This window comes from Perognathus longimembris, chromosome 2 (genome assembly GCF_023159225.1).
Source record: "Perognathus longimembris pacificus isolate PPM17 chromosome 2, ASM2315922v1, whole genome shotgun sequence".
Classification (NCBI taxonomy): Eukaryota; Metazoa; Chordata; class Mammalia; order Rodentia; family Heteromyidae; genus Perognathus; species Perognathus longimembris.
The window spans coordinates 113813895-113885983 of NC_063162.1; positions in this window are offsets into that span (position 1 = coordinate 113813895).

The following is a 72089-nucleotide window of genomic DNA, read 5'->3' on the forward strand; positions in this document are numbered from 1 at the left end:
TCCGGAAGTGGAGATAACTGAGTGCTAATGTCAAAATCTGTGAAACACGAAGAATTGTAGGTTTTACTGCACAGCTGAAAAGACTCATTGTTTTCTTTGAGCTATGTCAATACAATTTCTTTTATAAATATATATTGAATTAAATGTACTAAGCTTACTGTAACAAAAACGTGGCAAATAATAGATAAATTTATTGATATTACAAAAAACCCTAGAGAGTAACACAATTATTATCCCTTTGAATATAATGCAGTATTTAACAAGGTCATAACAAGTCTTATATTATGCGTTCTTTCTTACCACTGACCTTAATGATTCATTGACTGTTAGAGAAAGTAGAACCCCAAGCCACTTGGCTCAGCCTTTCAACACCTTCTCAAGGGCATAATTCAACATTTTCCAGGTATCAGGAAAAGTGACATTTGAAGCTCGGGGACAATAACCTGTATCTCAAACCTTATTTTTGCTGAAATTGTACAATAGTGAATTAAGTGCCATATACAACTATAGTAGATGTATTACAGAGTTAAATTCTCCTTTCCACTCAGGGAGCTGCAAAGTTGAATATTAGTCCACACATCATGTCTGTCTCAAATAAAGAATAAAAAAGCAACAAAATTTAAAAAATCTTCATGAGAAATTTTATGAGGCCATTTTGAGACAGACTTTTTCAGCATTACCTTTCTTTCGATTGAGCTTCTTTTTTCATTGAATCATAAGAGGGGGGCCCACTGTTTAATTCTCCTTACATATTCCTCAACAGAACATCACCACATGAAAACAAATTGAAGATTATGAAATTAGTTCTGCAACATTTAAGCTGAGCTGTGGGAAAGACAAGGAAAGCACTGAAATGTGTTTATCATTGGTGAAACTCTCTTGTTCTTCCAACCATTAGGATTAACATCAGCATAAACATGCATAAACCTGCAGAACATACTCTACCATAAGCCAAGAACCTAGGGTGTTGGTGGTTTTGTATCTTTGACCACCTGCATAGCTATGTTATAGGCTGAAGATAAAGGATTAAAGCATTCTTTCTTATTTTATCAGTTTAGCCATCCACTCTGTCCTTGAGACCTCAGACTGTTGCCCAGGTGTTGTTTTACATAAGACTTGTTATTTTAAAAATGTACGAGAGCAAAATCAAGTAGATCAGAAAATTTTAACAAGGAAATTTAAAAATAGTGCTGTGTGAATATTATTGTCCTTCACCAAACTCTCTTAGCTACTTGTGAACCAGCCCATCATTAAAAAGTCATAAAATAAGGAATTTTCCTCCTATTTCTACCATGCTTTATAGCCCATCTGTAACAGAGTTCTATAGACTTAGCTTCCTAAATACATTTGAAATCTATTTAGTCTTTTCAGATACATTATAAATGACTAAATTTGAGTTAACAAAAATAGATACAATAATCTTGAACTATTACAAAAATACTTAATTTCATAAATTATTAATTGATGTCATTTAAGGGTATCAAAAAAGAAATTGAGGTTAGACATGAAAAACATTCAAATGATTTCTACAGAAAAAAACATAGATGTTAGAAGCTATCTAGTGTAGCTAGCCTCTAAAAGTTGTGACAAGAACATCCATAGAAAAGACTTATTTTGTTAAGAGCATGTAACTATTTTGCCAAATTCCAGTCCTATAACCCGGGGGGGGGGGGAGAGAGAGAGAGAGAGAGAGAGAGAGAGAGAGAGAGAGAGAGAGAGAGAGAGAGAACAGGATATCAAGTTGATTAGTATGGTATGGGCTTTAGGATTTGGTGATTCTTAAGTCTGACCCCACATGCTATCATTTGCTAACTATAGGCTCCTGAATAATTTAATCTCATCTCATCCATCTTTAGCTTTGTCACACAGTTATTAAAGTTTCAAATGCTGCTGCATAAAAAAGTGGCTGGCATATTGATTGAAGTATTTTATGTGCACTCACATCATGGTAATATTTCTTATTCAAGATTTTAAAGTTGAAGATCTTAGAGAAAGTTTTTCAAAGTGTGATCAAACTATTACATTGTTTCCTTGAGTTGTATATATGGGGAAATCTGAACTCTCAAGGCTTAATTAACAGTGAAGAAACTGAGGTCTAAATAAGTGAGATACTTTGTTCCAGGTTACATGGTGATAAGTGATACATGTGGGCCTGAAAAGTTCTAGTTCTTGCAGATCCTGTAGGGAGATTCTCAACCTGTATTTATTAAGTCCTGTTATCAGGAAGATCAGTGACTTGGCATATACAACCAGTATTTACTTTAAATTCTGTCAAACAACTTCTTTCATTGATGTTGACACATTTTTCCAGCAGTTTGATACAGTATAAATGACTTATAATACACTGTAATTGTGTGTTATTTCAGTCAACTTAGAAATGTAATCTAGTGGCATTACTGTGATTTTGTTTGTGGTCTTTTGGATAGATACCCAAAAGTGGGACTGCTGGGTCATAGGGGAGTTCTATATTTAGCCTTCTGAGGAATTTCCATACTGCTTGCCAGAGTGGCTGAACCAGTTTACATTCCCACCAACAATGAAGTAGGGTTCCCAGCACAACAATGTTCATTGCAGAGCAATTTTTCATAGCTAGAATCTGGAACCAACCCAGATGCCCCTCAGTAGATGAATGGTTCAGGAAAATACACAATGGATTTTTATGCCTCTATCAGAAAGAATGACATTGCCCCATTTGTAAGGAAATGGAAGGACTTGGAAAAAATTATACTAAGTGAAGTGAGCCAGACCCAAAGAAACATGGACTCTATGGTCTCCCTTATTGGGAATAATTAATACAGGTTTAGGCAAGTCATAGCAGGGCATCACAAGAGACCAATAGCTATATCCTTATGAATACATAAGATGATGCTAAGTGAAATGAACTCCATGTTATGGAAACGATTGTTATATCACAGTTGTAACTACTTTCAACGTCCCATCTGTATCTATAGCTTCTATTATTGATGATGTTCTTGTATCACCTTCCAGTGGTTGTACCTACACTATCTCTGTAATAATATCTGAGTATATTGGAAACTGTGTATACTGGTATTAGAAGTAGGAAATTGAAAGGGAATACCAAATTTGAGAGACACAGGGTAAAAAAAGACAAACAACTACAAAAGCAATACTTGCAAAACTGTTTGGTGAAAATTAACTGAACACCTCAGTGGGGAAAGGGAAAGGGGGAGAAGGGAAAAGGTATGAGGGACAAGGAAACAAACAGTACAAGAAATGTATCCAATGCCTAACGTATGAAACTGTAACCTCTCTGTACATCAGTTTGATAATAAAAATTTGAAAAAGAAAAAGAAATGTAATGTAGCCTGACTTCTGGGAAGACGGTGGAGGAGCAGCAGAGCCCTAGCTGAGCTCCCTCCGACATCACAGTTTTCCCATCCAACAGAAACTTTTACCCCTAGAAAGATAGCAAAAGTAAGTTATAACAGTACAGGAATTCTGGCCAGGAAAGAAAAATTGACTTCGCTTGGCTGAAAACTCAGATTTGACCTCCGGGTGGCGACTCACCACCACACCAGTGCCAGCACTGGCACAGTGCCCCACACTCTGCGCGGCTAAAGCACCCAGCAGAGACAAGGGAGAAATCCTCCAGACGGCGGCTTACAGACAGATCGCAGGCTGAGCACAGACGGGCTGAAATCGCAGAGAAAGTGTGAGTACCCCTTGAAAGACACTCTCACTCACGCCCACAGAGCAGCTCCTAACCCACCACCAGAGCATAGGGTCAGACCAGACTGGAGCTAAAGCCTGCCTGGGGAAAGCGAGGACAAAGCAGCCATCTTTGAGAAGGGCAAGAGGGACCCACCAGTGAGAGCCAGCTCTGCCCAGGAGTACGACCCTTGCCCAGGCGGGGGGGTTTGTCCTGGGCCTCGGCTTGGTTAGATGTGCCCGCCCTGCCTGCTGGAATTACAAAATTAAAAGCGAAAGCAGAGAGCAGCTACAATACCGGCAGCACAGAACAGACACACGGGAGAACAAACAGTTCCTGAGACAGAGAACGGTTCTGTTTAGAAGCCCAATTCCCAGCCCAAAACAAAGCTGAATTTCATACCCTGCTCTATTCAGGAGGCCACCCCACCCAGGAGGGAGGAACCTCCCCCAGGCAAGCAAGCCTCAGCTGGGTAAACCAGACCAGAGGCCCCCCATCTTGCTGAGTCCACAGGGCTATTCAAAGCCAGGCATTAAAGGCAGCGGCCCTACAGCAGACACGTGGAGCCACGGTTCCCAAGACTGTTCACATCTCCATCTACAGAGGATGCCCAAGTCTTACCTGCAAGCTGTGTGAACCACAGAGCCCCAGGATTTCACGGACAGAGGAAGAGGGTCAGAACAGATCCTCCCCCTGCTAACTAAAAGCAAGTCAAACAAGCCAAGCGGCAGAATAGACTGCAGACCATTGCAAGGAAACCAGAGACTGTAGAAAGCCCACCCAAACAAGGAAGACTCCTTTTTTTTTCTTTTTTCTCAAATGTTTTTTAAACTTTCTTTTTTTATTCTTCATATTTTCATTTCTGAAACATCATTGGTTTGTTTTTGTTTTCCATTTGTACCCGTTGGTTCTATCAAGTTCTTTTTTGTTTGTTTTTTGTTGTTTTTTTTTTTTCCTAATTTGTTTCTTTTTTCCTTTTTATTTTTTAAGTAATTTTTCTCTGTTAGGTGCAACCATCTTCCAGTATTTTTTTCTTTATTTCTCTCTTTGCATTCTCTTTCTTTAAAAATTACTTTCCTATGAATAACACCTCCACTCTTTACTGCTAACTCTCCATTGTCTATCATTTTAACCTTGTTCTTTCTACTGATTCTACCCTCCTCCACATTTCCACAACACTGAAACTAAACCAAAATAATCATACTCACCCCCATACATTCTACTCTATTCTCTTTACTACCTCTAACTTCCTCTCCTGACTTACTTCTAGGACCTCCAGATTCCATTGACTCCTGGTTAATGGATAGAGGGTATCCCTGCTTATTCCGAGTGAATCAAAGGGGTTCACAGAGAAAGCCAGTCCAAAAAGAACTTAATATAAGAACAGGAATTGCTCATAGGGTTGTAACAGTAAATAAGTAACTACTGAATAAAGGGCTCAGGATTGATTGTTATATTGAAATTGTATTCTTTAGGAATACCAAATATAATTTAATACACAGGTATAAAAGGTATCCATATATAATTGTGAACTTCTAAAATTTATACAACAGTGCTTGATAAGGTCTGCTTTGGGTCTTAAACAGTGCTCATAGGTGCTTGTAGTTTGGCATTCCCAAACCAAATGGGCAGAAGAAACACAAGAAAGATGGCAAACAATGGAGTATTATCTCCCACTCAAAACAAGCAGGAAGCAGAGCAGTCAATCAAAGACATAGAAGAGAACCACAAAATGCTCTACAAAGTTTACTGATAAACATGATAAATGAAAAGTTTGCATTCCTTCAGTCAATTATTCTAGAGCATCTGGAGGCAAAGCAAAAATTAATGGAGAATTTCATGGCCTCCACAAATAGAAAGATAAATGAACTTCAAGAGTCAAATGAAAAGATAACTACCCAGCTAAAAGATTTGAAAGACAGCACTCAAAACCAAATTAATGAAGTAAAGAAGTCCATGCAGGACCTAAGAGATAATTATAGCAAGGACATGGAAATCATCAGGAAAGACCAGTCAAAAGGAAAAGAGATTCAAAATCAAGTAGCTAGCCTACAGTTCAGACTAACTGAAGCAGAGGATCGGATATCAGGAGCTGAAGATTCCCTAGAATCTAAGGAGAAAGATCAAACCAGAACAAAACCAATCCAATCGACAAAACAGATTGCACCAGGAGATACATGATACAATCAGAAAGCCCAATTTAAGGATAATAGGTGTGGAGGAAAACCTGGAGAAAGAAGTTAATGGAATAGGCAACCTATTTAACAGAATATTAGCCAAGAACTTCCCAAATATCCAGAAGGATAGGCCTATACAGATACAAGAAGCATTTAGAACCCCAAACTGACCAGATCAGAATAGGACATCCCAACAACACATTGTGATCAAAACAGGATCAGTAGAGTACAAGGAAAGAATCCTTAAAACTGTTAGCGAGAAGAAAACAATCACATATAAAGGAAAAGCAATCAGACTTACCCCAGACTTCTCAGCAGAGACCATGAAAGCAAGGAGAGCCTGGAAGGAAGTATACCAAACATTAAATAAAAATAACTACCAACCAAGAATTCTATACCCAGCCAAACTCTCATTCATAGCTGAAGGTCAAATAAAAGTCTTCCACAGTAAGGAAAAACTGAAACAATATATCTCCACCAAACCAGCTTTACAAAAAATCCTCAAAGATGTACTACACAGGGAAAGTAATCAAGATCCCAATGCAGACAGAGAAATGAACCCTAAATAATAAACCAGAATATCAGATCAACAAATGGGAAGACTCAGCCTTTAACATGATAGCTACAATGAAAGGAACAAACGATCATCTCTCAATCCTAACTCTCAACATTAATGGACTTAATTCTCCAATCAAATGACATAGGCTCATAAGTTGGATAAAAAATCAAGATCCATCTTTCTGCTGCCTCCAAGAGACACATATATCCAGCAAAAGTAAATATCTTCTAAAAGTGAAAGGCTGGAATCAAATCTATCAAGCAATTGGCCCCCATAAGCAGGCTGGAGTTGAAATCCTAGTATCAGACAAAATTGACTTCAAATTAAAAAAGGTAAGAAGAGACAAAGAAGGCTACTACATACTAGTAAAGGGATCTCTCCTACTGGAAGATATAACCATCCTAAATATTTACACACCAAATACAGGAGCACCCAACTTCATCAAACAAACACTACTGACTCTAAAAACACTCATAGACCCAAACACATTCATAATTGGGGACTTTAACACTCCACTATCACCCCTGGATAGATCAACACACCAAAAACTGAACAAAGAAACCACAGAACTAAACAAATGCATAGACCAACTAGACTTAATCAACATCCACAGAATATTCCACTCTGCAACATCAGAATACACATTCTTCTCAGTGGCACATGGAACATTCTCCAAAATAGATCACATCTTAGGGCACAAAGAAAATCTGTACAAATTCAGAAGTATCAAAACCATTCCCTGCATTTTCTCAGACCACATGGAATAAAATTAGAACTCAACTCAAACAGACACCACAGAAAATCCTACAATTCATGGAGAATAAACAACACACTGCTGAACCATCAGTGGGTCATTGAAGAAATTAAAATGGAAATTCAAATGTATATGGAACTTAACCAAGTTGAGGATACAAAATACCAGCTCCTTTGGGACACAGCAAAGGCAGTACTCAGAGGAAAATTTATATCTCCGAATGCATACACCAACAAACTGGAGAAACAGCAACTCAATCATTTAAGGAAATACCTGAATTTACTTGAAAGAGAACAACAAGCCAAACCCAAGTCAATAGACAGAAGCATAAATTAAAATCAAATCAGAATTAAATCAATTAGAGATGAAAAAAAACATCGAAAGGATCAACAAAACAAAGAGTTGGTTCTTTGAAAAATCAACAAGATGGACAGACCCCTAGCAAACCAGACCAAAAAACAAAGGCAGCACACTCAAATAAACAAGATAAGAGATGAATCAGGTAACATTACCACAGAAGCAACCAAAATTCAGACCATAATAAGGGACTATTTTGCAAACCTTTATGCCAACAAATTCGAGAACTTGGAAAAAGTAGATGATTTTCTAGAAAAAATTCAAATCGCCAAACTCAACCATGAAGATTTAAACATTCTAAACAGACACATATCCAGTATTGAAATAGAAATGGCAATAAATGACCTCCCATCCAAGAAAAGCACAGGTCCCGGTGGATTCACAGCACAATTCTACAAGGCCTTCAAAACAGAAGTCACACCAATATTTCTCAAACTCTTCAATGAAATTGAAAGAGAATGTTCACTACAAGACACTTTCTATGAAGCCAGTATAACCCTCATCCCAAAACCAGGCAGGGACTCATCACGGAAAGAGAACTATAGACCGATTTCCCTGATGGAAATAGACTCAAAAATTCTCAACAAAATTCTGGCCAATCGACTTCAACAGGTCATCAAAAGAATTATACACCACGATCAAACTGGATTCATCCCAGGGATGCAAAGTTGGTTCAATATATGCAATTCAATTAATGCAATTCACCTCATCAATCGGAGCAAGGTAAAGAACCACATGGTTATATCACTCAATGCAGAGAAAGTATTTGATAAAATCCAGCACCCATTTATGCTAAAAACCCTGGAAAAATTGGGATTCCAGGGAACATTCCTGAATACAATCAAGGCAGTTTTTGACAAACCAATAACAAGTATAACTCTAAATGGTGAAAAACTAAAGCCATTCCCTTTAAAATCAGGAACAAGACAGGGATGTCCACTTTCTCCCCTGCTCTTCAACATAGTACTAGAATTCCTAGCCAGAGCAATTAGGCAAACAGAAAATATAAAGGGAATGCAAATAGGAAAAGATGTAGTTAAACTTTCTCTCTTTGCAGATGACATGATCAAATACCTAAAGAACCCCCTAGACTCTACCCCCAAGCTACTAGTGCTGATCCAAAACTTTGGCAAAGTTGCAGGATAAAAAACAAACCCTCAAAAATCAACCGCCTTTCTCTATGCTAAAGACCCAAAGACCGAGGCTAAAATCAGGAAAACAACTCCTTTTGTAATAGCCTCAAAAAACATAAAGTACCTAGGAATAACCTTAACCAAAGAAGTTAAAGACCTCTTTGATGAGAACTTAAAAAGCTTGAAAAATGAAATTAAGTCAGAACAAAGGAAATGGAAAAACCTCCCATGCTCCTGGATTGGGAGGATTAATATAATCAAAATGGCAATATTGCCAAAGGTGATCTACAAATTCAATGCAATACCCATTAATATCCCAACACCATTCTTTAAGGAAATAGAGGAAGCAATCCAGAAATTCATGTGGAACAATAAAAGACCTAGAATAGCAAAAACAATCCTAAGCAGCAAGAACGGGGCTGGAGGAATTACAATACCCAACTTCAAGCTGTATTATGAAGCTATAGTAATAAAAACAGCTTGGTATTGGCACCGGAACAGGTCTGAAGACCAATGGAACAGAATTGAAGACCCAGAAATGAACCCACAGAACTATGCCTACTTAATCTTTGATAAAGGAGCTAAAACAATAGTCTGGTAGAAAGATAGCCTCTTTAACAAATGGTGCTGGCAAAGCTAGTTCAACACATGCAACAAACTAAAACTAGATCCTTATATATCACCCTGCATGAAAACCAATTCCAAATGGATCAAAGACCTAGAAATCAAAACAAACACCAAGATTACACTAATGGAAGGAGTAGGAGAAACACTTGGGCTCCTTGGCACAGGACAGAACTTACTTAAGAAAGACCCAGAAAGGCTACAAATCAAAGAAAGGATGGACAAATGGGACTGCATCAAACTTCAGAGCTTCTGCAGGGCAAAGGACATAGCTCACAAGATAAACTAAAAGCTCACAGACTGGGAGAAGATCTTTACCGGACATTCAATGGACAAAGGCCTCATAACTAAAATATATGCAGAACTAAAAAAATTACCTTCATCCAAAACAAAACCACAAAGAACCAATAGCCCCCTCATCAAGTGGGCTAGAGACTTAAAAAGAGACTTCTCTGATGAGGAAATGAGAATGGCCAAGAGACATATGAAAAAGTGCTCTACATCATTGGCCATAAAAGAAATGCAAATCAAAACAACATTGAGATTCCATCTCACCCCAGTAAGAATGTCCTATATCAAGAAAACTAGCAATACCAAATGTTGGAGGGGATGTGGCCAAAAGGGAACCCTACTTCATTGTTAGTGGGAATGTAAACTGGTTCAGCCACTCTGACAAGCAGTATGGAGATTCCTCAGAAGGCTAAACATAGAACTCCCCTATGACCCAGCAGCCCCACTTTTGGGTATCTATCCAAAAGACCACAAACAAAATCTCAGTAATGCCACCAGCATAACAATGTTCATTGCAGCACAATTTGTCATAGCTAGAATCTGGAACCAACCCAGATGCCCCTCAGTAGACGAATGGATCAGGAAAATGTAGTACATATACACAATGGAATTTTATGCCTCTTATCAGAAAGAATGACATTGCCCCATTTGTAAGGAAATGGAAGGACTTGGAAAAAGTTATACTAAGTGAAATGAGCCAGACCCAAAGAAACACAGCCTCTATGGTCTCCCTTATAGGGAATAATTAGCACAGGTTTAGGCAGTCACAGCAGAGGATCACAGGAGCCCAATAGCTATACACTTAGGAACACATAAGTTAATACTAAGTGAAATGAACTCAATCTTATGGAAACGATTGTTGTAACTACTTTCAACGTGCCATATGCAATGTAGCCTCTATTATTGATGATCTTCTTGTATCACCTTCCTGTGGTTGTACCTACACTTTCTTTGTATCTTATGTGAGTATATTGGAAACCGTGTATACTGGTATTAGAACTAGGAAATTGGAAGGGAATACCAAAATCAAGAGACACAGGGTAAAAAAAAAGATGAACAACTACAAAAGAAATACTTGCAAAACTGTTTGGTGTAAATGAACTGAACAACTCATGGGGGGGAGGGAAAGGGGGAGGAGAAGGGGGGAATGAGGGACAAGGTAACAATCAGTACAAGAAATGTATCCAATGCCTAATGTATGAAACTGTCACCTCTCTGTAATTCAGTTTGATAATAAATATATATATATATAAAGAATTGTAATCTAGCTTTTTGCAGACAGCTAAATGAGATTGTCATCGTCCCCTTTTATGTGTAAAACTCTACGTTTCATCGTCTATGAAATAAAGGCACAAATACAAAATAAACCAGGGGCTGAACCTTAAAAATTGGAGTTGAAATTCCCAATCCTTTTAATGCATTTGACTTCATATTAGAAAAAATGATAGTGAAAAGACATTTATATAATAGTGGAAGTATGATAAGTAGAGGACAATTACCTAGGAATCTGGGCAGTATGCCTAGACCAGAGAGACTACTTTGTGAAATTAGAATAACAAAAATTATATGAGCTAAAAACTCCTATGTAAAATAGTCATACTAATTGGATTCAAATTTCTAAAAAGTAAAAAACCAAACAGTTGTAAGAATCGCTAAAATGATCGCTGAACAAAATACTTTTGATTACCATTTAAATGCAATTACACTTAAAAAGACTCCTTCCCTGAACATGCATTATACTCATAAGTTGACATGTTGAATTGAAATTCCACTACTCACAGTTAAAAAATAAAACCTTAAAAACACTCCTTCCCATAAGATCTATAATCTTTCTCTAACAAATTTTCTGTCAAAATATATCTTCCAGGTCTAAATAATGATATCATAATTTCTAGTCCAGAAAAAAAAAACATTTCAGTAATAATTTTTGGAGGAATAGGTATAAACCAATCATGCCCTAAGAAAACTATGATTTATGGTAATCTTACCACTGTGATGAAAATAATTTGAACAACGAATAGTGCTGAAGCATAGTAAATGAGTGAAATTTGTACTTGTTACCTTCTTTTTCTTTTATGGACTTTTCACCATACCTGATGTTTTCCTCTTTACCTAGACCCCAGGCTCTCTTTTTATACTCCACAGATTGAGTGTCTTGACATTAGATCGCTAGGTAGTGTTTCACATTCCAATATTACTCTCCTCGTAGCTGCTATTCTCTTCCATGCTTATTTCCGCTGTATATCTGCAATGTGATCCAGTAAAATGGTGCATATTAAATACTTTTTAAAATGATAGAGAGGGAAAACACATTTCAATACATAAAAGATATATGTGAGTTTAGTTTTCTTAGCTCTGTGAAAATTGCATAATCATTCTGAAATTTTTGGTATACACTTGTGTATAGTTATGTACTATTAATGCCTTTGAAAGAGTATGTTCAGTAAGTAGGGGGTAAACACTGATGCATACCCAATTTAGAGTGAAGTGGGCTTCACAATCTAGCAACTCAAATATTACAGCTTCACCATATACATGGTATTTTGTCTTTCAACAAAATTGTTTTCCCCCCCATATAAAAATTTTCCTTTTTTCATTGTTTCTTTCTTTTTTCTTTTTTTCTTTTTTGGCCAGTCCTGGGGACTGCGCACTGTCCCTGGCTTCTTTTTGCTCAAAGCTAGTACTCTGCCAACTTGAGCTACAGTGTTACTTCTGGCCTTTTCTATATATGTGGTGCTGAGGAATCGAACCTAGGCTTCATGCATATGAGGCAACCACCCTTGCCACTAGGCCATATTCCCAGCCCTCATTTTTGTTTCTTTATTTTGAATTAGTTGCAGTTTTCCATGATTTAAGATATAGTGGAATTGAGTTCAATTGCAAGTTTTGCTTTCGTAAGGATTAGTAGTTTGCTTAATGATGAATGCCAGTTACCAAATGAACAATTAAATGAAATACATTTCAGATGAAGAATTGAAAAAAATTTTATTAGGTGAAGTAAGCCAGACGCAAACATAGGCTCCACGGGTTCCCTCATTTATCATAATTAGTATATATCTAGGATAGTTCTAGCAGAGGATCACAATAGCTCAATATCTAGGTACATAGGACCATATAAAATGATGCTAATCAAAATGAACTTCTGATATGGAAACAAAAGTTATTTTTGGTATTGTTTTTTATATACTTTGTGAAGTTATTTATTTTTTTCTTTCATTCTCCCCTTTGATTTATCACCTGTTGTCACTGTTTTTCTTTTTTTGTTTGTTTCTTTTTGATACTCTGTGTCTTGTATATATGTTTATCTGGTTTCAGGAAAGAAATGGGAATCAAAGTGTTGAAGACAAAGGACAAAGGGTGAACCAATGCAACAGTGATACTCAAAAGACATTATGTTGGAAATGAACTTTACAACTTTGTATGGAGTGGAGTTGGAGGGGGTAGATTGGGAGAAAAATGAGGCAGAGGGTAACAATGATCAATAAGAAATGTACTCATTACCTTACTTACATAACAGTAAACCCATCTGTACATCACCTTTGCAATAAAGTAAAATTAAATAAAAAACAAAAAATATATTTCAAAGTGAATTGTTAACTTTAGGACATCTTACTGTAGACATTTCAGCATACGTACTAACAAGTAGCATTCCATACTTGTTTGTTTTTAAAGTAAAATTTGAACATCCACTAAATGAATATATCTTATGTGTATCATTTGATGAGCTTCAACAAATAGATGTGCATAACTCAAAAAGACATACGTATTCATGGACATTTACATACCTATCAAATATATACATACAGACAGCATGAACCTAACCAACAGATTACTTAAAAAGATGGGAAAAGAAAAAAAAAAGAGAGGGCAAAACATTTTGAAATACCCTTTGAAAGAACTGGAATTACTTGAAATAGATTGTTTGCAAATGTGAATACAGAGCAACCAAACTCATTGAAATTGTTTTAAAGGAGATAAGATTGTTTGGGATATAATGTAAACATGTGGAAATGTAGTAAAATCCCCTTATACAATTAGGTAAACCAATAAGATGTTAAAATTAGTCAATACTATTATATATGCAGAAAAATATATTGATCATTATCATGCAGAAAATGCTTGCCTATATCAATACCTATTGTTAGCCTCTCACTCAGAACATCACACTTGTGCTGATATTTTTCACTACTAAAAGCATGTTATTTTGTACAACTTCATAAAATTAAAGTTTTTTGTGACAGTAAGAAACTATTGTACTATCTCTAATCCAGAGTAAAGTTAACCCATAACATCTTTCAACAAAATGGAAAAATAAAAAGGCAGATTTTGAGTTAAGCTAAAAATGTCATTCTAGCTGCCTAACAGAGATCTAGCTTCTACTTGCAGTTATAAACACACAGTTTTGCTAATGAGATAAATGACTATTTTGCAGTTGAAATTGGGCTTTCTTCCTCCCTTGTTCTTTTCCTCTTTGCTGTCTGAGTAATTTTGTATATACTGATCATGCATGCATAGGCAGTGTGTAAGTGCATAGGATGGAGAAGCTTAAATATGCAACTATTTGTTTCTGTCTTGCAGTCAGTATAATGGGAGAGGAAGTATAAATTCTTGATTGCAAGGGTTTTTACATTAGACCTGATGATGAGCCACTGAAAGCCTGTGAAAAGAAAGCTTGAGAAAGGCCTCATTTTGCAACTGACACTCATTGAGTGTGAACAAATGTATGACAGGAATGAAAAAGGAAGATAACCAACCTATTATCCACTGTAACATGAATGGTATGAAACCAGCTCCAGCCCCAGCTGTTAAAATAAGAGCATTTGCCCAAAATGCAAAGGGAGATTGAGATGATTAATAAATAAAATAAATTACAAGTATAAAAGAAACTATAAAATGTGCTTCAATGGATATAATGAAAGCAATATATTTTACCCAATCAAATTAATGCTAGAACAAATTACTTACACTTGAACACACAAAGAAGAAAAAAAAGAAATAAAAGGAAGAAGATATCCTTCATGAATTTGTCTTTACTTCTGTGCATGGCATAAATTCCTTCAATTTTTTCCTTTACAGATAAAAAGAATAGGCAAATCTCCATTTCCCTATGCTTGTTTGCTTTGATTTCTATTGGTGGGTCAGAAGCATTGGATTTCTTTTCTAAAATTTCTTTATATTGAAGACAGATACTCTTCCAAGCTATAATAAAAATAAAATACTAGAAAAGTATAAAGTTGGAAATCCTAAATCTTTCTATTAGACACATATAAAATTACTTCCCCACATAACTATAAATGTCTAAAAAACATTTTTTTATTTCTTCCATTTCTATTGATGAAGACCAAGAGAGTACTATACAGGTAAAATAATCAAGATCCCAATACAGACAGAGAAATGAACCCTAAATAGTAAACATCAGATCAAGAAATGGGAAGACACAGCTCTAAACAAGATAGTGATAATGAAAGGAACAAACGATCATCTCTCAATCCTAACTCTCAACTTTAATGGACTTAATTCTCCAATAAGTTGGATCAAAAACCAAGATCAATCTTTCTGCTGCCTCCAAGAGACACATATATCCAGCAAAAGTAAACATCTTCTAAAAGTAAAAGGCTGGAATCAAATCTATCAAGCAAATGGCCCCCATGAGCAGGCTGGAGTCGCAATCCTAGTATCAGACAAAATTGACTTCAAATTAAAAAAGGTAAGAAGAGACAAAGAAGGCTACTACATACTAGTAAAGGGATCTCTCCTACAGGAAGATATAACCATTCTAAATATCTACACACAAAATGCAGGAGCACCCAACTTCATCAAACAAACTCTACTGACTCTAAAAACACTCATAGACCCAAACACATTGATAGTTGGGAACTTTAACACTCCACTATCACCTCTGGATAGATCAACACACCAAAAACTCAACAAAGAAACCACAGATCCTAATAATTACATAGACCAACTAGACTTAACTGACATCTACAGAATATTCCACCCAGTAACAACACAATACACATTCTTCTCCGCAGCACATGGAACATTCTCCAAAATAGATCACATCTTAGGGCACAAAGAAAATCTGTACAAATTCAGAAGTATCAAAAACATTCCCTGCATTCTCTCAGACCACAATGGAATAAAATTAGAGCTCAACTCAATCAGCCACCACAGAAAATCCTACAATTCATGGAGACTAAACAACACACTGCTGAATGATTAGTGGGTCATTGAAGAAATTAAAACGGAAATTCAAATGTTTATGGACTTCAACCAAGTTGAGGACACAAAGTACCAGCTCCTTTGGGACACAGCAAAGGCAGTACTCAGACGAAAATTTGTATCTCTGAGTACATACATCAACAAACTGGAAAAACAGCAACTCAAAAATTCAAGGAAGCACCTTAATTTTCTGGAGAGAAAACAGCAAGCCAAACCCCAAGTCAATAGACGTAAGCAAATAATTAAAATCAAATCAGAATTAAATCAATTAGAGATGAAAAAAAAACATCGAAAGAATCAACAAAACCAAGAGTTGGTTCTTTGAAAAAATCAACAAGATAGACAGACCCCTGGCAAACCTGAGCAAAAAACAAAGGCAGCACACTCAAATAAACAAGATAAGAGATGAAACAGGTAACATCACCACAGAAATAACCAAAATTCAGACAATAATAAGGGACTATTTTGCAAACCTTTATGCCAACAAATTCAAGAAGTTGGAAGAAATGGATGATTTCCTAGAAAAAATTCAAATCCCCAAACTCAACTATGAAGATTTAAACCTTCTAAACAGACCCATATCCAGTAGTGAAATAGAAAGGGCAATAAATGATCTCCCATCCAAAAAAAGCCCAGGACCAGACGGATTAACTGCAGAATTCTACAGGGCCCTCAAAACATAAGTCACACCAATATTTCTCAAACTCTTCAATGAAATTGAAAGCGAACGTTCACTACCAGACTCATTCTATGAAGCCAGTATAACCCTCATCCCAAAACCAGGAAGAGATTCATCACGGAAAGAGGACTATAGACCGATCTCCCTGATGAACATAGACGCAAAAATTCTCAACAAAATTCTGGCCAATCGACTACAACAGGTCATCAAAAAAATCATACACCATGATCAAACTGGATTCATCCCAGGGATGCAAAGTTGGTTTAATATATGCAAGTCAATTGCCAAAGGCTATCTACAAATTCAATGCAATACCCATAAATATCCCAACACCATTTTTTAATGAAATAGAGGAAGCAATCCCGAAATTCATTTGGAAAAATAAAAGACCTAGATTAGCAAAAACACTCCTAAGCAGAAAGAACAGTGCTGGAGGAATTACAATACCCAACTTCAAGCTGTATTATGAAGCTATAGTACTAAAAACAGCTTGGTATTGGCCCCAGAACAGGCCTGAAGACCAATGGAACAGAATTGAAGACACAGAAATGAACCCACAGACCTATGCCTACTTAATCTCTGATAAAGGGCTAAAACAATAGTATGGAAGAAAGATAGCCTCTTTAACAAATGGTGCTGGCAAAACTGGTTCAACACATGCAACAAACTAAAACTAGATCCTTATATATCACCCTGCACCAAAATCAATTCCAAATGGATTAAAGACCTCGAAATCAAAACAGACACCTTGAAAACAGTAAAGGAAGGAGTAGGAGAAACACTTGGGCTCCTTGGTGCAGGACAGAACTTCCTTAACAAAGACCCAGAAATGCTAAAAATCAAAGAAAGTTTGGACAAATGGGACTACATCAAACTGCAGAGCTTCTACATGGCAAAGGACATAGCTCGCAAGATAAACAGAAAGCCCACAGACTGGGAGAAGATCTTTACCGGACATTCAACAGACAAAGGCCTCATATCTAAAATATATGCAGAACTAAAAAAATTACCTTCATCCAAAACAAAACCACAAAGAACCAATAGCCCCCTCATCAAGTGGGCTAAAGACTTACAAAGAGATTTCTCTGATGAGGAAATGAGAATGGCCAAGAGACATATGAAAAAATGCTCTACATCACTAGCCATAAAAGAAATGCAAATCAAAACAACATTGAGATTCCATCTCACCCCAGTAAGAATGTCCTATATCAAGAAAACTAACAATAACAATTGTTGGAGGGAATGTGGCCAAAAGGGAACCCTACTTCATTTTGGTGGGAATGTAAACTGGTTCAGCCACTCTGGCAAGCAGTATGGAGATTCCTCAGAAGGCTAAATATAGAACTCCCCTATGACCCAGCAGCCCCACTTTTGGGTATGTATCCAAAAGACCACAAACAAAATCACAGTAATGCCACCAGCACAACAATGTTCATCCCAGCACAATTTGTCATAGCGAGAATCTGGAACCAACCCAGATGCCCCTCAGTAGACAAATGGATCAGGAAAATGTGGTACATATACACAATGGAATTTTATGCCTCTATCAGAAAGAATGACTTTGTCCATTTGTAAGGAAATGGAAGGACTTGGAAAAAGTTATACTAAGTGAAGTGAGCCAGACCCAAAGAAACATGTACTCTATGGTCTCACTTATTGGGAATAATTAATACAGGTTTAGGCAAGTCATAGGAGAGCATCACAAGGCCCAATAGCTATACCCTTATGAACACATAAGATGATGTTAAGTGAAATGAACTCCATGTTCTGGAAACAATTGTTATATCACAGTTGTAACTACTTTCAATGTCCCATGTGTATCTGTAGCTTCTATTATTGATGATGTTCTTGTATCACCTTCCTGTGGTTGTACCTACACTATCTCTGTAATCTTATCTGAGTATATTGGAAACCGTGTATACCGGTATTGGATGCAGGACATTGAAAGGGAATACCAAATTTGGGAGACACAGGGTAAAAAAAGTCAAACAACTACAAAAGCAATACTTGCAAAACTGTTTGGTGAAAATTAACTGAACACCTCAGTGGGGAAAAGGAAAAGGGGGGAGGGAGGGGGGTTAGAGGGACAAGGTAACAAACAGTACAAGAAATGTATCCAATGCCTAACGTATGAAACTGTAACCTCTCTGTACATCAGTTTGATAATAAAAAATTGAAAGAAAAAAATGAAGAAGAAATTAACCTGAAGTAGTATACATACTACAAAAAAGAATATAATGGAACAGACCATGGGAAAAAAAATAGAACTGAAATACCAACGCTTAATAGCAATTTTTTTTGCAATAATACTAGAATACATATTCTAATATTTTATAATAAAGCTATTGGGGAAAACTTAAAAAAAAATTATGTAATCCACCACATCAACCGGAGCAAGGTAAAGAACCACATGGTTTTTTCTCTGGATGCGGAAATAGCGTTCGATAAAATCCAGCACCCATATATGCTATAAGCCCTGGAAAAACTGGGATTCCAGGGAGCATTCCTGAATATAATCAAGGCAGTTTATGACAAACCAACAGCAAGCATAACTCTAAATGGTGAAATACTAAAGCCATTCCCTTTAAAATCAGGAACAAGGCAGGGATGTCGACTCTCTCCCCTGCTCTTCAACATAGTACTAGAATTCCTAGCCAGAGCAATTAGGCAAGAAGAAAATATAAAGGGGATCCAAACAGGAAAAGATGAAGTTAAACTTTCTCTCTTCGCCGATGACATGATCCTATACCTAAAGAATCCCATGGACTCTACCCCCAAGCTTCTAGAGCTGATCCAAAACTTTGGCAAAGTTGCAGGATATAAAATAAAACTTCAAAAATCAATGGCCTTTCTCTATGCTAAAGATCCGAAGACCGAGGCTGAAATCAGGAAAGCAACTCCTTTTGCAATAGCCCCCCAAAACATAAAATACCTAGGAATAACCTTAACCAAAGAAGTTAAAGACCTCTTTGATGAGAACTTAAAAAGCTTGAAAAACGAAATTAAGTCAGAACTAAGGAAATGGAAAAACCTCTCATGCTCCTGGATGGGAAGATTAATATAATCGAAATGGCAATATTGACAAAGGCTATCTACAAATTCAATGCAATACCCATTAATATCCCAAAACCATTTTTTAATGAAATAGAGGAAGCAATCCAGAAATTCATATGGAACAATAAAAGACCTAGAATAGCAAAAACAATCCTAAGCAGAAACAACAGTGCTGGAGGAATTACAATACCCAACTTCAAGTTGTATTATAAAGCTATAGTAATAAAAACAGCTTGGTATTGGCACCGGAACAGGCCTAAAGACCAATGGAACAGAATTGAAGACCCAGAAATGAACCCACAGAACTATGCCTACTTAATCTTTGATAAAGGAGCTAAAACAATAGTGTGGAAGAAAGATAGCCTCTTTAACATGTGGTGCTGGCAAAACTGGCTCAACACATGCAACAAACTAAAACTAGATCCTTATATATCACCCTGCACCAAAATTAATTCCAAATGGATTAAAGACCTCGAAATCAAAACAGACACCCTGAAAACAGTAAAGGAAGGAGTAGGAGAAACACTTGGGCTCCTTGGCACAGGTCAGAACTTACTTAAGAAAGACCCAGAAAGGCTACAAATCAAAGAAAGGATGGGCAAATGGGACTACATCAAACTGCAGAGCTTCTGCACGGCAAAGGACATAGCTCGCAAGATAAACAGAAAGCCCACAGACTGGGAGAAGATCTTTACCGGACATTCAACAGACAAAGGCCTCATATCTAAAATATATACAGAAGTAAATAATTACCTTCTTCCAGAACAAAACCGCGAAGAACCTATAGCCCCCTCATCAAGTGGGCTAAAGACTTAAAAAGAGACTTCTCTGATGAGGAAATGAGAATGGCCAAGAGACATATGAAAAAATGCTCTACATCACTGGCCATAAAGGAAATGCAAATCAAAACAATATTGATATTCCATCTCACCCCAGTAAGAATGTCCTATATCAAGAAATCTAACAATAACAATTGTTGGAGGGGATGTGGCCAAAAGGGAACCCTACTTCATTTTGGTGGGAATGTAAACTGGTTCAGCCACTCTGGCAAGCAGTATGGAGATTCCTCAGAAGGCTAAATATAGAACTCCCCTATGACCCAGCAGCCCCACTTTTGGGTATGTATCCAAAAGACCACAAACAAAATCACAGTAATGCCACCAGCACAACAATGTTCATCCCAGCACAATTTGTCATAGCTAGAATCTGGAACCAACCCAGATGCCCCTCAGTAGATGAATGGATCAGGAAAATGTGCTATATATACAGAATGAAAGTTTATGCCTCTATCAGAAAGAATGACTTTGTCCCATTTGTAAGGAAATGGAAGGACTTGGAAAAAGTTATACTAAGTGTAGTGAGCCAGACCCAAAGAAACATGGACTCTATGGTCTCCCTTATTGGGAATAATTAATACAGGTTTAGGCAAGTCATAGAAGAGCATCACAAGGCCCAATAGCTATACCCTTAATAACACATAAGATGATGCTAAGTCAAATGAACTCCATGTTATGGAAACAATTGTTATATCACAGTTGTAACTACTTTCAACATCCCATGTGTATCTGTAGCTTCTATTATTGATGATGTTCTTGTATCACCTTCCTGTGGTTGTACCTACACTATCTTTGTAATCTTATCTGAGTATATTGGAAACCGTGTATACTGGTATTGGATGCAGGAAATTGAAAGGGAATACCAAATTAGGGAGACACAGGGTAAAAAACGACAAACAACTACAAAAGCAATACTTGCAAAACTGTTTGGTGAAAGTGAACTGAACACCTGGGGAGGAGGGGAGAAGGAAAATGGGGAGGATGGAGAGGGGTATGAGGGACAAGGTAACAAACATTACAAGAAATGTATCCAATGCCTAACGTATGAAACTGTAACTTTTCTGTACATCAGTTTGATAATAAAATTTTTTTAAAAAAAGAGCAAGAGAAATTTTTGTGGATGACAGTAGTGATGGCAAGGTCATTGTGTCTTGAGAGATAAATCCTGTGAGGGAAAGAGAGGCAAATATGACTAAGTCCATATTTTAAAGTGGCATTAAGTCTTCTATATTCAGTTCCGAACTAAGTAGGCTACTTTTATTACCAGCTTCTTTGTAATAAGTCAATTAAGTGTTTATTTTAACTGCTGAAATAAATTTACATTTAACATTTTATAGAAAGCCATCCTTTTGACCCTCAGTAGACGAATGGATCAGGAAATTGTGGTATATATACACAATGGAATTTTATGCCTCTATCAGAACGAATGACATTGTCCCATTTGTAAGGAAATGGAAGGACTTGGAAAAAATTATACTAAGTGAGCCAGACCCAAAGAAACATGGACTCTATGGTCTCCCTTATTGGGAATAATTAGTACAGGTTTAGGCAAGTCATAGCAGAGCATCACAAGGGCCCAATAGCTATACCCTTATGAACACCTAAGATGAGGCTAACTGAAATGAACTCCATGTTATGGAGACAATTGTTATGTCACTGTTGTAACTACTTTCAACGTCCCATGTGTATCTGTACCTTCTATTATTGATGATGTTCTTGTATCACCTTCCAGTGGTTGTACCTACACTATCTCTGTAATCTTATCTGAGTATATTGGAAACCGTGTATACTGGTATTGGATGCAGGAAATTGAAAGGGCATACCAAATTTGAGAGACACAGGGTAAAAAAAGACAAACAACTACAAAAGGATGACTTGCAAAACTGTTTGGTGTATGTGAACTGAACACTTCCGGTGGGGGGGGGAAGGGAAAGGGGAGGAGGGAGGGGGCTGTGAGGGACAAGATAACAAACAATACAAGAAATATATCCAATGCCTAATGTATGAAACTGTAACCTCTCTGTACATCAGTTTGATAATAAAAATTTGAAAAAAAAAGAAAGCCATCCTTTGAATAAAACAGTTCATATCTGCAATACAATGTTTATTAGCAAATTCATTGATTATATTATAGAGTTACAATCTAAAAACTGTCTTTACAAAAATAAGTGAATGGATTTATTAATAGTCATTCTCTTATAGATACACTTAATATGATTTACCTACATACACAGTCCATTATGAAAAGATCTTTGGGGTGCTTTCCTTTCCTCTCCCTCATTATTCTCTATTTTAAAAAGTATTTTTAAAATTATCTTTTATTGTACAAAGGAGTTTCCATTCAATAAAACAGTTTATAAATACAGTGTGCCTTGATCAACATTCTTACTCAACCCTCCCAATCCACTCCTTCCCTCACCTTTCTTAATTTTGTGCGATATGTATTGATTTCTTTGCCACGTAACAAAGCAGTTTATTCATACAGTGCATCTGAATCTGTATGTGCCACCTGCTTCAAGATTTTCACCTCCATTTTGACCCAATTCATCTCTTGTTTTTCTTAAATTTTTTTTTGTGGTATAGACATGAATTCTTGCCTGCATTTTCCTCTCTTCTTACATTCATCTATCCTTCTCTTCTGTGCCCAATGACCCTCTTTGCAAGTACTCATTTGTTGGTGTTTATTTTGTTGGTTTTCTGCACATAAAATTGTATCTGATCCTCTCTTTTAGACTTCACTCACCATTAAACATGCCTTAGATAAAATACCAAAGCAGTTGAGAATTCATATTTTTATTAAAATGTGACAGGGACATATCCCTTTATTGTTCTTAAAAGACACCAAAAACAAGTGCCAATACTTGAAAGCAATGTTAACTTGGTTCTAATTCTGCAAAGACTTATCTTCTCATCAGATGTTTTAGAGTACATATTGTTTTTTTCACTTCAAAAAGAACCTAATCAGAAACTTAGCTTTTTTTGCTCAGAGAGTTCTTGCACCCATCAAATCACGTGCCCAATGAAGTTTCAAAAATTTTCATTTATAATAAAGTCGCTTCAACAGTATGTACTATCATTTTTTTTACATCTTGAATGAATGCTTTACATAATTATCTAGGTAATGGGATTTTCCATGAAGATTTACTAATGTTGCTAGAGTCAGTTGTTATCAAGAAAGTTTAAACAGAATAAAAAAAATGTAAAACTTGAATTATCAATTAAAACAACTGATCAGTGAACTATTGGAAGAAATATAATAATCCAGGGTTCTTTTTAATCCCTGCATCTCTGTATCATTAATGGGCCTTTCTGGGAGTAAAGTTTTTTTGTTTTAGTAGAAAGTATTAAATTGAAGACATTTCTGATATGAGATGTAGTAGTAAAGAAAAAAAATCTGGGAGCAGAGATACCAAGTGATGCTAAAGAAAAATAATGATTGAATTTGGTAGTACAAAGAAAGTTTACCTAAATCGGAAGCAGTAGATGGTTGTAGATAATAGTAGACAGATCAGGTCTGGGACTTAGCCTAGTGGAAGAGCACTTGCTTGACATATCCAAGACCATGAGTTCATCATTAGCTCTGGAAAAAATATCAGGAAAAATTAGAAATAATTTTGAATGAAAGGTTTTAATGAGATGGGAGGGTGAAAAATAAGGAAGAATGATGGGGAAGGGATGTCATTGATCAAGATGCATTGTGTTCATAACCTGATTTATGGAATTGTACACTCTTTGTACAATCACTTCAATAATAATAATAATGTTGTTGTTGTTGTTGATGATGATGATGATGATGATGATGATGATGACTGCCAACTATCCTGTTTGAGTATTTGACAATTTTTAAATGAGAGTTTTAAAGGACTATACTTTCAATTTAAATTTTGAGTAATTCAGCAATAGTTACTTATCTGCTATAGATTTTGTAGGATTACTTATGCTAACAAGAGACTAGTCCACTACTGCTGTGAGGTGGGGAGTTCCTGCTTCTATCTTGTAGAGTTGAAGAGGTTAGAAAGAAGGTTTCTTAAGATGGAGTAACTGTGGGTCTATGGGAGAGAAGCCTAACATCTGTCCTGGGACCTCAGTGGGGAATCTGAGTAGAGGAGTATTGAAACTACTGCCAAATGTTAAATGAAGTCTTATATGAGCAATACTCCCAGTAGAGGAATATTAAAACTACTGCCAAATGTGAAATGAAGTCTTACATGAACAGTACATGTAAAAGGAGCTATCCTCCACTAGCAATGTGATATATGTTTACCTCTAATTGCTTTTTCTCTTGGTCTTGATTTCTGAAGTGTCAGCTAACTACTCTGGAATGGGAAATAAAAAAAAGATGAATAGGAAGAAGCAAAAATACACCTCTTTCCCTGTTTCAGGCACTTGCTTGGTGTACACACTGGGGCAAGAGAATAAAACAGGAAAGGAAAGGTTTATAATTACATTTGACTAAATTGAGACTGTTTGTTATGAAAATAAAATTTGGGAGACCTGACTGCTTTGAGGGAGACATAGGAAAAAAGTTAGTTTTGTACTTGTTTACAGTTAAAGCAGCAGAATAAAGCTGTTTAGTGTGTAAGTCCATCTGATCCAATAAAATATACATATTGTGCAAAAGGAAGAATTTTATTATGAGGAGGTATGGAAAATAATAATGTATATAGGATTTAATAAAAACTAATTCAGAATGAATTTGTAAAATCCTCTCTGGTGATGGGAAAAATGTGAAAGATTTGAGAGAGATTTAAAGGACACATATCCTCCTAGGGCTGTGATGAGGCTTAACAAGCTCTATCCCCCAAGAGTAAGGTCACCCCAAAGCCAGCCCAACGGGGGAGCTCTCCACGGTGCTGAAATTCAGATGATGGCCAGGCTATTTCCTGAGAGGGCCACTACCCAGGCTCCTTCTTCAGGAGCATGGCTCTCTCAAGAACTTCATTCGACCTCCCTATGTGTGGATGTTAAATCCTTTTCTAGGCTGTGGGATGTGTTCACAAGTCAAACAAGTTTCTGAATTCAAACCTCAGTAATATCACACACACACACACACACACACACACACACACACACACACACACACACACAGAGGCTGGTAACCTGAGAGAAGTCTACTTTGTTTTGTTTTGTTCTTTGTTTACAAAACTTATTATTTTCATTGTTATTGTGTAGGTGATTGCTGAAGGGTTACAGTTATAGAAGTCATGTGATGAGTGCATTTCTTCTAGAACAGTCACATCAGATTTTAACCTATGACACTAATTGTCCTGCCCCTCCATTTGCTTATCTATGGCCTCTATTTACAAGTTTTGGTTCTGACTGTTTGCTATCTGTATAGTGAATTACTCAGTTTCACTCTGTATGCACAGTGATACAGAAATCATTGCCTAGTGTCTTCGTGTGAAACAATTTTATCTCCTAGACTATGCACAATAATTTTGTATAGTTCCTTTTGTCTTTATTCCTTTTTTATTGTAAAGGCAATGAGCAGGGTGGTTACAGTTACAGAAGTGAGGTAATAAGTACATTTCTCTTTAAACACTGATACCCCTTACTCATTTTCTCTGATTTAGTCCTCCTCCCATGTTGTGAAGTTCATTTCCAACGGTGCCTAGTGAATATCATTGTTGCATTAGTTCATCCTTTGTCCTGCTATTTGTGTCATTCCCTTTCTCTTCCATGGATCAGATAAGCATATATATAAGACAACGTGTACAGAAAACTAAAACAGAAAGAAAAAATAGAAATAACTACATAAAGAACATAAAGAGACCCTCTTGTTTTGAATTCTCAGAGTTCACAATAGCCCAATCACTAAGAGCATAGAACGATATATACTGAAGTATATCAAAATGTCTTTATTCTTTAAGAATTTACAGTTCCACTCCAGTCAGTAATATTTCATATTTGTTTAATACATTTAGATTCATTGTAATATTCTGCATTCAACAGGATACTTGCTATTATTTACATGTTTTTTTTTTAATTTCACAAACCTTACAGTGTAATTCTTGTGTTGGAAAGATTTATAGGTGTTGCTTAATGTCTCTTATTATAAAAAGTGACCTCTATTGCTCTAAAAATCCTCTGTGCTTCACAGAGCCCTAGCTCTCCTTTTTCTTCAAGTCAGTAACTTCAGGTCTGAAAATAATTGCCAGACTTTGATTTTATGTAATATATGTAATGTATTATGTGTATGCCACATGCATATATACCTATCTAGTTGACTTACTAATTACATATTCTTTTAATTTATAAGTCACTAGGTTTTCTGAAGATTATAAGAAGAAAATAATATTTCTACTTAGTTATAAAGTATGAAGAATGTTGTAACATTAGATGACAAGCTATGTTTGTGACCCCAACAATTCAATTATTTAAATCAGCATGTAACAAATCTTGTCATTTACTTGAAAAATAAAATAGTTTTATAACTTATTTTCATTTGAATGAATAGATGCTGAGTTTTAGAACACACACACACACACACACACACACACACACACACACACACACACACAGAGTTTCACTTCTCCCTCTCCAACAGACTTCTTTCTCCTTGCTTACTAGGTATTTATCTGCAATTATCTAATTGCCTTCAGATATAGTAAATGAGATCTTACCAATGAAGTTAAGTATGTCAATAACACCATTAATTTACAACATACATATCACAGGCCTAAAGTGCAAACATCAGTAATTCAGGGTCTATCAGGGGATAACTAAATTTATGCCCTGTAATTGCCTAGCAGTTTGCCAGTTAGTATGTTCTTTAGTGTGGATGTCAGAGTGTTAAAGCACAGAAACTTTGATACTGCTGCCCAGAATCCAGTTATGCTGCACCTTTCACTCATTAAAAAAAGCCAGCGATAACCATAGTGGAACATATATTATCACATTTCCAGGATCTTCACAGAAGGGAAATGATGAGGGCATGAGAGCCTCCCTGTGAGAAGATGACAGGGTATTTGCAGAAGTGCTTTGGGCTTCCTCATTTGTTGGATAGCAATAAGAAGCAAATGTTACATGGAGTGATGGAACTATATGCATTGAAGTATCTCTCACGCTTTACCCATATTGCCTTGGGAAAATCATTTAGTGGGTTTTTTTGTCAATAAGACAATAACATCTAGATCATAAAACTATTTACTTATTACTTCAGTTATTAGATATTTGTTAAATGTCTACTGCATGCTAGATACTTTAGTAGCCCTTAGAGATACAGTAACAGCTAAAAAAAGCAGATAGCTAGCTTCACGGTACTTGTATCCTAGCAGAAAAAAAAAATAGACATTGTACAAAAAAATCTATTTTCTTTGTGCAAATATTTTATGCAGCAAATATACAGTCCAGCCTAGTTTCTTGTAAGAAAGATACTTTATGTAATTTTATGTAATGAAATATTCCCTGGTGTGTATTCGTTATTCACAAGCCATGGATGAAACTTACCTTCCCCACTCAGGGAATGAGAAATGTCTGAGCAGGCATCCTGATTTATGTTTTTCCATTTCTACCAAGATGAAGTCAATTATATTCACTTCATGAAGATTGTAAGCAATACTAGAGTTGTTCCAGACTTCAGAGTAATATTAATCCACTATAAACATCATAAAGAATGTGGTGAGAATTTGGCAAGCTGTGGCTATAAAATCAGAGTGTGGATAGATTTTATGATCTTTATTGCCTTATAAAGTTGTAGATTACATACAATATAATGCATGGGGCTACAAGAATATTAAATGATCAAGATCTTATTCATAAACTTCAGATCATGGAGTCAAAGTAGCTAGAATTACAAGAGTGAGCCACTGGCACTTCACAATCTATGTATGACTTGTTTTACAAAGAGAGTATGGGACTGGGGATATGGCCTAGTGGCAAGAGTGCTTGCCTCATATACATGAGGCCCTGGGTTCAATTCCCCAGCACCACATATAAAGAAAATGGCCAGAAGTGGCGCTGTGGCTCAAGTGGCAGAGTGCTAGCCTTGAGCAAAAAGAAGCCAGGGACAGTGCTCAGGCCCTGAGTCCAAGCCCCAGGACTGGCCAAAAAAAAAAAAAAAAAAAAAAATCGAGTATGCAAAATACGTACATGTATTTCTGTGATAATGTGTAGAATTTTGTAAGGTTAATTTTGTAGTTTGTAGGCCACATTTTTAAATTACCACAATTCAAATTGATTTCAAAGTTATTATTCTCATTTATCTCAAAATATTATTCTCATCTAATTGTATGAGCTTTGCATTTTTAATTTACAAGTTGACCCAAGTATTCTTCTTATTTTGTCTTTAAACAACTATTTTAGTGTTGGCATGACATGAGGAAGACACCTAAATATTTTTTGCATATGGATTAACAGTACTTTTTAGATAACTTCATTAATTCATCAATTTATTATGTTGGAATTATCATATGTAGGTCTACAGTCTTTTAATTGTTTTATTCTCTCATTCACAGGTCAATAACAAATTATTTTAATTACTATGTCAGTATAAAGAATTTTTACTTAGTATACAAGTAGAAATGTCTTATCACAATTTTTTTCATCATGCCTTAATTATTTTTAGCTTCTTTTATCCCCCCACTTTTCTTGTTTTTCCCTGGGTATCAAACCCAGGACTACATGCATACATGTATTAAGCAAGTACTCTGCCATTGAGGTATATCTCCAGCTCTTACCTTGGCATCTTATCTTTCATTTAAATTTCAGGATCAGACCATTAAGTTCAATGTAGATTTGTGAAGAATTTTTTGTTAATTGCATTTGACTCTAGTGGTATATTTGTGGATACCAAATTTTTTGTTATTCAGTCTTTCCATCTACAAATAAATACATTTATTTAAACTTTTCACTTATGTTTCATGATTTTGTACAAAATTTCTGTATGTTTGATAATTTTAATCTGAAGTATTTTGTAAATTTATTGCTATTAGCAGTGGAATCATTCTCTTGATTAAACTTACCTATGTGTATATCTCTGGTATATAGGCAGGCATTCTTTTGAGGTTTATATATGAACCACATTTTCAAGCAATAATCTTGCTGAATTATTTTATTAGTTTTAATAATTCCTTATCATCTTGGATTTTTCTATGTAGGTAATTGCATGCACTTGGAAAAATAACATTTCTCAGCAATTTGTATAGTTTTAATTTCTGTTGTACTGAAGGACTAGTAAATTCATCTATAGGCTATGTAGTCTTTATATGTTTTCAGGATTAAATATTTATTTTTTAAATGGCTTTTGGTTTATTGAATTAAGTTTAATTTCTAAATTATTTTCTGGAATAAATTAAGTTTTATGTTTTCATTTTCTTGACAAATTAGTTTATAATGCCTTTCATATCTATGCCTATCTCTGTCTTAATTACCAGTTTTCTTTTTTTTTAAGGTTATTGTACTTTTTTTTTTTTTTTTTGAGATAGGGTCTCCTAATATCCCAGGCTAATCTGAACTAATTTATAGACCAGGATACTCTCAAACCATGACAAGTGCTGGTCTTACAGGTCTTCCCTATTGTGCCCAGCTTTATTTTGCCTTTTTCATTGATATGTACAGTGCTTTTAGTTCTTAAAAATTTCACAAGATAATATATTTGAAATAAACTGTATAACTTGGGGGAAGTATGATAGGGGGTGAAAATTGGGAAAAATGAGGGAGGGGGTAACAAGTTTCACAAGAAATGTACTCACTACCTTACATATGTAACTGTAACCCCTCTTTACATCACTTCAACAATAAAATTTAAAAAAATGTATTGTATTAAAATAAAAAAATCTAAGAAACTATTTTGCTTGCCTTGCTTCTACATCATTAATATAACTGCTTGTATTTTTTTCACATTTTCTACTAATTTATTTATATGTAGTGTTTATTTTAGTTTCTCTATTATCTTCAAATAGTTATACCAAGTATTTTTAGAATACCAATTTATAAGTAAAATGTATCATGATCAATATCACTCTCCTGTCCATCTTCCTTTCATCCTTCCATTTATCTCATTCTCTGTCTCCTAAAGTTTCCTAATTCCATTTTTATATACACATAGAGATTTTACCATTTTATTTTAGTTTCTTGAAATAAACTAATTTCTGGCAGCAGATTTGTAAAGTTATATTAAATATCAGAAAAATGGAGTTAAATATCATAAGTGTTGAGGGATAGTATTGTCAATTTATATTTTTCTTTTTTTCTTATTTATTGTCAAAGTGGTGTACAGAGAGGTTACAGTTTCATACGTTAAGCCTTGGGTACATTTCTTGTGCTGTTTGTTATCTCCTCCTTCCCCCTTCCTCTTTCCCTCTCCCCCCATGAGTTGTTCAGTTGGTTTACATCAAATGGTTTTGGAAGTATTGCTTTTGAGGTCATTTCTCTTTTGATCCTTTGTCTCTCGATTTTGATATTCCCTTTCACTGCCCTAGTTCTAATACCAATATATACAGTATCCAAGGTACTCAGATAAGATACAGTGATAGTGAGGGTCAAACCACAAAAAAGGGGATACAAGAGGATCATCAATAATAGAAGTTACAGTTTCACATGTGTGTTGAAACTAATTACAACAGTGATATAGCACTCATTTACATAACATGGAGTTCATTTCACTTAGCATCAAGCTGTATTATAAAGCTATAGTAATAAAAACAGCGTGGTATTGGCACCAGAAAAGGTCTGAAGACCAATGGAACAGAATTGAAGACCCAGAAATGAAACCACAGAACTACGCCTACTTAATCTTTGATAAAGGAGCTAAAAAATATGATGGAAGAAAGATAGCCTCTTTAACAAATGGTGATGCTAAAACTGGTTCAACACCTGCAACAAACTAAAACTAGATCTTATATATCTCCCTGTACCAAAATCAATTCCAAATGGACCAAAGACCTCAAAATAAAAACATATACCCTGTAAACACCACAAGAAGGAATAGGGCAAACACTTGGGTTCCTAGGCATAGGACAAAACTTCCTTAAGAAAGACCCAGAAATGCTACAAATCAAAGAAAGGTTGGACAAATGGGACTGCATCAAACTGCAGAGCTTGTACAGGGCAAAGGACATAGCTCACAAGATAAACAGAAAGCACACAGATTGGGAAAAGATCTTTACCTGCCATACAATGGACAAAGGCCTCATATCTAAAATATATGCAGAACTAAAAAAATTAAATTCCTCCAAACAAAACCTCAAAGAACCAACATCCCCCTCAAAAAGTGGGCTAAAAAAAAAAAAAAGAGACTTCTCTGATGAGGAAATGAGAATGGCCAAGAGACATATGAAAAAGTGCTCTACATCACTGGCCATAAAAGAAATGCAAATCAAAAAAACATTGAGATTCCATCTCACCTCAGTAAGAATGTCCTTTATCAAGAAATGTAACAATAATAAATGTTGGCGGGGATGTGGCCAAAAGGGAACCCTACTTCATTGTTGGTGGGAATGTAAACTTGTTCAACTACTCTGGAAAGTGGTATGGAGATTCCTCAAAAGGCTAAACATAGAACTTCCCTATGACCCAGCAGCCCCCTTTTGGGCATCTACCCAAAAGACCACAAACAAGAACACACTAAAGCCACCAGCACAACAATGTTCATCACAGCACAATTTGTCATTGCTAAAATATGGAACCACCCAGATGCCCCTTAGTAGACGAATGGATCAGGAAAATGTGGTACATATACACAATGGAATTTTATGCCTCTATCAGAAAGAATGACTGCCTCATTCATAAGGAAATGGAAGGACTTGGAAAAAATTATACTAAGTGAAGTGAGCCAGACCCAAAGAAACATGGACTCTATGGTTTCCCTCATAGGGAATAACTAGCACAGGTTTAGGGTAGTTACAGCTGAGGATCACAACAGCCTATTACCTATGCCCTTATGAACGCAATTTTCATTTTTCACTAAGCGTAATAATATCAAATGGATAATAGAATGTAGACCATAAAACAGAGATGTAATTTAAAAAGGTAGTAAACTTATAAGGGGGCATGAGTATAAGTATCATACTGTGATTCAAAAACTGACTTTTCAAAAATTCCATAAGTTTAATTAAATATTGACATTCTAAGAACTAATTTCATACCAATTAGTTTTTTTTTGGCAGGGGGGTTTGGGGATTACATTTTCTCAACATTTGATTTTCTTTCTGGTTTTCTTGGTCTACAATTCTTACTTTTTATGTTTTGCTTGAGTTATTTTTACATTTTAAATGATATTGTATTTCATTTATCTCTGAATACCTCAAATGTACCTATTTTAAAGACTGGACTACAAATTAACTAATTTAGAGTGGCTTACAATTTTGAATGCTAATTTGTGTTGCTCTGTTTCTTTCTGCTAACCCTCCTAAATAGATTGTCCTTTGCAGAATTGTTTTGCTTAGGAGAGTTCTAATATGCTGTCTTTTATGTCCATCTCTCTTCTTTCCCTATACTATCACTGTATGTTTTTCTCTTGTTATATTCTTTTTTGAGGTCTAGAACCTCTATTTAAGAAGGAGAACGTGGTGGTTGGCCTTGTTGAGGAGTAATTTTAAGTAAGGCTGTATTATGCCTCGTTGGTACCAATATCACCTTGTAAACCAGAGATTAGGCATCATGTTCTGAGTCACTTTCTCAGATTTTTCCCCCCTCACATTTGAAATTAATTATACAAGGCATTTTATTTTGATAAGTCCATATACACATACTTTGGCCACACTCAAACTTTCCTCCCTCCTCATCTCCTTTCCCCCTTTCCCAAATCAGTTTCAACTAGTATTTTTTTTTTTTTGCCAGTCCTGGGCCTTGGACTCAGGGCCTGAGCACTGTCCCTGGCTTCTTCCCGCTCAAGGCTAGCACTCTGCCACTTGAGCCACAGCGCCGCTTCTGGCCATTTTCTGTATATGTGGTGCTGGGGAATCGAACCTAGGGCCTCGTGTATCCGAGGCAGGCACTCTTGCCACTAGGCTATATCCCCAGCCCTCAACTAGTATTTTGACCATGTTCATCTTCCCTCACCCTCTCTTTTGCCCTCCACTCCCATTAGGATGCATACTCTTCTGAACAGGACTTGTTTTATATTCCTGCTGATCATTTTAAGGTGTATGTTAATTATTCAAAGGATGCTATTTCACACACACATACGCTACTTTAATCAGATTGATCCTCTTCCTGCTTACTCTCCCTTTCCAAATTCCTCTGTTATTCATCAGCTTTCTGGGAATTTTGTTTGACATTTTCATTTATGGATGCAGTGTCTTTACAAAATTCCTTATTATTCACCCTGTAACAGACTTTTGAAAATAACTATGTCACACTCAATTGCCATTGGTTTTAAGAAATGCTTGTTAGCAAAGTTAGAGCAGGTCATTGCTGCAGGGAGGAGAGGAAGGAAGCTCTACCACTGTGCTAGGCAAAGCGGGAGCTTTACTTTAGTTCAGAGTTTACAAAATCTCATTTTGACTCATTTTTCTGTCTTCTCTTTGTGTTTATTTTTTTAAATTACCATAATGTATTTCAAGGACAAAGGTTTAAAAACATGAATTTATTGTATCTTTGGGAGTTTTTGCTTTCTTCATTAAATATAACAGTCATAATTTTTCTTTTCCAGTAGGATAATTAATGTTTGAAAACTAATTGTTTTAGTGTGTGATGACACCATAGGACTACCTCACAGTATTTGCTTAAATAATTGCCCTCCACAGTAAATGGTCTCAGGTAAAATCATTAAAGGCTGTTTATTTTACTTCCTCTATGATTTCCCTGTCACATAGCTACTGATTATTTCAGCAGATCTCTAATTTGTCCTAATTTTAAATCTGCTTCCGAAGTATATTCCTCTTGCTATTGGATATCTGGTCACTTTGTTTATTCTGCTTCTCTCTGGAGCTCTCCATTCTTGGCCTTAAATGGTCTAATGAGCCTCTTTCTTTTAGCTCACACCGTGATTGACCAAGTCATACCATTTCCCACCTGCCTGTCCTTCCTTCTGCCTGTAATTCTGGTCACGTCCTCCTTTTCCAAACCTACATATCCTTCAGGATTGATCTCAGTGCTTCACTAAGCCCCTACACTGAGGTAACTGCACTGTTCACTGGTTTTATTTCTGTGCATCACTGATCCTTCTGAATCTTTCCATTAAACCAGTCAGCAAAAGAAATGACCTATGCTCTTTTTTAAAATTATGTCTTCCTTATTATGTATTTGTATTATTCATTTTTAAATAAGCATTTTATTTTGGAAAGTTTACAAAATTTGTTCAAAGAATTCCAATTCCAACCAGATTTATTTTTCTACATCATCATGCTATACATGTCAAAAAGTCTGAAACCATCATTACCATATTACCAATCACTAAATTCCAAGCTTTATGCAGATTTCATTAGTTTCTATATTAATATCCTTCTGTTCCAGAAGCAGCCAGTTCCAACACTGAATTTAGTTTTTATGACTTTAGTTTCCTCTGATCTGTGACAGTTTATCACTTTTTGCATGTATATCTTATTTCATTTTTTAAACATAATAACTGACATAAAGTAAGCTAGAAAATAAGATAATTATTCTGATTTTAACAGTTCTGTTCACTCAGTTTGCTGGTTGTCTAGCATTACTTTGTGACATAAACTTCCAGCCATCTTTATTTTAGGGCTTTCTATTAGCTAGCTTTGGTTTGGGGGTCATAGGGCTTTACCATTTCTTTGGGGTCCACAGTAACTTCCTAAAGGGTTAATTTATAAGAACTATGGTTAAAACTTAAGAAACAGAAGGCTAACACATTTGCCCCTTACCACCATTCATTTAAAGGCTATTATTATAGCCTGTAAAAGACAACATTTGGTTTGTTTAGTTTGGTTTCTCTTGTATTCCCTTCCTGTGGTTGTACATACCCCCCAACCACTGTATCTCATCTGAGTACCCCAGATATTGTTTATACGGGTATTAGAACTGGGGAAGGGAGAGGAAATACCAAAATCGAGAGACAAAGAACAAAAAGACAAACCATTCAAAAAGGAACACTTACAAAACCATTTGGTATAAACTAACTGCACAACTCTTGGGGGGAGAGTGTAAGGGGGAGGGGGGAAGTGGGGGGAAAATGAGGGATGAGGTAAGAAGTAGAACAAGAAATCACTCACTGCCTTTCATATGAATCTGTAACCCCTCTGTACCACACTTTGACAATAAAGAAAAAAATAAAATTAAAGAAAAGACTCTACCCTCACAGACAAGCTTTTAGGCAGAGAATCTTTGAATGCTTAACTTTCATCCCCTTGATGTTTGCAAAGATAAATATATATATATATATATATATATACCTTCTCTAAAAGCAACTAGTTTAAGCAATGACTTGGACTAACTGGACACAGAAAGTAATTAAAAAAATTTCTAACAATATCCCAATGGACTTTTCACATTATTCTCTTTATAACCTTTTGATGAAAATATGATTTAGTAAGTCACAGCTTTGGACATACCTGCAGCTGAGCAATACAATAATGAAGATTACAGCATTTTTCATGAATGTCACCCCAAAGAGCTATGGCCAAATTATTTAGAACCTGTGGGGAAACATAAAACTCAGGGCCGCATTTGTACATAATTTTATTTTTCCTGAGGCGTACCTCACTGCAGAGAAATAAAGGGTGGTGCAAGGCACAAAGCTTCTGCTTATGGCCCATAGTGGACTTTTGGACTACACCTGTCAGCACAGTGATTCATACTTGCATAATACAGTAATAATGGTAAATTATAATTACCTAGCACACAAATTAAAAGCCCAATCTGGAAACATTGGAGATCAGCATAAGACCAACAATTCATGATGGTCACTGAAAGGTAATCAGTAGATTCTTTTATCCTAGATATTGTGAATGTAGCACATCACATGAAACTCCTTGTACCTTAGTCTGATGTAGAGTCTGATGTAGAGAAAGCAGCTGGTCAGAATAAACTTGCTTGAATGGGCGACAGGGGGCTTGACTATTGAGCATTCCTGGGACACTCCTTTATTTTCCTAGACAGTTCTTTTTCTCTGCACAGTAATAGCTAGAATTTTCATAACATTATGAGATATCATATTGTATTATAAATATGTTAGGTGTATTTACTTAGCCAAACAGAATTTTGAAGAAAGAGCTATAAAATAAGGGGAGTTAAGTTACTTAAGTCTCTCTATCAGAAGATAGTGAAACTGAGCTTTTGTTTGTTTATATTCAGCTATCTGAACTTCAAAAGGCTGTACAAGGGGGTAACAATTTAACATGTCCATCTAAGTGATTTTAATCAATGCAATCTGTTTCCAGAAGCTATGCTATTTATTAGTATGCTAAATGCCTCTGAGATCACAGGTTTAATATTTCATTACCCTCAGAATTAAATGTTAACTTATTTCACGAATGCTTATCTTTCTCTACATTAGGTTCCTTGGAGGCACAATTCTTTCCTTTCAAACACATTAATAATCACAGCATCATTAATTAACACAGACACTGAAAAAAACCTTTTGATTCATATTTAATTCTTCAATAATTAGTTATTTCCTTATCATTTATAAAATCAATGAAGCATGGCTTATGAAAAAATACACGTACATAACTGGTTAAAAAACGATTCAAGCAATGTTTAGCTAACACTGTTGTGATTTCCTAGACTCTATGTTTTCTTCTGAACAGAATCCCTTTTCCATTTCCTGGAGTTAGTTGTGCCTTCATTTTATGCACACAGAAAAGATTAGATTAGGTTACTATACCACAGGTCAGACCTGAGCCTTAAACTCTTACAGTTCCACTCTGTTCTGACCAAACTATCCTGGATTCTGATTTATTGCCATGGTTTCTGGGCCTGTGGAGAAATCCTGCTTCTTGTCCTTTATTAATCATTATTTTCTGAAACATTACATATTTCTGCTGTTTTTAATTTTTGGTTAGGTTTAGTCAAAGCTAATATTCAGCAAATCATTATTGTTTACCTATTTACAAAGACACATGGCCAGAAAACAAAGGCAATGATGACATCCTTTTTAATCTCAGAAAACCTAGAGCCATGCAAATGAGATTAAGATTCAAAGAGGAAAGTTAGCTTTGAGCTTCCTGAATGAAACAAAACAAAATAAGAACAGTAAGTTTCATAACTATGTTTTCATCACAAGAAAAAGCTCTAAATAAACCCATTAAGACTTATCTCAATTAAAACTTAAGACAAAAACTGTGAAAATGTGTGTAGAGGAACCGAAAATACTACCATGGTCTCTTCAGTGGCATTTTTCGCAAACAACTGCAGGGATTTTCTGCAGAGCTGTTTACTACATCAGCCTTCAATAAAGCTAAACCACGTTGCTGTCATTGACTGTTGTACAATTATGGCATGAATCTGAAAAAAAATGTGACACTGTACATCCATATGTCAGAACAAGTGGGATTATTTTTAATGCACATTTCAAGGAGGAGAATAAAAACAGAAAAAGATTTAAAAATCCAGAAAAGGTAAATTTGTGGAATTATAGACAGATATTAAAACTAACCACCTTTCCATTTCCCATAACATAATATTAAAACTTGTTTTACAATAAATAAGAAACAAAAGTTTGATCAACTTATAAGTATTTCTGAGGATGTTGATAAGAAAGTCATATCAGCTAAATGTGAAGGAAGATTTAATTTCCACAATTTTAATTAAAACCTAAAGGAGGCAAAAATCTTGAAACTTCTAACTACTTTGGAAACTCTTATGACTTAATTCACAAATTCTGAATTTCTACTTTATATTGTTTTGAAGAATCCTGATTAGGACTCTCAAATCAAGCACTTGAGAAAAAATCTTTTTAAAGGAGATATAAATAGAAAAATAAACAGGAAAACAACTATTAATGCAAGAAGTAAACAGAGTAAAGGTGTTAGTGAGAAAACAAGGGCTCCCACAACTACACTCAGGAGAGAGATGGTGGTTTACAGACAACCTTTTCTTTTTTAAATAAATGAGGAGGGGAATAGGATGATCAAAATGCTGCAAAAGAAGGTTTTCAATTTGTGAAATAGAAGGAATCACATTTTCTCTAAAGACTCATGAGGAAATGCAAGTAATGAAGCAGTAGAGAAAGCAAAATAGAAAATGTAAATGAAATGAAGCAGTAGGCTAAACAAAATAGAGCATGTGAATGAAACAGAATGGTTTGTGTTTGGGGTGCTAAGATCAAATAGCTTCATTTAATAATTTATTTTGGGAAAGCCAAACAGAACTAAAAATCAGTGACCTTATTCTAAAACATGTTATATTTTTCATCTAAGACAGAAGAGAAAGGTAGCATATTCTACTTCAATATACATTGCCAACTAAATCTTAGTTAAGTAATAGGGTAAGGTGACCTAGGAAAAGGATATCAATGCTAATAATTGAAACAGCAAAAATGATAATGATTAGTGGTAAATGCTTATCTCCGTTTCAAATGTGTCTCAGTCACAGTCATATGTGATCACATAATCATAAGTGGCCTAAAAAATCCTCAAGTATTTACTTGGCCCTTTGTGAAACATAGCATTAGAATTATCCAGTCCTTGAATGTTCGATCTGTGAGATAAGTGGAATAAAACTACTAGGAAATCTCTCCTTCCTTCCTTCCCTCCCTCCCTCCCTCCCTCCCTTCTCTGTCTCTCTGTCTCTGTCTGTCTGTCTGTCTGTCTGTCTCTCTCTCTCTGTGTCCCTCTCCTTCACTTTTTATGTATGACAGAAAGAGAAGTTTTTTCCAAGCCAGACTGGACTTAAACTCAGGAACCTCCTACTTATCTCTCTCTTGTGCTGGGATTATACCCTGCGGCTACCAGTAGCCCTACTGATTGTAAAATACTTGGCAATATCTAGTAAGATATACATTTATCATGACAATCAGTGCCTTAGTAGTAGGAAAAGACCTTTTGTACTGGTGTGTTCTGAGGAGGTATATTCCTTTTGTTTTATAGCTTGAGTTCCTGAAATTCAGTTTTTAGTGATGGTATTTTATTCTCTGTTTTCATTATCTGTACTTGAGGAAATGTTGCATATTTTTTCCTTGATCATATGAACTCTAAAAATGATTTCACATTTTCATAGTATAGTTTTTAACTATATTTTTAATTTTTAAAGTAGCTGTACAAAGGGGTTACCATTTGACAAATCGATTTTAAATATAATGCACCATGATCAATACCATCCTTTATCATTATCCCTTGTCCCTCACAACCTAGTCCCTCTCTACAATTTTACTAGTTTCACAGGATATGCATTGAATATTATGACTGTATTTTCCCTGACTTCCTCTTTTTCTTCATCCATATTCTCCTTTTAACCTTCCCCCACATAGACTAATTTTCTCAAGAGATGTTTCACAATAAATCTGCTCTTTGCTGCTTGTGGACATGGCTGAGTGCAAATTCTGAAACCAGATAGGTATTGTATCCTAAGCTCTGCCACTTTCTCTCTGGGTTCATTCAATTAACTTAACCTTTCTTTGCTTGGGTTTCTAATTGAAAAATAGGTGCAATGTCACCATGAACTTGAAAAATCAAACCTGTCACATTTCAAGCAATCCATAAATATCTGATATTTTCAAATTGTTAGTTTTATTATAAACTTGGAAAAAGAAGAAATGGAAAATTTCTCTTGTGAAGAATCATAGTACGTTCAACTGATTATTCTAAAATACCACATAATTTCTCTTCTATGAAAAAGCATAACATTTCTACACTAGGAAAACATCTAGACAATAATTTATTATTGAAATTGTGCAACTGATAAAATTAGTCTTAAATGAAAAAAAGATCCCAACAACCAGAAAACATGCTGCTGAAAAAAACGAGGATTTGGAATCATCATGCCCGAATTAGAGCTCTAGTTTTGATCCGTTTATGATTACGAAGTGACTTTAGGTAACTAGTACAAAGTAAAAGTTGCTAAGAAAATACAGTTCCATTTTCTACCTTTGTAAAAATAAAGACAAAATGCATTGTAAATTATTTTACTGCACAGTGTTGTAAGAAATAAATAATAAAAGAGAAAAGTGCTTTGTAAAATATGAAGTGCTTTATAATGATGTTTTTGTAGCTGCTGCTATTATTATAAAATTGAACCACTCTGTTTCTCATTATTTGTTAATCTGTGCTGCCGTTTGGTATGGACATGCTTTATCATTGGAGATGCCAAGTGAGAATAAACAGAGTAGTACTTTTGATGATGTAGTTACATCCACTATGAACTAAGTTTAGAACTGCAGCATTTCACATGAACTAATAACAGGCTATTGGGTACAAATGACTTCTGCTCTGATAACTGGCCTGCTTGGATTTAAATTGGTGTCCATTAGGTATATGGCATTGTGCTGGCTCATGCAGGGTCATCAGATGTTCTGCCTTTGAAGAGAAAATGTATTTTCTAGCCTACTGTCAGGACAGCCTTAGTTAATCAGTTCCCTGGTGCTTTGCTTTATGACTCCAGGCTGTGCAGTAGTTCTGTGGTAAAGCTACATTCTCACAGGGCCTTTGATTTTATTTGAACTTTTCATACTTTTACTTGAAATTTCTATTTCTTAATATTTATGAATGGTAACAGAAACTTGATGGCAGTTTTACAATCAAACAGAAAACCACCTAGGATCTCTGATCTGGCTGGTTTTCTAACAAAACAACCACCAAATAATCCTTTCCCTTTGATTACTCAACAGAAAATAAGATACATGCTTCAAATGTGGAGGGTTTTTGTGTTTGCCTTATATCGAGAGGGAGAGCTAAGGAGGCCATTGGATATTTGGTGTGATATGTTATATCAGGAGAGCTTCTTAACTCTCAAAAAGTATGTACAAAAGTATGTGCTTGGCCCCTTAAATTATGAGGTCCTAATGATAAAGATATGATTCTTGAGTACTCACGGTGAATTCCAGAACTTTATATGGATGAGGCAGACAAAATGGCAGGCTTTCAGAAAAGACCATATATTAGCTTTCATTAGACTGAACTGAGGATGGGGATGTTTTTATTGTTGGCAGAATAGACTTTAAGGATGATTCAAGCTGATTCAGGTTTATTTAAATGCTTCACCTCCCTCCTCATATTAGCATTCCTATTATGAATGAAGCTTGTAAGATTTTGGAAATGTCTTCCTTTTTATTACCAAATTGTAAATCCCATTTGTGTTTGTCCCAAGCTTTGGGAAGGATGTGAACTTTCTTATGCACTAAGCAAGCATTTAATTAATTATCATTGTTGAAGTGAAGCCAAACATTCACAAATATGAGGTGACTCAAAAGACGTAGGGCTACTGGGGTTTAGATCCCTTTGAAGTGACCACGGTTGTGATTAATCTCCACATTTGTTTGACATTTGTCTTGGACAACTAAGATGGCACACTTGGGAAAGCCAGTCTTTCCTTTGATACCACAGTATGATATTTTATGGCCTCAGAGTAGCAGGAAAACCCTCCCACATAAAAAAGGCAATAAACAGGGAGAAACTTGGAAGATCTCTTTAATCTTCCCTCTGGCTGACCAAGTAAAGTGAATTGTTAAAGTCTGACTGGAAATCACACTGTTTTGAATGTAAGACAAGGCCCAAATGTTCTTAATTCACTCTCAGGGAGTACTCAATCCAGCTGACTGTAACATAAGGAATTTAATAAAGTAAAAGCAAGTTATCTAGTCAAGCCTCCTGCTGCTTTTTTATAATATAAAAATGAAAATAGGCTTAATTTGGTGGTGGTGTAATCAAGTTCATTACACTATCCAAACATGTTTTATGCTTTCTCCCCCTTGGATATTATATTGCTGGTGATTGTATGGGTTGGAAGGGGATAAAGTTTTCCACTTGTTGAATATAGACAAATTCTCAGAACTGAGGTATTGTTCACCAAATTCCATAAGCAATTTATGAAAATAATTTATGAAAGTGACCATTTCACATGGAGATGTGGCAAATCTGAGTTGTTTTAGCTATTTTACAAAAAGTTTTCCATGTGTTTTATATTCAATTATGTATCTAAACAACTCCAGCCTAAGGAGTTTTCATATGTATACTCTTCTTAGAAGTCCAAAGGTTATAAAATTAGCACATGTATTCCTCTGTGGGTGTTATGACAAATATATCTTCTGTAACTGACACTGATGATGAGATAAGAGAAGCAAACAATCAACTAGAGCATAAGGAACCCAAATGAGTCTAGATGAGCGAACCCAAGCTTTCCTTCACTTTATTAGTGTTAATATTACCCCTTCCAAAGAATTTAATTTTCCCCAATCCCTATATGTATTGTTTTGTCATTTTATTTTTACTTCAAGGTTCTGGTCACTAGTTTCATAAAAATAATAGGTGGAATAGGAAAATTAGTTCAGTAGTCAGAAAGGCTCATTGGGCCTAAAGGCAAAACCTGTGGCTCACATCTGTAATACTGGCTACTCAGGAGGCTGAGATTTGAGAATTACAATTCAAAGCCAGCCCCATCAGGAAAGCCCAGTTTACTACCAAAAAAGCCAGAAGTAGAGATGCAATTCAAGTGGTAGAGTGCCAGGTCTGGGCCAAAAAACCTCATGGACAGTACCAAGCACCTGAGTTCAAGCCCTGGGATTGGGACACTTGCACACATGCATGTGTGCACACATACACACACAATGATATGAGTAATTTGTATATACTGCCTTCTAAACTGACCAAATGATGGTCAGGGCATTCAGTAATAAGTTAAGCATGAAAAAGTTGGTGCGATGTTGGCAAGAAGAAAATTGCTTGTACTACATAAGTTTCATATGCCCATACAGAGAAGACCTGAGGATATGATTGTTTTGATTTGCCTGGTGGTGGTGGTGGTGGTGGTGGTGGTGGTGGTGGTGGTGGTGTGTGTGTGTGTGTGTGTCTGTGAAATAGAAGACAAAATATGGCTGTCTCTCATTCCTAGTAATCAGTCAAATAAAATTATCTTGTAACTATTTTCCTCTTCTATTTTCTGTTGTATGTTAAGGTATGATATACTCATTTAGTAAAGGGTGCCATTGCCTTTGCTCTGATTTTTAAGTGGCCTGGCGACAAAGCACTTGGTTATTTACTCTAAACAGGACTTTTGGAATTCAAACCCAACACAGAATTCTAGGATTTGGATTGATGGGCAAATAACTGATCACAGAGTTGATCCGAATAAAGACTATACTACTATCTCTAAGCCAAGATAAACACAACCAAGTTACAAGCAACTAATGCACAGAATATTTTGACTATGAAATAGCACTGGCAGCTCTTTGTAATTCTCCTTAGAGAAAATTGCTATCCAGCTACAAACCATCAGTGCACTGATGGAAGGGATTGGCTAATAACTCTTCCAGTTACCTAGGATCAATTCCTAAGTCCCTAATAAGAGTAATAATTTTTATCTCCAGTGAATCTGAACATTAACATAAGCATTCACGTGATTATTTTATTGTCAGAACCACTTTTGAACTGTGAAGTAAATTTATATGGTAGGAAAAGTTGACCCACTATATGGTGATTACCTAAAATCTCTCAATATCTTTCCCTATTAAATTGGACATTAGTAACTCATTTATTATCTTTGTGAACCCGGTCTAATATCTATGACACTATATTTTGGAGAATTAGGAAGGCTTCATGTATAATCTCTTGAAAAAGATAAAGTAATTGGAAAGAGATATAAAACTAGAATTCAAAAAAGAAATTCTTACACTTATTCTGATGCTCAGTTCCGGTCTCAGATAATTACATAATATTGGGGGATTATGCCCTTCCATGAATATATGATGGGCTACAACTAAAACTATATCCTTATTTAGCATATTAGCCTATAATATCTAGTTTGAAATTGTCATTAAATTCCCAGTCAGCGCATAGGATTTGTGTTTTAACCTTACACTATTTCATTCTGAAATAATAATAATAAAAAGACAAGAAACAGCAGCAAAATGGAACTGGACATAGTTTTAGGTCAAGGATACATTCTATTTCAAAACTCTGTTTCTGCACTTTAAATGTATCCGCATTTTAAAGATAAGGACACTCATCTGTGAGTAACACAGAATAGATAAATTGTCCTCAGGTGCCTTTTTTTGTAATAACTGAATCAGTTTAGAAAGAACTTATGCGAAAGCTTTTACAATGAGCTGGTTCAGGGAAACACTTGGTATTTACAAAAGCTAGTATTTCTAAAACAGCAGAGCCCACATTATATTAAAAATACCTCACTTCTAAGAAAATTGAAGAAGCATTGTTCTGCTAAATGCAAAACTATTTTAAGTACATGAAGTAGACTGGTGAGAAAAAGCTGTAGTATGATTCTGTGGAGAGCTCTGACTTGTGACCTTGAGCATGAAATGTCTCCACCTCAGGTTTGTCCTCTGAAAATCAAAAGAAGAAAGTCTAGAGTAACATGTAAATACCATTTTGCTTTTAATTATTTATTATTATAATGCCTATATTTCATAGTATCACATGGCATAACAAAAACTTATAGATGAAGTAACTGAGTTCCCTCATTTATCTTATAGATCCATACCAATTTGTGTTAGCATTTCAACTCAGGTGTCACTGAATTTATTTCCTCTACTTTTCCACAGTGGAACTTGGTTCATTGACAAGTTTACCCTTGCATTTCTGAGTTGTGTTACATGTGCTCCTGACTAAATCTCAGCCTTCTACAACCAGTGCTCTCCACTGGACTAGCCAGTAATGGACTCTCATTAGTGTTCCTACCCCCAACTACTAGCCACCAGAGTTTCTCTGCTGCTCTGCTGGCTAATTGCCACACTGAGAAGAGGTAATTTCCCAGAATTCCTGAGCCATAGATGCATGAGGAGAAAAGTTGAGTTATTTCCTGCAGGTATCACTGTAACCAAGTTCATTTAGAAATGCCTTTTCCTCCTGTGGTCTTAGATCCAATCATGGGCAAGAGCTGAGTCAGACTTGTTTTCCCATGTTTCCCTTCTCTGGTCACAGAATCCATGAATCATGCTTCTATCTCATTTATATCTCTTCTTCTTAAATCATTAATATGACTAGATTTCCAACAGGTTTTGACCTCACAATAGCAATCTTGATTTGAGTCATTAAGACCATCTCTTCTACTGTACCTTTACACATATTTTTGGTGGGAATTATTTTATAATAGTACTTATCCTTCCTATAGTAATTTCCTCTGTCCTAATTAAAAGGAGACACATTTAACATGAAGCAATGTACTTTTAGGTTGGAAATCAGTAGTTTTTATGTCATGTGGGGTTTTGTATTGCAGCTTATTTTACTTCCAATTTACTCTTAGGATCCTTTAAATCTTATACTCACCTATGTATCTTGAGATTGCCACCAGAAAAATGACATTAGATGTGAGTTCAACTTTAATGAGATGACCATAAGCTTTATATAGAAGTCAAGAAAGTAGAGTAGAGTTAGAGATTTCCAGTTAGACATGTGGGGAAAATCCCAGATCCACTGCTTACTGCAGTATAAAGTTACTTACAGGCCGAGCCTGTTTTCTCTTCCACTAAATATGTATAATGATGTATAATGCTCTGAACTTCTATGACTATATGCAAAATATGAGATATCTAAAGGAATTTTACGTATGGTTAATTTCTTCTTAACTGTCATGGCCTAGTGATATCTAAAAATCCAAAATGTACTGTGTGATCAGACAAAAGGAAATTTGTCTTCTTTTATATTCTCTAGGAAACTAAGAAGGTTGACCCTTCTGATTTCTGAAGTCCTCTTGAGGCAGAAAATGAGTGATTCTATAACTTTTTAAATGTTGAATTCATTAACTAAATGGTATTACCTTTCTCTTTGATACTTGTCAGATTCAAGTTAAAAACTATTATCACACTTCATTTATTTTCTCATAAATTTCTGACAGCCTGAATAAAACCTACAAGGATCCCACTGACTTTTGTTAAATTAAGTTTACCTAAAGCTAGGTAGGATCTGAAGAAATTACATCTTTTAATGTGGTTTTCACACATATTATTTAATGAGAGCACATAGGAAGTTTGCAAGTGCTACTTAATTTTAGTGGGAAGTGATAATTAGCTTTGTTATACCTAACACATGCATGCTATATGCTTATTCCTCACTTTCAGTACTCTACACATTCAGAATTAAATCGGATCTGAAATTAGTCTTTTTTAAATTTAAGCCATTCAGGGTTATTTGTACCCAAAGAGCTTAATTTTGGATAGTAAAAGAAAACCCAAACTCTTTTTGACAAACTGAGTTTAACAGACATTTTTTGTGGGATAGAACCACAAGTCAGCCTTGCTGGAATTCTGTAGTTGCTACCAAACTACCTAATGCTGTAATCATCTGAAAAATGTTGAGTACAGTTAATTCTATTAGGATACCCCTTTGTTCTGTAAGTAAACTATTTTCAGATATTTTTTCTTTCCCTTTTCTAAATGCAGTGTTTTTTTCAAATTAATTTTTATCTTTATGGAAAAGGTGATGAGCAGGGGGTTTACAGTTACATAAGTAAGGTAATGATTACATTTGTTCTTAAACAATGTTACTCCATCCTTCATTTTCTCCCACTTACTCCTCCCCCCCCCCCACCGCCCCCAAGCTGTAAGGTCATTATCCAACTCATTATTAAGTGAGTATCATTGTTGTATTAGTTCATCCTTTGATCTGCTGTTTCTGTGACTCCCTTTCCCTTTCCCTGGTCAAATATTCTTGTATACAAGGTACAGAAAATTAAGAGAGATGAAAGAAAAAATTAAAAACACTTAAATAAAAAAGCTATAGACAGTACATAATAAGAACCTCTTGTTTTCATATTTTAGAGTTCATGTTGGCACACTTCATAATATACGGTCCTATGTATTAAGCAAATGGGTTGTTAAGATCCCCTGCTACAAATATCATAGACATCTTCTAGGTCTTACAAATGAAAGAACTATGCGACCTAATTTTATTTGGGTTTCGCTTACTTCACGTAATAAAATTTTTTCCAGGTGTTTTCATTTTCATACAAATGGGGCAATGTCATTCTTTCTGATGGAAGCATAGAACTCCATTTATCTTTTTTTTTTTGGCCAGTCCTGGGCCTTGGACTCAGGGCCTGAGCACTGTCCCTGGCTTCTTTTTTGCTCAAGGCTAGCACTCTGCCACTTGAGCCACAGCGCCACTTCTGGCCGTTTTCTTATATGTGGTGCTGGGGAATCGAACCTAGGGCCTCGTGTATCCGAGGCAGGCACTCTTGCCACTAGGCTATATCCCCAGCCCCCCATTTATCTTAATTCACTGTTTTCTTTTATTAATATATATCTCCTCCAAAAACAAGATCATTTGACTGTCACAAAATAATAATTTTATTATTAGTAATATTAAAATATTTTTAAAACCTAAGAAAGAGAATTAATTAAACTCCTTAGAAAAACATCATGGATGCTGAATTAACTGTTAATATTTCATATTAATAAAATGAGGTTGTGGTAACAATCTCAAAGAATTTAATTGCTCAAATATAGTAGTATTCTGGCCACATAATTACCATTTTCACATTTACAAAGTGCATTCAATTCTCATTTGAGTATCCTCCATGCTGATTACTATTTTTCTACCACTAACTGGTTTCTTATTACAAGCATCTTCCACATAGTGACAATAGAAATCATCGTAAAGGCATGTAAATATGGATCCAAGCATTCCCATAGCAAACTCCAAATATCTTGATCATATGGCTTATAAAATTTCTACAATGATTGTCTTCTACCATCGGTATCTATGATATTGATTATTTTTCTTAAAAATACAATAAATAAAAGTCATGTATATCATTATGTTTTTTAATGCAGTTCCTCCTAGTAGTTATACTTGAAGAATGTGATTTTTCACTTTTCACAAATTAGTATGGTGTTTCCTTCACTGTCATTTTGAAAGGGAACAGCTTAAAGAGCTAAATATGCTGTTTACATAAGTAATATGTATACACATTTATAAGCAAAATGTTTTGTCTAAATTCCAATTTTATTAACATAATTTTGTTTGTGCACTTTTTTGAAGTATTATAGCATATAGAACTTGAGTCCGGAAGAAATTCTGGCACTTGGCATACATTCAAATCCCAGAATCTTATAACTCTCTCAAAGATGGTAAGTTGACCTATTCAGAAGAAAAGGTATTGTGATCTGCAAACCCATACATCATAAATTCCCTTTCCATGTCCTTAAGTGACAACAAAGAGCAATACTCATCTAAATTTTCTTTACCACTTTCCTCAATTTCACGACCTTTCCATTCTTGACTTACTTATACAAGATAAACAGAAACCATGTTGCATATAAGTTTACTTGTCCTTTTCTTTTGAGCAGAGAGGGTAGTTATCATGAATATAAGAATTGAGAATAGAAAATATACAGAGGGAATAAATTACAAGCTAATTGCATTTCTTTATAAAACATTAATTATAAACCTATTTCTAAAAACATGGTCAAATGAAATTACAAAATTAAAAAAGAATATAGAAGTTTAGTTATATTGGGTTTGGAATTGCTGTGCAAATCATTTTTAGTTTTGTATGTAGATGTGGGTTTAATTCAAGAAGTATTTAAGCATATCATATATTTTAAATAATGCTGTATTTCAGGAGGCTTTATTTAATGATAACCTTATAAACATAACTGAGAAGGAAATGAGAGTGATTTTAGTAAGATTTAAGAGTTACTTCAAAATTATTTTCTACTGGTTTATGACTGAGTACTGAATCAAGAACCATGAGAATACTATGGTGATATTACATTTTAGAACATATGATGGTTCTATACCACAGCTGAAAAAGTTATACTGGAAAGTAATAGTACCTAATATACACAGAGCAAATAATTTATTTTATGTTCTGTTTGTGATTATCTTTGAGGGTTAGGAAGAAAAGTTGACAATTATGTAAATAAATTATTTCTGAGATTGCTGTTTCCATGCAAATGATGGAAAATCATATTAATATTTAAATAGAAAGCATATTTGGACTCAAATTGTATTAAAATATACTAAAGATAATTTCATACTGGCTCAAATGATCCTAGAAGGAAGAATATCATTATCTATTAAATTGGCTTCCCAAAGTCACTGTGAAGGTTGTTGAGCACTGGAATTTAGTAGAAAATATATTAAAGAACAATACAAATTCATGTACTTTTGAGGTCATAACAATATATTGACAGGTTAGATGAGAAGCTATTAGCACTTTCATGTGCAAGAATTCTGAGTTGTTGCTATAGAAGTCATTGGCCACAAGGATACATTTATTCTATATGGTGTACAATATATAGTCTCTCTTCCAATCAGATAATTACATCGTGCTCTAGCAACTAACATCACATCCAAGCTAAGTAGCACCTTTTCCACAAAATAAATGCTGACATCAGTTAATGTCTTCTAGTCTATAACCAGGAATGACAGAAATAAAAGAGAATTGTGTTGAGGAATTGAGAAGTAAAGCATTGATATGGAACCATTTCCATGTTTCACACCATGAGTTCCCTATAAGGCAAAGTAAAAAGATATTGAATGATATTGACTGATAGCTTGGCTTTGAAAGAAGAAAAAAAGTCAGTCAAATATTATGGTAAAAGCACAAGAATATGAGACTTTTACAATCATAGAGTCATACCAAGATGATGAGGAAAGTGTCCTGTAACAAGGTAATACTGGTAAGGAATAGATAATACTTAGATATGTCAAAAGAGGGGGAAAGATGAGCTGTTCCACAATGACATAAGAACACGTTGCAGGGCTTTAGTTCATGAAATTATGACACTTGGACTGTTACATATTATGTTGAAACAAATACCTGAAGTAATTGAATGGGAGAGTATTGAAGTATTCAGAGGATTGGCTCCTGGAGGGGAGTAGTAAAGCTCCTAAATTTTATAAATAGCTATGCTGAGATATTCAAATTTTAGATCTCAATAATAAAGAACCTATTTTCTACCTTAAAGTAATGGGCACTTCTCGAAAATTATATTTTGCCTTTAGTAAGAAAAAGTGTTTTAAGTTAGCAGACACTTTTTATCTTTGTTAGAAATAAAACTTGAATATTAATTAAGTAGACTGTTGGCTGGATGTGCTGCCTATGACTTGTAGTCTGTTTTCATGCCAGCCTAGGCTTGAAGTCTTCTAGACACCCCTTTTCCACATTGCAACAGAAAAAGCTGGGAGTGGTGAAACTTGCCTATGATCCTGTTAGTGGGAAGCATAAATGGGAGAAACATAGTCCAGACAAGGGCAGAAAAAGAAAAAGAAAACAAAACAACCAATCAACCAAACAAAACACAAGCACCTATTAAAAATGTCCAGAGCAAAGACCATAGGATGTGGTGAAAGTACTGAGTGCCTGTCTAGCAAGTTTAAAGCCGTGAGCTCAAACGCTAGTGCTTAAGATTATTTTGCTTTCATAAATATTCTCTACAGGTTTATCTAATAAGGTTATTACAGTGAGTTTCTTTATTTTTATTTTTTTAATTTTCTTTTTTTCATCTTCTTTTTAATTTTTTTACTTTGTTTTCTTTTTCTTTCTTTCTTTCTTTTTTTTTTTTACAGTTTCATAAGTTAGGCCATGGGTACATTTCTTGTACTATTTGTTACCTCCCCCCTCATTCCTCCCTGTTTCTTTCCCTCTCCTCCCATGAGTTGTTCAGTTAGTTTACACCAAATGGTTTTGCAAGGATTGCTTTTGTAGTCTTTTGTATTTTTATTCTTTGTCCCTCAATTTTGGTATTCCCTTTCACTTCTCTAGTTTTAATACCAGTATGTACAGTATCCAGGGTACTAAGATGAGATACAGTGATAGCACAAGTACAACCACAGGAAGGGGATACAAGAGGATCATCAATAGAAGCTACTGTTCCACATAGCATATTGAAAGTAATTACAACAATGATTTAACACTCCTTTCCATAACAAGGAGTTCATTTTATTAGCATCATCTTATCCATTCATATGGGCATAGCTATTTGGCACTTGTGATCCTCTGCTGTGAGTCGCCTAAACCTCTGCTAATTATTCCCTATGAGGGAAACCATACAGTACGTACGTGTTTTTTGGGGTCTGGCTTACTTCACTTAGTATAATTTTTTCCAAGTTCTTCCATTTCCTTACGAATGAGGTAATGTCCTTCTTTCTGATAGAGGCATAAAATTCCATTGTGTATATGTACCACATTTTCCTGATCCATTTGTCTACTGAGGGGCATCTAGGTTGGTTCCATATTTTAGCAATGACAAATTGTGCTGTGATGGACATTGTTGTGCTGGTGGCTTTAGTGTGTTCTTGTTTGTGGTCTTTTGGGTAGATGACCAAAAGGGGGCTGCTGGGTCATAGGGGAGCTCTATGTTTAGCCTTTTGAGGAATCTCCATACCGCTTTCCAGAGTGGCTGAACCAGTTTACATTGCCATCAACAATGAAGTAGGGATCTCTTTTGGCCACATCCCCTCCAACATTTATTATTGTTACATTTCTTGATAAAGGACATTCTTACTGGGGTGAGGTGGAATCTCAATATTGTTTTGATTTCATTTCTTTTACGGTCAGTGATGTAGAACACTTTTTCATATGTCTCTTGGCCATTCTCATGTCCTCATCAGAGAAGTCTCTTTTTTAGTATTCAGCTCACTTTTTGAGGGGGATGTTGGTTCTTTGAGGTTTTGTTTTGGAGGAATTTAATTTTTTAATTATGCATATATTTTCGATATGAGGCCTTTGTCCGTTGTATGGCAGGTAAAGCTTTTTTCCCAATCTGTGGACTTTCTGTTTATCTTGAAGAGTATATCCTTTGTCCTGCAGGAGCTCTGCAGTTTGATGCAGTCCCGTTTGTCCAAACTTTCTTTGATTTGTAGCATTTCTGGGCCTTTATTAAGGAAGTTTTGTCCTATGCGAAGGAGCCCAAGTGTTAGTCCTACTCCTTCTTGTAGTGTTTTCAGGGTATATGTTTTTATTTTGAGGTTTTTAATCCATTTGGAATTGATTTTGGCGCAGGGTGAAATATAAGGATCTAGTTTTAGTTTGTTACAGGTGTTGAACCAGTTTGCCATCACCATTTGTTAAAGAGGCTATCTTTTTTCCATCCTATTTTTTTGGCTTCTTTATCAAAGGTTAAGTAGTTATAAATCTGCGGAGTCATTTCTGGGTCTTCAGTTCTGTTGCATTGGTCTTCAGGCCTGTTCCCATGCCACTAGAAAGCTGTTTTTATTACTATACCTTTATAATACTGCTTGAAGTTTGGTATTGTAATTCCTCCAGCACTGTTCTTTCTGCTTAGGATTGTTTTTGCTATTGTTGGTCTTCTATTGTTCCATAGGGATTTCTGGATTGCTTCCTCTATTTCCTTAAAGAATGGTGTTGGGATATTAATGGGTATTGCACTGAATTTGTAGATAGCCTTTGACAATATTGCCATTTTGACAACATTAATCTGCCCAACACAGGAGCATGGGAGGTTTTTCCATTTCCTTAGTTCTGCCTTAATATTGTTTTTCATGTTTTTAAAGTTCTCATCATAGAGGTCCTTCATGTCTTTGGTTAAGATTAATCCTAGAAGGGGCTGGGAATATGGCCTAGTGGTAAAGTGCTCGCTTTGTATACCTGAAGCCCTGGGTTCGATTCCTCAGCACCACATATTTTAAAAAAAGGCGGAAGTGGTGCTGTGTCTCAAGAGGTAGAGTGCTAGCCTTGAGCAAAAAGAAGCCAGGGACAGTGCTCAGGCCCTGAGTCCACACCCCAGGACTGGCAACAAAAACTAAACAAATAAATCCCAAGATTATTCCTAGGTATTTTTGTTTTTTGAGGCTATTACAAAAGGAGTTGATTTCCTGATTTTGGCCTTGGTCCTTGGGTCATTGGCATATAGAAAGGCCATTGATTTTTAAGAGTTTATTTTATATACTGCTACTTTGGCAATGTTTTGGATCAGCTCTAGTAGCTTGGGAGTAGAGTCTGTGGGGTTCTTTAGGTATACGATCTTGTCATCTGCGAAGAGAGAAAGTTTAACTTCATCTTTCCCTATTTGGATCCCCTTTATTTCTTCTTGCCTTATTACTCTGGCTAGGAATTCTAGTACTATGTTGAAGAGGAGAGGCGAGAGCCTACATCCCTGTCTTGCTCCTGATTTTAAAGGGAACAGCTTTAGCTTTTTACCATTTAGAATTATGCTTGCTGTTGGTTTGCCATAGACTGCCTTTATTATTTTCAGGAATGTTCCCTGGAATCCCAGAGTTTTTATCATAAATGGGTGCTGGATTTTATTGAACTCCTTTTCCACATCTAGGGATATAACCATGTGATTCTTTTCCTTGCCCCACTTGATGTGGTGGATTACATTAATTGACTTGCATATAATGAACCACCTTTGCATCCCTAGGATGAATCCAGTTTGATCATGGTGTATGATTTTTTTGATGATCTGTTGAAGTCAATTGGCCAGAATTTTGTTGAGAATTTTTGCCTCAATGTTCATCAGGGAAATTGGTCTATAGTCTCTTTTGGTGATGAGTCCCTGCCTGATTTGGGGAATGAGGGTTATACTGGCATCGTAGAATGTGTTTGGTAGCAAACTTTCAATTTCATTGAAGGGTTTGAGAAATATTGGTGTGAATTCTGTTTTGCTTTGAAGGCTTTGTAGAATTCTGCTGTGAATCCCTCTGGACCTGGGCTTTTCTTGGATGGGAGATCTCTTATTGCTGTTTCTATTTCAATGTTGCATATGGGTCTGTTTAGAAGGTTCAAATCTTAATTGAGTTTGGGGATTTCTATTTTTGCTAAGAAATCATCGATTTCTTCCAGGTTTTTCGAATTTGTTGAAGTAAAGGTTTGCAAAATAGTCCCATATTGTGTTCTGAATTTTGGTTGTTTTTGTGGTGATGTTACCTATTTCATCTCTGATCTTGTTTATTTGGTGTGCTGCCTTCCTTTTTTGGTCAGATTTGCTAGTGGTCTGTCTATCTTATTAATTTTTTCAAAGAACAAACTCTTCATTTTGTTGATTCTTTCAATGGTTTTCTTTGACTCTAAGTCATTTAATTCTTATTTGATTTAATTATTTTCTCCCATCTATTGGCTTGAGGTTGGGCTTGTTGTTCTATTTTGAGGAGCTTAAGGTGCTTCCTTAAGTTGTTGAGTTGCTGTTCCTCCAGTTTGTTGGTGTAGGCACTCTGAGATAGAAATTTTCCTCTGAGTACTGCCTTTGCTGTGTCCCAAAGGAGCTGGTACTTTGTGTGTTCATCTTGGTTTAATTCCATAAACATTTGAATTCCTGTTCTAATTTCTTCAATGACCCATTGATGGTTCAGCAGTGTGTTGTTTATTCTCCATGAATTGTAGGATTTTCTGTGGTGGCTGTTTTAGTTGAGCTCTAATTTTATTCCAATGTGGTCTGGGAAAATGCAGGGAATAAATTTGACTCTTCTGAATTTGTACAGATTTTCTTTGTGTCCTAAGATGTAATCTATTTTGGAAAATGTTCCATGTGCTGCTGAAAAGAATGTGTATTTTGATGTTGCTGGATGGAATATTCTGTAGATGTTAGTTAAGTCTAGTTGGTCTATGCAGTTCTTTAGTTCTGTAGTTTCTTTGCTCAGTTTTTGGTGTGTTGATCTGTCCAGAGGTGACAGTATAGTGTTAAAATCTCCAACTATCAATGTGTTTGGGTCTATGAGTGTTTTTAGAGTCAGTAGTGTTTTCTTGATGAAGTTGGGTGCTCCTGTGTTTGGGGTGTAGATATTTAGGATGGTTATATCTTCCTGTAGGAGAGATCCCTTTGTTAGTATGTAGTAACCTTCTTTTTCTCTTCTTACCATTTTAATTTGAAGTCAATTTTATCTGATACTAGGATTGCAACTCCAGCCTGCTTATGGGGGCATTTTGCTTGGTAGATTTGATTCCAGCCTTTCACTTTTAGAAGATGTTTACTTTTGCTGGATAGATGTGTCTCTTGGAGACAGCAGAGAGATGAATCTTGATTTTTGATCCAACTTATGAGCCTTTGTTGTTTAATTGGAGAATTAAGTCCATTAATGTTGACAGGATTGAGAGATGATCGTTTGTTCCTTTCATTGTAGCTATCATGTTAAAAGCTGTGTCTTCCCAATTATTGATCTAATATTCTGGTTTTCTATTTAGGTTCATTTCTCTTTCTGTTTGTAATCTTGATTATTTTCCCTGTATAGTACATCTTTGAGGATTTTTTGTAAAGCTGGTTTGGTGGAGATATATTGTTTCAGTTTTTCCTTACTGTGGAAGACTTTTATATGACCTTTGGTTTTGCATGAGAGTTTAGCTGCATACAGTATTTTTGGTTGATAGTTATTTTTATTTAGTGTTTGGCATACCTCATTCCAGGCTCTCCTTGCTTTCATGGTCTCTGCTGAGAAGTCTGGGGTAATTATGATAGGTTTTCCTTTATATGTGATTATTTTCCTCTCCCTAGCAGCTTTAAGGATTCTTTCCTTGAACTCTACTGATCCTGTTTTGATCACAACGTGTCGATGGGATGTCCTATTCTGGTCTGGGGTGTTTGGGGTTCTAAATGTTCTTGTATCTGGATAGGCCTATTCTTCTGGATATTTGAGAAGTTGTCAGCGAATATTCTGTTAAATAGGTTGCCTATTCCATTGACTTCTTTCTCTAGGGTTTCCTCGATACCTATTAGCCTTAAATTGGGCTTCCTGATTGTATGTTGGAGCTCCTGGAGTGATCTGTTTTGCCGATTGGATTGGTTTTGTATTGTTTTTTGTTCTTTCTCCATAGATTCTAGGGAATCTTCAGTTCCTGAGATTCGATCCTCTACTTCATCTATTCTGCTCTGTAGGCTAGGTACTTGATTTCGAATCTCCCTTCCTTCTGACTGGTCTTTCTTGATGGCTTCCATGTCTTTGCTATAATTTTCTCTTAGGTCCTGTATGGACTGCTTTACTTCATTAATTTGGTTCTGAGTGCTGTCTCTCAAATCTTTTACCTGGGTAGCTAGCTATTTTTTCATTGGACTCTTGAAGTTTGTTTATCTTTCTATTTGTGGAGGCCATGAAATCCTTTATTACTTTATGGACAGATTGATGTATTAATCTTGGTTCGACTCCTCACACTCTAGAATAGTTGTCTGAAGAGATTCAAACTTTTAACATCTTTTTTTCTGGCTTGGGGCTGCTTTATTAGAAACCACCTTCGCTGCGAGTGCTCTACTTTTAACATTTTTATCAGTAAAGTTTGTAGAGCATTTTGAGGGTTCTCTTCTAGGTCTTTGATTGACTGTTCTTCTTCCTGCTTGTTTTGAGTGGGAGATGAGATTCCCTTGTTTGCCATCTTTCTTATGCTTCTTCTGCCCATTTGGATTGGAAATGTTAATCTACAAGCACCTGTGAGCACCGTTTAAGACCCAAAGTAGACCTTACTAAGCCCTGTTGTACTAATCTTAGAAGTTCACAAATATATCTATATATATATATATAGATATATAGATAGATAGATAGATAGATAGATAGATAATTTAAAATCTAATTTGATGTCCCCAATGAATACAATTTTAGTATAACAACCAACCTTGAGCCCTGTATTCAGTAGTTACTTATTTACCATCATAACCCTATTAGCAATTTTTGTTCTTATATTTCGTTCTTTTTGGACTGGTAGGATTTCTCTATGGACCCCTTTGATTCACTCGGATTGAACAGGGATACCCTCTAACTAATAACCTGGGGTCAATGGAGTCTGGAGGTCCTGGAAGTAAGTTTAGGAGGGCTAGTTAGGGGTAGTGAAGAGAATAGAGTAAAATGAATGGGAGGTGATGATTTTGGTTATTTCAGTGAAGTGGAAAGGTGGAGAAGAGTAAAACTGGTAGAAAGAACGAGGTTAAAATGATAGACAATGGAGAGTCAGCAGAAAAGATTAAAGGAGTTAGTGAAAGGAAAGTAATTTTAAACAAAGAAAATGTGAAAAGAGAATCAAAGAAAAATACAGGAAAACAAACACACAAAACACAAAAAAAATTACCGAAAAAAACTAATAAAATAAACAAAAACACAAAACAAATGACAACTCAAAAATGGAAAATAAAAAATAAAATAAAAAAGTTTTAAAAAAATGTTAAAAAAAATGGAGTCTTCCTTGTTTTAGTGGGCTCTTTCCAGTCTCTGGTTTCCTTGTGATTGTCTACAGTCTATTTTCCTGCTGCTTGGCTGGTTTGTTTTGCTTTCAGTTTGCAGGAGTTGGATCTGCTCTGACCCTCCTCCCCTGTTAGTTACATTCTGGGGCTCTGTGGTTCACACAGCTTGCAAGTAAGACTTGGGTGTCCTCTGCAGTTGGGGGATACTGAACAGTCTCAGGAACTGTGGCTCCTCCCATCTACTGTGGGAATGCTGCCCTTAATGCCTGGCTCTGAATAGGCTGCAGACTCAGCACGGCAGGGTGCCTCAGGCCTGGTTTACCTAACTGAGAGTTGCTTGCTTGCCTTGGGGGAGGTTCCTCCCTCCTGGGCGGGACAACCTTCTCCTGGGAGGAGCTGGCTGTGGAATTCAGCTCGGTTTGCTGGTGGGAGCTGTGAGTTGGGGGTCCTCTTTAAAGGGGCCATTTATCTGTCTCAGGAACTGTTAACTCTCCCGTCTGATTGTTCTGTGCCACCAGTATCTGCTCGCTGCTTTCAGTTTGATTTTAGAATTTGCCGCTGCTGGAGAGTTGGCAACAGCAGCATCAACAGGGCGGGGCGGGGTGGGGTGGGTCGAGGCACCTCTGGCTGAGTTTACCTGAGTCTGTGAGCATTGGTGCAGGGAGAGATCCTCCCACATGGGCGGGTGGGAACTTCTCCTGCATGGAGCTGGCTCTCACTGGTCTGTCACTCTTGCCCTTTTCAAAGATGACCCCTTTGTCCTCACTTTCCCCTGGCCCGCTTTAGTTCCAGTCTGGTCTGATAAGGTCTATGCCAGTGTCAAAGATGGATCTTTGCTCAGGCGGTGGTTGAAGGGCTAGCTTCAAGAAGCTGCTCTGTGGATGCAAGTGAGAATGTCTTTCGTGGGGTACTCATGCTTTCTCTGCAATTTTGGCCCATCCATGCTCAGCCTATGATCCACATTTGTCTGCCACCACCTGGAGGATTTCTTCCTGGTCGTCGCTGTGTGCTTTAGGTGCATGAAGTGATGGGTGCTGTGCTGGCGCCAGCACTGCCTGGAGCTCATATCTGTGTTTTCAGCCCAGCAAAGTCGATTTTTCTTTTCTGGCTAGAATGCTTATACTTTTATATCTTACTTGGGCTGTCTTTCTAGGAGTAAAAGTTTCTCTGGAATGGTAAAACTGGGATGTAGTAGGGAGCTTAGCTAGGGCTCTGCTGCTCCTTCACTGCCTTCCTGGAAGTCTGAATTTCATAACATTGATCTGCCTAGTTCATTTGGCTAAAAAATGACAAAATAATATTTCAGAAGCAAAAATACAAGAGGGTGGATGTTATAAATAATACTAAATATGAAAATTTATGGATAATCTATGATGGTAACACATTACATAGATTATTCTGACTTTAAGCATATACATCCTATCTATGTATCTAGAATGCTGTTCTTACATAAGTGTTTGTTAATTTTTTCATAGAAGGTCTTTCCTATGGTTTGTTTGGATTCTTGGTAATTTATTCAAATTCATTATATAAATGACACATTAAATTAATTTTTATCATATGGACAGCAAAGTGCAACGTTGACCTTGGTTAATATATTTAGTCATTTAAAATATAGCACAAATGCAGGACCAATAAATATTTTAGACATGCTTTTATTTTCATGTAACTTGCTCTAGATAGTCTTTACAACTTTTATAGCCATACAGATCCCAAAACATATATGTATAGTTATACAACTCATACCTATGTATGAATGTGTACTATGCTAATGAGGATGTTACATTAATCTCAACCAATAATTGGGAAAACTTAAAAGTGTCATGAGTTTATGAAGTTTATTCAATTTGAAAGCCTATTTCAAAGATTTCAGATGATTTAAAATATGTATCAATTAAAAATCACTGCTTCCATTTATTGAATGCTTGTGTTTGAATTTCAATGGCACTTCCTAAATAGCAGTATACATTTGTACAAATTTCTTGACATTTCTGAGTCTTAATTTCATGCCTTCAAAGGTTTCATGAAAATGTCTTTAGCATGTATGTTTCTTTAATGTGAAAAGCTGCCAGATGCAAGTAATCCTAGCTACACAATAGGCTAAGATCTAGAGATGGATGCTTGAATCCAGCCTGAGGAGGAAAGGCTGTTGGACTATCTCCACTTAACCATCAAAATGTTAGAAGTGGATCTGTTAAGAAAAATAACTGAAGGACAATGTCCAAACTCGTGAGTTCAAGCCCCAGTACCAACACACACACACACACAACTATGCAATTACTGGAAGGTTATAAGTACTTATCATTTATTATTCATTTTCCTTCTTATATTGTACATTGCACTTAAGTTGCTAGATATCTTTTTTGTTTAATTTTTAATTAAATTTTATTGACAAGATGATGTACACAGGGGGTACAGTTATATAATAAGGTACTGAGTACATTTTTTGTCTTATTAGTTACACCCTCCCTCATTTTTCTTCCCCCTCCCTAATTCAGATAAGCACATATACAATATCCAGTGTACTAAAACCATATACAGTAACCACCTGGGGTATGGCAATAGAAATTCACCTAATACATTAAACATAATGACAACAACAAAATCCTCCTGTTTCCATCTATTGGAGTTCATTTTGCTTAGCCTCATCTTATGTAATCATATGTACATAGCTGTTGAGCTATTGTGGTCTTCTGATAGGTCTATCCTAGACCTTTTAATGTTTATTTAGTAATTGTTTGGTTGTAGAGACATACTGTAAAGTTGCTGACCCAAATAGTTAGCTATCTTGTTTGAGGACAGTTTGATAAATCTGGATTCAAGCACATGAAGTGGGATGTACTGTCATTTAAATTTTCTCTAATTTGTAATATCACCTTTTCCTCTTGCTCCATTACTTTTATTTATTTTTTAAATTGAATTTTATTGTCAAGGTGATATACAGAGGTGCTAAAATTACATATGTAATTAATACATTTCTTGTCAAACATTGTTATCCCCACCCTCATTTTCCCTCACTTTCTTCCCCCCTCAAGTCTTCTACCCCCTCAAGTTGTAAAGTTTATTTTCAATATATTTTCTTGTGAGTATAGCTTCTGAACTGGTTACCCTTTAAGGATTTAGCTAAATCCTTCTTCTAAGATTTAGCTGAAGATATCCTTAAGCTCCTTTTCTGTTGTCATTAGTATCTGATCTTTTTAATATGCATTCTTAACTATATTATATGACTATGGGTAACTTACCTATTCTCTTGAAGGTGTGTGCCTTCCCAGCAACTCCTTCCTTCATCATTCCACGAGTGACAGCTAGATTACCACACTGCAGAAATACTGAGTATTCTATTTATCCAAGTTATCAAACTTGGGCTGGGATGTAGCTCAGTGGCAAAGCGCTTGCCTAGCAAGTGCAACATCCTAGGTTCGATCCCCAGTACCAAAAAAGAAAACACAAAAAAATACAGTTAAAAAAACAAAACCCAACCAAGTTATCAAACTCTTTCTAGTTTGTCAATTTTGTCATTTATAAAATGCTCATCTGTTGATGGTCTCATTCAAACCACTTCTTCATTAAGGTTTTAGCCTTTACTTTTACAGTGTTTATTTACCTTTCCATTTAATGTCATATTGGAAAAATTCCTGAAATAGTATGATTTCTTAAAGTGCTACAAATGATATGCATTAATCTTTTCCTAAATCACTTACTTATTCTAGGAAACTTCAAATATGATTGGCACAGTTTCCTGCTCAGAAAAAAAGCAACCTTAGCATTCAACCAGTGCAAGTAAAAGGTTCATGTGCAGAAAACTATTACAAAAATGTGGCCCAGACAAAAGCATTCTAAGTTTCCAAAAAGGCTTAATTAGACATTCTTCTTGGCAGTGATGGTATGGTCGTGGGAGAGAATATCAAAGCTTTATGGTCTACAAATTTTAAACTGTTAAATTTCTCTAAGGATCTGCATGTAGCCCTTTACTCATTCTTAATACATTATCGATGTCTTCCTTCTGTCTTTTCTATCTGAAAAGACTTTTGTTCCCAAGGTAATCTCATGGAATGAGATGAAGGCTTTAGTTCTAGTAAGATATTCTTATCTAGAAGTAGTAGGTGTTTAAAACACACTTCTATTAACATGCCATCCATCAGGGCTCATGAGTCTCTTTTTGTGTTTCTTTGAGGTCTGCTATGCAATGCAGCTTCTATTCTGGGACACTGTCGTCTACCTAAATATGAGAGGGATTCTGTGAATTTGCCAAAATGAAACAAATTGAGAGACAAGTATTTATTTTTTACCCTATGTAATTCTGTTGACTTATTTTTTACCCTATGTCATTCTGTTGACTTATTTTTTACCCTATGTCATTCTGTTGACTTATTTTGGAAAAGCTTTTTTTATTGTTTTAATAGTTAAAAAATAGTTTTATTGTGAAGACCATGTAGATGTCTGGATCCTGAAAATGTTGATACAAGGCTTACCATTTTATATTTTTCTCATATTATAAAAATTTGTATATTCCCAACCCAGATGCCCCTCAGTAGATGAATGAATCTAGAAAATATGGTATGTATACACAATGGAATTCTATGCTTTCATCAGAAAGAATGGCATTGTCCCATTGGTAAGGAAATGTATAGACTTGAAAAGAATCATAGTAAGTAAAGTAAGCCAGACCAAAAGAAATATAGGCTCCATGGTTTCCTTCATTTATAATAATTAGTATGTGGTTAGGATATTCCTAACAGAACATCACAATAGCTCAATAGTTATGTATAAATGACCTTATAAAATGATGCTAATCCAAGATTATGATATTACTACAAGATTTGGAAACAACAGGTTATTTTTTAGTAAACTATTTTCAGTTACTTCTTTTTATTTCCTTTGGTTTATTCCCTGTCATCACTGCTTTTAATTTCAGTACATTTTGTCTTATGTATGTTTATCTGATTTGGGGAAGGAATCATAGAAATGGTGGGAAAAAGGATAAGGCAATTCAGCTATTATATTCACTAGGCACTATGTTGGAAATGAATTTTACAATTATGTAGGAGGGGAGTCAGGGGGAGGGAAAGTGGTAGAAGGAGGGAGGGGGTAACACTGTTCAACAAGAAATATACTCAGTACCTTACTTATGTAACTGCAACCACTCTGTTTATCACCTTTATAATAAAAATAAATAATCTGCTGAGAGTTGAATAGGTCCAAAATACTATAAGATTGAAAACTAAACAAAGCAAAACAACAACAAAAATAAATGAGCACTGGAGACTCATGTCTGTAATGTTAGTCAATCACTTCAAATCCTGGCTGACTAGTCTTGCAGGAGGCTGAGATCTGAGAATTTGAGATCTGAGTTCTGAGAATCAAGATTTAAAGCCAGCCTGGGCAGAAGAGTCCAAGAGACTTGTTACCGATAAACTACTCAGAAACAGGTGGCAGTGGCTCTGTGGCTCAAGCGGTTGTAACAGACAGCATTTATCTGTGCCAAGTAGTGTTCTAAGCACCCATCTTAACTCATTTATTCCTTATAGCTGGATTTGTCACAGAAAATACTCAATTATTTTCATTTTCAGATGAGGAAGTTGATGAATGGAGAGAGTAAATGACATCCTTCAATTTGCAGGGCTCTGAGAAGTTTTACTCCATAACAAAGGGCCTTGATAGTTGTAACTTAATTTGGATTTTATTCTTTTTCTTTTAAATTAATTAATTGATGCATTGTCAAAGTGATGTACATAAAGGTTACAGTTTCATATGTAAGGCATTGAGTACTACATTTCTTATCAAACTTGTTACCTCCTCCCTAATTTTTCTCCCACCTTCCCTCCTTCCCAACTCCCTTCCCCCACCCCCAAGTTGTATAATTGGTTCACAGCATATTGTGTTCTAAGAACTGCTGTTGTGTTGGTTTGCCTTTTATCCTTTCTCTCTCCATTTTGGTATTCCACTTCTATTCCCTAGTTCCGATAAATGTATATACAATACCCAGAGTACCAAAATCAGTTACATTGACATCAAGGGTAAAACCATGGGGAAGAAAGACAAAAGAAAAAGGCATAGTTTCACATGGTAAATTGAAAATAACAATGACAAACCACTTATTTCCAGAACTTGGAGTTCATTTTGGACTTTATTCTTACAGATATAGGGAATCACGAAGGCTTTTGATAAGAGGTAAATGATTTGTATTTTGAGGCCATTGCACTTACATTCATCTGCAGAGTTGATAAAAGACTGGGGATTTGGCATCAGGAAGGAGATTGTAGAAATGGCCCAAAGCCAATCACCTCAAATCCTGGCTGAATATTGAATAAAGCCTTGGAGATAATATCACAGGATCTATTTTTTTTTAATCCAGAGTACATATTCCTTCCATCCAAAATAATTAGTAATTCTATAGCTATGAGGTTTGAATATTAACGATTAATCATCTCCTTAGTAGGAGAAACTATCATTTGGTAAGGTGTAGTATATTGATAAAGCACATTCTGTGGGCCTGATACTGACTTAGGTTCATATTCTTTCCAGTCAAAGCAGGACAATTATATGAAGCAGGATTTTTTACTGAATTCTGGGTCCTTCTAAGGGAAAAGACAATATGAGTAAATTTGAAATTTTCAAAGGAAACAAAAGACATAACTGGAATATATAATGCAGTCCAATTTTCTCTCTCCCTTGAATGCTAAGCATTAGAAACAGTGTCTGATTCAAGAGGTAAAGTCACAACCTCAAAATCTTTGCCATATATTCATCTTGAGAATTGTTATTGTTATTATTATACCATCATTTAGTAGTTTCACAAATAGGTTACAATTCTATAAGCCCTGTTATGAGTACAATGCTTCGAGGTCAATGTCATCCCTTCCATGGTTCTCCCTAATCTTCAAATAACATTTTATTTACTTTTTATTTTTTTAATATTGTTTTTGGCTTTTATATTTTTCCAGGAAACAGATATCATTTTCAGAAATTTTAGTAGAGACATTGTTATCAAATAAATATCAAAATAACCAAACAAGCAGTCTACAAGATATTAGAAGAGAAATGAGAACTCTTCACAGGGTTTAAGACTTCTCCATGAGTAACTACAAATGTATCTTATGGTAATTTATTGGAAAAGTCAAGTAACAGACAATAGGAATTTTTTTGTGGAGATATGACTCTGAGCTCCTGAGAAATATTTTAAAAGGAATGTTTCTCTGGAATTGAATCTTCTCTGAGATGATCTTGAACTAAAGCCTAAAGTTTACTTACAGATTTATTTACACTTGGACATGATTAATGAAACAGCAATCTAAACATCCCCACAGTGAGAACAAAGGAGGATATTCTTAGGAGCCTCAATAGCTATGTACATAAGATCATATAAAATGAAACTTATTGAAATTAACTCCAAGAAATTGAAGTAAGAGTTTTTTTTTTATTATTATACTGTTTTTTTTTTTCTTTCCTTCACCCTCCCCTTTGGTTTCTTCCCTTCTGTGGCTGTTTTTGATTTTTGTACCCTTTGTTTTGTTTATAATTTTATCTGGATTGGGGATTAGGAGGTGAAGCACAGAAACAGGGGGACAAGGGATGAGCCAATTCTACAGTGAAACCTGCTAGACACTATGTTGGAAATGAACTATACAACTTTGGGGGGAAGAGAGTCAGGAGGGGAAAACCTGGGAATCACATTTATTATAAAAATGAAATAAAGTCTAAAGTGTGACAAGCTGAAGTAAGATAAGAGAGAGTTTTCTTTATTTCCAGGTTACTCATTGTTACTAAATTATATTTATAAATTTCAGTAACTTTATTGCCATTAAAGAGAATGCTAAGTATTTGAAGATATTACAGAGGTTTCTCTTACCAAGTCCTTATTGTCTCAGGTATGTTTTCAGATGTACAATAATAGGGCTGGGAATATGGCCTAGTGGTACGGTGCTTGCCTTGCATACATGAAGCCCTGGGTTCCATTTCTCAGTACCAAATATATAGAAAAAGCCAGAAGTGGTGCTCTGGCTCAAGTGGCAGAGTGCTAGCCTTGAGTAAAAAAGCAAGGGACAGTGTTCAGGCTTTAAGTCCAAACCCTAGGACTGGCAAAAAAATAAGAATGTACAATAGCTGAAAGGAATGTAAGAGTTATATTTAACATGCACAAACTTGTGTAGTAGTCTCCATATATACATATATAATATGACTATGTATAAACATACACATGTATGTATACATGCACACATACATATGTATAAAATCAGTCAAACTAAAGTACAGTATATACATGAGTGAAATACCATGGTGTCATCAGACAATTAATATGCCCATTAACACGAATATAATATTAGGAAGTTTATTTGTAGATTACAAAATAAATCAAACAGAAATAAAGTCTAAAGTCTCTGAAAATTTTATAAAAGGATGTTGTTCCTCCTGGAAGGAGGGCAAACATAGTCCACATGTTTATTCATGTGTGTGAACATGGAACAAGGAAACATGATGAAACCAGTTTGGGAATCAGAAGGGGGAAGGTGGGGCAATGGCAGATGGAGTGATACAATGAAAATGTATTGTATATGAGATATTTTCATAATGATTAAAGAGACATACCTTTTTATTGTCAAAGTGATGTACAGAGAGGTTACAGTTTCATTTGTTAGGCATTGGATACATTTCTTGTACTGTTTGTTACCTCCTCCCTCATTCCCTCCTCCCCCCTCCCCTTTTCCCTCTCCTCCCATGAGTTGTTCAGTTGGTTTATACCAAACAGTTTTGCAAGTATTGCTTTTGTAGTCCTTTGCCTTTTTATCCCGTGTCTCTCGAGTTTGGTATTCCCTTTCACTTTCCTAGTTCTAATACCAGTATATACAGTTTCCAATGTACTCAGATATGATATAGTGATAGTGCAGGTACAACCACAGGAAGTGGATACAAGAGAATCATCAACAATAGAAGCTACGGTTTCACATGGCATGTTGAAAGTAATTTAAACAGTGATATATCAGTCATTTCCATAACATGGAGTTCATTTCACTTAGCATCATCTTATGTGTTCATAAGGGCATAGCTATTAGGCTCTTGTGATCCTCTGCTGTGACTAGCCTATATCTTATGTGTGTCTAATACTACTCGCTGGGAATAAAAATATTTTCAATTTTCATTGAGAACAGTATTTTGGAGCATGAACCATGAAAGGGCTTTGTACTTTCTTATATGTTATTTGTACAATTCTCTTTTTCTATCAAATTAAAAAAACCTTAAGATTCCATAGGAGTAAATAAAAAGATGCATTGCATACATAAATGGACATATTAAGGTGAAACCCCTCATAAAACCATTGGTGCTAGTAAGATATGAGTTTCATTCAGTAAGAAATAAAGTTTTAATAATCAGTAAAGACTGTCTTACTAACTTTGTGTATGAAGGAAATGATACACATAATTTTCAAGTGACATTAAATTTTAGATGTGCGCACTTGCTTGCTATAGTGTGTATGCATCTGGTGACTATTGCACAACTCTCATGTTCCACACCGAACAGACTGAGTCCTCATTCTCACTGCATCCACACTGCCCCCAGTACAATCTTTTCATTGCAGCAATCCCCAAAACAAAACTTTGTAAAGATATTCCATTGACAATAACAAACTAGTGAAACTAATCCACTTCAAACTAGTGACTTTCAGGAGGAATATTCCCTTGTGTCAAAAGAATTTCCTGTAATACTCCAAGAGACAGCTGAACAGTTAGAGAGTGGTGGGAACATGCTACTCAGCACATGACAAGAGTTCTGGCCTGGACACATTTCACCGTGCATCAAAGCATACTGAATTCAGATGATATGTTCAAATCTGATGTTTTCATTCCAGATTGATTATCCTATTTATAGATCATGTAATTAGAAGGGGGAAAACATTGATTTGGAAGCATGTTTTAAACTCTTCTTTCACTATTAACTAGAAATTGATTTCTAAGAAAAGTCACTTAGCCTCCACACATTTTAGCTTTTTCTTGGTTAATAAGGAAAAAATAATTACATATAGTTCTCATGGTGATTGTGAGAAGCTTTGTGGAACTTTTAAAGCAGGACCATGCAAGGTGTTTTAATTCAAAACTGCCTAGCCAAGTCATTTTCTTTTAGTCTTGTGGTAGACTGTAAATTTTGAGAACTGCTCACATGCTTTTTAAAATCAACTTCATATATCCATGCATATATTTATATAATAATATCTATCTACTTTGCTGGTTTATATCTATCTATATCTATCTATGTCTACCCCTATCTAGATAGACAATAAATATATAGCTTTCTAGATATCAGTATCTGCAGTAGAAATATGGTTAATTAAACAATAAAAAATCTAGTCAGATTTGCTTAAAACATACACTAAAAGATACCTGTTGGAAAAAGAAAAGATTCAGTTGTTTCTTTGCCATTTGCTTTCAAATTATTAGTCTTAAATGGAAAAAAGCACTACTTTGGAGTCTTTCAACAAGTTTTTTATGCCATATCTAGTGAACCCATTACTTTATCTTCCAAACTTTGCAGCAAAATATTGGGAGTCCTTGAGCCTAGTTTTATCTGCAAAAATGGGAAGATGTGGAAGATGGTGGCCCTGTACAGTCCAATACTTACTTTCATTGATATAAAACCCATCAAGTTCTACAATTAACCAGAGGTAAATACTTAAAGTCTCATTAAACAGAGTAATTCAAATATTTAGTGTTTTAGCATTTAAATCCAAGCAATGACGTTTTTAAAAATGTTTTAAAATTTTTCTTTACTGTGAAAAGTGAATTTTCTTGTGAAACTAACCATGTTTCTCCTTCAAATAATACATTTTAACTATTTTTATTTTCTTTAATAATAGATATTTTTGAATGAAAAAATTTTCTGTAATGTTTGTAAAGGAAGATAATTCTTAAATTATCAAACAGGGCTAACCTGAAAGAGAAGAGATGTTTTATTCTGCAGGAATCAATGTCACTAGAACTTCTAAAAATCTTCCTAGGAATATTAGCTCAGCGACAAATAAGCAGTGAGCAGAGAAGCAAGATATATATATGTATATATATACATACATATATATACATATACATATACATATATATATATATATATATATATATATATATATATATATATGAACTGAACAGAGAGGTATCCTGCAACCAAATGCATTTCAGATGTTTCCTTACTTCTCCCGGGTTAGAGATTTTTATTCTCTAAATTCCAGAGATTATAATTATTTTTCTGAAACTTTCCTTTTTTTTTTTTTTAATCAACACTGGGGTTCAAACTCTGGGACTTGTGTTTTCTAAGCAGGATCTTTACTACTTCAGCCACTACACCTGTTGCAATTTTTCTTACCTATAATGAGTTCCATTATTCACAATTGTTATTGAAACCCATGATTTTTTCTGTGAATATGCCACTCATGACAACTTGAATGACAGAAAACATTGATCCAAAGGGTCCCATCCTTTATTCTACTAATATTTCCCTGGATTTACCACATGCAGCTGCGAAAATTGTTTTTGCTAGAGAACATCTTATTCATTCACCAGTCCTCATTCAGATAATTAACATGGATCTCCTCAGGTAAATGCTAAATAATTAATTAAATATAAGAAATATCTACTATAAATACCTGGGTTATTGGTCTACATTGTCACATTGTATAATAATGTATATTAATCACTTTGTTACTGGTTTGAGGGAGTAGATTCCATGTCCCTCCAAGAGTCCACCACTCGGAGACAGTCTCAAGCAAAAAGATGGATTTATTGGGGAAGCAAAAAGCGAACTGACCCTCCAGGGACACAGCACAGACTCAGGAACTGAAACTGCAACAGCCAAAAGAGCGGGCTGACTGGCCAGGGATACAGTGCAGTCTTGGGAGCTGAAACTTTGACCCATCACAGTCCTCGAGCTGGGGTTTATAAAGGTAAAAGTGTAGCACAGATGTAGGAGGTTGACACAGGGTAGAGTAAGCAACAAACGAGTTAAGCAAGCCATTTACAGAAGCAGAATTTTGTGGTCAGGTTGACCTAATACTTAACTTCATTTTAACAATTGCTACCATGTTTCCCTAATCAAGATGGAGTCATATCTACTCCCTACTACAAATTACAGTCTTTAACTTCAAAAAATGACTCTCCCTGCCAGAAAGACATGAGGGAAAATAAAGTAGAAGTCAAGATTTTCAAGTGGCCAAACTGCCAAGACTTAGTAAAGAAGCTGTACAGTATGGCCTTATATTAGATAAAATGTCTGTAAACTGCAAAACACAATTGTAAAATCACTTAAAATTTACTTTTTAGCATTGTTAAAATTCATCAGGCATGAGATAAATGATCACACTAATTGTTGTGAAATGAAGTATAAGCATGGGGACCCTAATTTCCTTTTGGGCAAGGATGCTTGGAGTTTCCCCAGTGTTTAGATCAGTGTTGTCTCTAAACTTGCACAGTCTCCATATGTCCAGTATTTACCCTACCCATGTCTTGGTTTCATGAAATTTTGTAACTCCTGGATTCCAACCAGGACCTCAGTATTTATTACCAAATTGCCTGCCTAGAATCCCTCTCCACAATATTTGATAGATTTCGGCTACACAACCAAAGGAGAAAAACAGGTTATGACTACACTTATCCTATGTCAAGATAGAGTTGATCATAACCTTTGGCTTCTGTATGCTTGCTTGGTTGAAAAATAACTGCTAAGCTATGCTTCTGTAAATTAGCTTGCTAGCACCTGTTAGTGGTTTGTGGCTTTATTAACCCCCTGCAACTGAGGCTCGGGCTAGTCACTTCCCAGCTGATTTAGGCCTGGCCGGTCATTTTCACTTTGAGATAGAGCTCGGTCTGACTCTGTTTTTGGGTTCTAGCCATTTCAGCTGCAGGGTAATAGAAAAATACAGTAATTGGTAGGTTGTACCTTTTAGGGTTAGTTCTAGCTCTACTCCCTTCTTGGAAAAAAAAAAGCAGTGCATATGCTAAGCCACTATTCCATTAGCCAAAATAAATGAAAATGTAATTCATTAAATATATTAATGAAAGAATACTAAGAGCACAGTACCTTAATGAAATCTTTCATATTTAAAGTTATTAAAATACAAATGTAGAATTTGTATGTGTCATTTGGATGTGTCATTTTAATCTAACAGGAGCCCATCACCTTTCTATTTTTTATCAGAAGGCAACACAGTCATTACTATTCTTTCATTTTAGCCAAAGCTCCAGTTATTAACTGCATGATGGATGAGTTTTGGTGTCTGAGAACTAACTGAAGACACTGAGATCTGGGGATGGCAGTTTGAAATCAAACCTGAGCAGGAAAGTCTGTGAGACATTTATCTTCAATTAACCACCAGAATGCTGGAAGTGGAGCAGTGGCTGGAGTATAAAGATCACAAGTTCTAAAGACCAGAGTTAAGTTTTTCTATAGAAAATTTCCTTGCCCCTGACCAATTACCTTCAGTTAAAGTACTTAATAAAAATCCAGTTTCATGTTGCTTTATATAATGATGGCAGGTGTTTCTCAAAGAGTGTGCTATCTAGTTTACCTTTTCTGTGATTAAAAAGTTGAAGAACTAATTTTTGCATGCTATACACTTTCATAAATTTTCATGACTTTCACTCAAGCAAAAATGTCAGTCAGCTTTGGGTTAAGTAGGGGGAGAAGTGGATTGAGTGGATGGATGTGGAAGTTGAAGCAATAGGTAAGGGATGGTTATTGGGGAGTTGTCAGAGGAAGCGCTAAGGCCATCTGTGGTTTCGAAGTGAGTGTACCCAAAGAAAAAACAAGCTTACTTCTTTTTGACAAGAAATAGTTTTAAAGGTTGGAGCTGGTTATCTATCTTGAGTTAGGTTGCTATATCCATGCAGAGGCTAGAAGATATGGACTGCAGAGTTACATGGCTGAAGGTTTTGGATCCCAAGTGATTGAGAAAGGCAATCTTGATGGTGAAACTGGCAAGAGGTTTTTTAGAAAGATTTTATATTTCAAAGAAAGGATTGCAACCAAAAGTTTTCCAAGATACATGTTCTAAGATAAGGAACCTTTCCAGGTCTGTAAGTGCAGTTAAGAAGAATCCCTACTAAGGTTAACTATTCTGAAAGACATTCCAGGCCATTTGGATCACAAGTATTGAGATTTAGTTGTGAAAACTGATGAATTTTAATAATGGAAAAAGGTGAAGGTGCATTTTAGCACCCTAATAGACAGGGTGTATCCAAGGGTTTATCTTCTCAGAGCTTATTATGGTGACACACTCATATAAGATGAAGGGAAGAAACTATTATGGAGCCCACTTAGAAGATTCAGGTGTGGAATGTGCTGTTAGTCATAACTTTCACTCGTTTCCGACCCTCCCTCATGACTGTGAAGACAAAACACATTAAAGAATTTTTCATGTCAAACAGTCACAAAACAATCATTGTCTTTAAAGTGAGAAACAGGATATTATGTTTATATACATGTCTTTGTCAAAATGACTTTTTTAACATTTGGGAGACAGACAAGCCTTTGTTAATTGAGGTATTGGAAGTCAAATTATATAGGAGGGATAATTAATGCACTGCTTGAAAAAAAACCACATAATTGATCTCTGAGGCTCTTTTAAATTTCTTTCTTAATCTCAAACTATATTTGCCATCTGCATAGCCAAAGTTTATT